At 43.4% G+C, this 72,089-nt stretch overlaps 2 protein-coding genes across 3 annotated transcripts in view; one reads left to right on the forward strand and one right to left on the reverse strand.

Annotated features, from left to right (window-relative positions):
* The first annotated feature begins 18,463 nt into the window (after positions 1-18,463).
* Positions 18,464-40,408, forward strand: LOC120050288 (somatomedin-B and thrombospondin type-1 domain-containing protein). 2 transcript variants are annotated; one of them, XM_038996865.1, is made up of 6 exons: positions 18,464-19,230; positions 24,801-24,876; positions 25,161-25,279; positions 31,341-31,419; positions 38,106-38,282; positions 39,188-39,281. In XM_038996865.1, the coding sequence occupies exons 1-6, from the start codon at positions 19,008-19,010 to the stop codon at positions 39,264-39,266; spliced, it is 753 nt and encodes a 250-aa protein (XP_038852793.1). In that variant the 5' UTR covers positions 18,464-19,007; the 3' UTR covers positions 39,267-39,281. The 2 variants fall into 2 exon arrangements, with proteins under 2 accessions (XP_038852793.1, XP_038852792.1); XM_038996864.1 differs by lacking the exon at positions 39,188-39,281 and adding an exon at positions 39,350-40,408 and having other exon boundaries at positions 18,468-19,230.
* A 28,916-nt stretch (positions 40,409-69,324) lies between these two features.
* The window catches only part of LOC120050281 (potassium voltage-gated channel subfamily B member 2-like), an 8,706-nt gene continuing 5,941 nt past the window's right edge, over positions 69,325-72,089 (reverse strand). The window contains exons 2-6 of the mRNA XM_038996857.1: positions 71,824-72,034; positions 71,315-71,497; positions 70,451-71,054; positions 70,172-70,405; positions 69,325-70,117 (exon numbers count right to left, since the gene is read on the reverse strand). Of these exons, the coding sequence (XP_038852785.1) occupies positions 69,325-70,117; positions 70,172-70,405; positions 70,451-71,054; positions 71,315-71,497; positions 71,824-72,034 (2,025 nt within the window). The remainder of the gene's footprint in view (positions 70,118-70,171; positions 70,406-70,450; positions 71,055-71,314; positions 71,498-71,823; positions 72,035-72,089) is intronic.

Raw genomic sequence — 72,089 nt, forward strand, 5'->3', positions numbered from 1 at the left:
TATCCTCTCTAGTGTGTTATCCTCTCTCTAGTGTGTGTTATCCTCTCTCTAGTGTGTGTTATCCTCTCTAGAGTGTGTTATCCTCTCTCTAGAGTGTGTTATCCTCTCTCTAGTGTGTCTTATCCTCTCTCTAGAGTTTGTTATCCTCTCTCTAGTGTTTGTTATTCTCTCTCTAGTGTGTGTAATCCCCTCTCTAGTGTGTGTTATCCTCTCTAGAGTGTTATCCTCTGTCGTGTGTTATCCTCTCTCTAGTGTGTGTTATCCTCTCTAGTGTGTTATCCTCTCTAGAGTGTGTTATCCTCTCTAGAGTGTGTGTTATCCTCTCTCTAGTGTGTTATCCCCTCTCTAGAGTGTGTTATCCTCTCTAGAGTGTTATCCTCTCTAGATTGTGTTATCCTCTCTCTAGTGTGTTATCCTCTCTCTAATGTGTTATCCTCTCTCTAGTGTGTGTTATCCTCTCTAGAGTGTTATCCTCTCTCTATTGTGTGTTATCCTCTCTAGTGTGTGTTATCCTCGCTCTAGTGTGTTATCCTCTCTAGTGTGTTATCCTCTCTCTAGAGTGTGTTATCCTCTCTAGTGCATGTTATCCTCTCTAGTGTGTGTTATCCTCTCTAGTGTGTTATCCTCTCCCTAGTGTGTTATCCTCTCTCTAGTGTGTGTTATCCTCTCTAGAGTGTTATCCTCTCTAGAGTGTTATCTTCTCTCTAGTGTGTGTTATCCTCTCTCTAGTTTGTGTTATCCTCTCTAGTGTGTTATCCTCTCTCTAGTGTGTGTTATCCTCTCTAGTGTGTGGTATCCTCTCTCTAGTGTGTTATCCTCTTTCTAGTGTGTGTTATCCTCTCTAGTGTGTGGTATCCCCTCTCTAGTGTGTGTTATCCTCTCTAGAGTGTTATCCTCTCTCGTGTGTTATCCTCTCTCGTGTGTTATCCTCTCTCTAGTGTGTGTTATCTTCTCTAGTGTGTTATCCTCTCCCTAGTGTGTTATCCTCTCTCTAGTGTGTGTTATCCTCTCTAGAGTGTTATCTTCTCTCTAGTGTGTGTTATCCTCTCTCTAGTGTGTAATTTCCTCTCTCTAGTGTGTGTTATCCTCTCTAGTGTGTTATCCTCTCTCTAGTGTGTGTTATTAACTCTCTCGTTTGTTATCCTCTCTCTAGTGTGTTATCCTCTCTCTAGTGTGTGTTATCCTCTCTCTAGTGTGTGTTATCCTCTCTCTAGTGTGTGTTATCCTCTCTAGTGTGTGTTATCCTCTCTCTAGTGTGTGTTATCCTCTCTCTAGTGTGTTATATCCTCTCTAGTGTGTGTTATCCTCTCTAGTGCATGTTATCCTCTCTAGTGCGTGTTATCCTCTCTCTAGAGTGTGTTATCCTCTCTCTAGTTTGTGTTATCCTCTCTCTAGTGTGTGTTATCCTCTAGTGTGTTATCCTCTCTAGTGTGTATTATTCTCTCTCTAGTGTTTGTTATCCCCTCTCTAGTGTGTGTTATCCTCTCTCGTGTGTTATCCTCTCTCTAGTGTGTGTTATCCTCTCTAGTGTGTTATCCTCTCCCTAGTGTGTTATCCTCTCCCTAGTGTGTTATCCTCTCTCTAGTGTGTGTTATCCTCTCTAGAGTGTTATCCTCTCTCTAGTGTGTGTTATCCTCTCTAGAGTGTTATCCTCTCTCTAGTGTGTGTTATCCTCTCTCTAGTGTGTGTTATCCTCTCTAGTGTGTTATCCTCTCTAGTGTGTTATCCTCTCTAGTGTGTTATCCTCTCTCTAGTGTGTGTTATTCACTCTCTAGTTTGTGTTATCCTCTCTCTAGTGTGTTATCCTCTCTCTAGTGTGTATTTTCCTCTCTCTAGTGTGTGTTATCCTCTCTAGTGTGTGTTATCCTCTCTCTAGTGTGTGTTATCCTCTCTCTAGTGTGTATTTTCCTCTCTCTGGTGTGTGTTATCCTCTCTCTAGTGTGTTATCCTCTCTCTAGTGTGTATTTTCCTCTCTCTAGTGTGTTATCCTCTCTCTAGTGTGTTATCCTCTCTCTAGTGTGTGTTATCCTCTCTAGTGTGTTATCCTTTCTCTAGTGTGTGTTATCCTCTCTCTAGTGTGTGTTATCCTCTCTAGAGTGTGTTATCCTCTCTCTAGTGTGTGTTATTCTCTCTCTAGTGTGTCTTATCCTCTCTCTAGAGTTTGTTATCCTCTCTCTAGTGTTTGTTATTCTCTCTCTAGTGTGTGTAATCCCCTCTCTAGTGTGTGTTATCCTCTCTAGAGTGTTATCCTCTATCGTGTGTTATCCTCTCTCTAGTGTGTGTTATCCTCTCTAGTGTGTTATCCTCTCTAGAGTGTGTTATCCTCTCTAGAGTGTGTGTTATCCTCTCTCTAGTGTGTTATCCCCTCTCTAGAGTGTGTTATCCTCTCTAGAGTGTTATCCTCTCTAGATTGTGTTATCCTCTCTCTAGTGTGTTATCCTCTCTCTAATGTGTTATCCTCTCTCTAGTGTGTGTTATCCTCTCTAGAGTGTTATCCTCTCTCTATTGTGTGTTATCCTCTCTAGTGTGTGTTATCCTCGCTCTAGTGTGTTATCCTCTCTAGTGTGTTATCCTCTCTCTAGAGTGTGTTATCCTCTCTAGTGCATGTTATCCTCTCTAGTGTGTGTTATCCTCTCTAGTGTGTTATCCTCTCCCTAGTGTGTTATCCTCTCTCTAGTGTGTGTTATCCTCTCTAGAGTGTTATCTTCTCTCTAGTGTGTGTTATCCTCTCTAGTTTGTGTTATCCTCTCTCTAGTTTGTGTTATCCTCTCTAGTGTGTTATCCTCTCTCTAGTGTGTGTTATCCTCTCTAGTGTGTGGTATCCTCTCTCTAGTGTGTTATCCTCTTTCTAGTGTGTGTTATCCTCTCTAGTGTGTGGTATCCCCTCTCTAGTGTGTGTTATCCTCTCTAGAGTGTTATCCTCTCTCGTGTGTTATCCTCTCTCGTGTGTTATCCTCTCTCTAGTGTGTGTTATCTTCTCTAGTGTGTTATCCTCTCCCTAGTGTGTTATCCTCTCTCTAGTGTGTGTTATCCTCTCTCTAGTGTGTAATTTCCTCTCTCTAGTGTGTGTTATCCTCTCTAGTGTGTTATCCTCTCTCTAGTGTGTGTTATTAACTCTCTCGTTTGTTATCCTCTCTCTAGTGTGTTATCCTCTCTCTAGTGTGTGTTATCCTCTCTCTAGTGTGTGTTATCCTCTCTCTAGTGTGTGTTATCCTCTCTAGTGTGTGTTATCCTCTCTCTAGTGTGTGTTATCCTCTCTCTAGTGTGTTATATCCTCTCTAGTGTGTGTTATCCTCTCTCTAGAGTGTGTTATCCTCTCTAGTGCATGTTATCCTCTCTAGTGCGTGTTATCCTTTCTCTAGTTTGTGTTATCCTCTCTCTAGTGTGTGTTATCCTCTAGTGTGTTATCCTCTCTCTAGTGTGTATTATCCTCTCTCTAGAGTTTGTTATTCTCTCTCTAGTGTTTGTTATCCCCTCTCTAGTGTGTGTTATCCTCTCTCGTGTGTTATCCTCTCTAGTGTGTGTTATCCTCTCTCTAGTGTGTAATTTCCACTCTCTAGTGTGTGTTATCCTCTCTCGTGTGTTATCCTCTCTCTAGTGTTTGTTATTCACTCTCTAGTTTGTGTTATCCTCTCTCTAGTGTGTTATCCTCTCTCTAGTGTGTATTTTCCTCTCTCTAGTGTGTGTTATCCTCTCTAGTGTGTGTTATCCTCTCTCTAGTGTGTGTTATCCTCTCTCTAGTGTGTATTTTCCTCTCTCTAGTGTGTTAACCTCTCTAGTGTGTTATCCTCTCTCTAGTGTGTTATCCTCTCTCTAGTGTGTGTTATCCTCTCTAGTGTGTTATCCTCTCTCTAGTTTGTGTTATCCTCTCTCTAGTGTGTGTTATCCTCTCTAGATTGTGTTATCCTCTCTCTAGAGTGTGTTATCCTCTCTCTAGTGTGTGTTATCCTCTCTCTAGAGTTTGTTATCCTCTCTCTAGTGTTTGTTATTCTCTCTCTAGTGTGTTTTATCCCCTCTCTAGTGTGTGTTATCCTCTCTAGAGTGTTATCCTCTGTCGTGTGTTATCCTCTCTCTAGTGTGTGTTATCCTCTCTAGTGTGTTATCCTCTCTAGAGTGTGTTATCCTCTCTAGAGTGTGTTATCCTCTCTCTAGTGTGTTATCCCCTCTCTAGAGTGTGTTATCCTCTCTAGAGTGTTATCCTCTGTCGTGTGTTATCCTCTGTCGTGTGTTATCCTCTCTCTAGTGTGTTATCCTCTCTAGAGTGTGTTATCCTCTCTAGAGTGTGTTATCCTCTCTCTAGTGTGTTATCCTCTCTCTAGTGTGTTATCCTCTCTCTAGTGTGTGTTATCCTCTCTCTAGTGTGTTATCCCCTCTCTAGTGTGTGTTATCCTCTCTCGTAAGAGTTATCCTCTCTCTAGTGTGTGTTATCCTCTCTAGTGTGTTATCCTCTCTCTAGTGTGTTATCCTCCCTCTAGAGTGTGTTATCCTCTCTCTAGAGTTTGTTATCCTCTCTCTAGTGTGTGTTATCCTCTCTAGTGTGTGTTATCCTCTCTTGTGTGATATCCTCTCTCTAGTATGTGTTATCCTCTCTAGTGTGGTATCCTCTCTCTAGTGTGTTATCCTCTCTCTAGTGTGTTATCCTCTTTCTAGTGTGTGTTATCCTCTCTCTAGTGTGTGTTATCCTCTCTCTAGTTTGTATTTTCCTCTCTAGTTTGTATTTTCCTCTCTAGTGTGTTATCCTCTCTCTAGTGTTTGTTATCCTCTCTCTAGTGTGTTTCATCCTCTCTCTAGTGTGTGTTATCCTCTCTAGAGTGTTATCCTCTCTCTGGTGTGTGTTATCCTCTCTCTAGTGTGTGTTATCCTCTCTAGTGTGTTATCCTCTCTCTAGTGTGTGTTATCCTCTCTAGAGTGTTATCCTCTCTCTGGTGTGTGTTATCCTCTCTCTAGTGTGTGTTATCCTCTCTCTAGTGTGTATTTTCCTCTCTCTGGTGTGTGCAACCTCTCTAGTGTGTTATCCTCTCTCTAGTGTGTGTTATCCTCTCTCTAGTGTGTGTTATCCTCTCTCTAGTGTGTTATCCTCTCTCTAGTGTGTATTTTCCTCTCTCTAGTGTGTGTTAACTTCTTATGGCTGCAGCCCGACACCGGTACACTTATGACAACAGCCAGCTCAAAGTGCAGGGCGCGAAATTCAAAAGATATTTTTTTTAAATATTTAACTTTCACACATTAACAAGTCCAATACAGCATATGAAAGGTACACATCTTGTGAATCCAGCCAACATGTCCGATTTTTAAAATGTTTTACAGGGAAGACACAATATGTAAATCTATTAGCTAACCACGTTAGCAAAAGACACCACTTTTTTTACTCCAACAGTTTTTTACTCCATCAGTAGCTATCACAAATTCGACCAAATAAAGATATAAATAGCCACTAACCAAGAAACAACTTCATCAGATGACAGTCTGATAACATATTTATTGTATAGCATATGTTTTGTTAGAAAAATGTGCATATTTCAGGTATAAATCATAGTTTACATTGCAGCTACAATCAGAAATTGCACCGAAAGCAGCCATAATATTTACAGACACCAACGTCAAATACCTAATTACTCATCATAAAACATTTCTGAAAAATACATAGTGTACAGCAATTGAAAGACAGGCATCTTGTGATTCCAGACAATATTTCCGATTTATCAAGTGTTTTACAGCGAAAACACAATAGAGCGTTATATTAGCGTACCACAATAGCCAAAAACACAAGCAATTTCCCATTAGCAAAAGTTAGCGATCGTAACAAACAAGCAAAAGATATATCAATTTTGACTAACCTTGATTTTCTTCCTCAGATGACAGTCCTATAACATCAGGTTATACATACACTTATGTTTTGTTCGAAAATGTGCATATTTAGAGCTGAAATCAGTGGTTACACATTGTGCTAACGTAGCATCTTTTTCCCACAACGTCTAAACAGCAACGATATTTTTCTGACATGTTTTCTGACACACATATTCTGACCAAATAGCTATTCATAAACATAAGTAAAAAATACATGTTGTATAGGAAATGATAGATCCATTAGTTCTTAATGAAATTGCAGTGTTAGAATTCTTAAAAATAACTTCATTACGACATCCAGCTTCGGTATAGCTGAGTACCCCAAAGTTGGGCACCCACGACTAATTCACATGCACGACAGATATATGAATTAGCATCATAAAATGTTTCTTACTTTTGGTGATCTTCCGTCAGAATGTTGGACAAGGTGTCCTTTGTCAAGAACAGTCGTTGTTTGGATTCAGAACGTTCATTTTCCCTCTCGATTTAGCACGCACACTTGCCAAGTGGCACAAAGCTCTCCAAGTCAACAAACGGAAGAGAACGGAACACGGCAAAACTCCCCCAAAAATTTCAATAATCTGATGAAACTATATTGAAAAAACATACTTTACGATGATATGGTCACATGTATCAAATAAAATCATAGCCGGAGATATTAGTCGTCCATAACGACAGCTAAACAGAAGGCAAATCCATGTCCCTTTCGCGCGCTCCAGAAAACAGAAAATGGAATGTCACGTCATACAAAGAGCTGTTATTCCACCTCAGACCAAGATAAACACGAAATGTCTTCTCTCACCGCCTCTTGACACCCAGGGGAAGGTGTATGAAGTGCACGTAGACTCTTACGTATCATGCCCATGTATAGGCAGGGAGTAGAAGAGAGCCTCGGTTTCAGACATTCCACTTCCTGGTCAGGAAGTGTGCTGCAGAATGACTTCTCAGAGAAATAATTCAAACGGTTTTAGAAACTAGAGAGTGTTTTCTATCCAATAGTAATAATAATATGCATATTGTACGAGCAAGAATTGAGTACGAGGCCGTTTAAAATGGGCACATTTTATCTGGCTACTCAATACGCCCCCTGCAGCCCAAACAGGTTAACGTAACTGATTAGTCATATTTTATTTTAATAGTTATATTTTATTTTATTACAGTTATATTTTATTTTATTACAGTTATATTTTATTACAGTTACTCCCCAACTCTTTCTATGTGTCAACATTTCTGTGCTCTCTTTTCCTGAAATGACTAATCTAATGGAGACTCAAAGGCTGTGTTCCAAAGTTGTTTTACTCCAAAGGCGCAGACCATCTACGCGGGCCGCCACTCGTGTCTCACTGGGCCGTGGCTCTCCTCCCTCTCACTTGGGGCCAAAGCCAGGACACTGGTACTTTTCAGCTGGCATTTCAATAACAATGGCTAACTGTGAACTTTATTAACACCTTCTGTCGTGGTAATTTCCTGTATTACTCAATAAAGAGAGAGAGAGAGCCAACCACACACACAAGTCAGAGTTAAATTATATATTCCATCTTTTTTTTTTATTTTTTATTTTTTTTTATCCCATTTTCTCCCCAATTTTCGTGGTATCCAATCGCTACTATTACTATCTTGTCTCATCGCTACAACTCCCGTACGGGCTCGGGAGAGACGAAGGTCGAAAGCCATGGGTTCTCCGAAGCACAACCCAACCAAGCCGCACTGCTTCTTAACACAGCGCGCCTCCAACCCGGAAGCCAGCCACACCAATGTGTCGGAGGAAACACCGTGTACCTGGCCCCCTTGGTTAGCGCGCACTGCGCCCGGCCCGCCACAGGAGTCGCTGGAGACAAGGATATCCCTACCGGCCAAACCCTCCCTAACCCGGACGACGCTATGCCAATTCTGCGTCACCCCACGGACCTCCTGGTCGCGGCCGGCTGCGACAGAGCCTGGGCGCGAACCCAGAGACTCTGGTGGCGCAGTTAGCACTGCGATGCAGTGCCCTAGACCACTGCGCCACCCGGGAGGCCCTATATATTCCATCTTTAATATATATACAAGCTTCACCAAAGCCCTTTTTTGACTCTCAGATCAATTCAGTGTCTATCAATGAATTCTCTGAGAGTGTCTACAAAACAATTCTTAGTTTCATTTATAGCCAAGATACACCCCTCTCAACTTACAAAGAATCCTTTACCCGAAAGAGGAGTATCCTATTGCTAGACAGCATCAGCTATAAATCATCGTTCAGTTTGATCTCCCAAGTCAAGGTTTAAATCTCATGCTTGATACTTCACTGTCTACCAAAACATTACCTCATCCAATGGCATATATCAATTGTCATTTCTAGATACTCCCAAACCTGGACAAACTCAAAATCGACCAGTGAGCCCCTTAGGTCAAATACTAGGTCAAGATAAGGGCAACATACAATGGTTCCAAACACGGCCAAACTCCTTCCCCCTATGAGAAAAGTAGGGAGTGACTGGCGTACAGACATTGTATGAGATAACTAACTGGTTCCCCAATTGACCTTTTCTCAATAGGGGGGCGCTATTTTCACTTTGTAAAAAATCGTGCCCAAATTAAACTGCCTCGTACTCAATTCTTGCTCGTACAATATGCATATTATTATTACTATTGGATAGAAAACACTCTCTAGTTTCTAAAACCGTTTGAATTATATCTGTGAGTAAAACAGAACTCATTTTGCAGCAACTTCCTGTCAGGAAGTGAAAAATCTGAAATCGAGGGCTCTGTTCCAGGGCCTTCCTATTAATTTGCTTGAAATCTATGGATCTACATGCACTGCATACGCCTTCCACTAGATGTCAACAGTCAGTGAGAGGTGGAATGGGGTGTATAGCTTGATCTGAGGCCAAACAAGAGCTTTTGGAATGAAGTGACTGGAAAATTCATTGTCTTGGAAGGCGCGAGAAGGAACCCCACATTGCGTTCTGAAAAGCTTTCGGTATAGACGTTAGATATCTCCGGCTCTGATTTTATTTGATATATGTGACAAAAACATCATAAAGTAGTTATTTTAAACCGAGTTATATCAGTTCATTGAAGGTTTATTGCGATTTTTGGAATTTTCGTTTCTTTGCGTTATGTGATGTTGGGCACGTTTGCGCCACATGGCTAGCTTTGGTTGCTAATTCGACAGGAGAAGAGGACATTCTACAACCAAACAACGATTATTCTGGACAAAGGACTCCTTGTACAACATTCTGATGGAAGCTCATCAAAAGTAGGAACCATTTATGATGTTATTTCGTATTTCTGTTGAAAATGTTTAGTCATATTTTCCGCCCTTATTTTGGGCGCTGTCTCGCTATAACGTAAGCTGTATGTCGTACTAAAGTTATTAAAAAAAATCTAACACAGCGGTTGCATTAAGAACTAGTGTATCTTTCATTTGCTGTACAACATGTATTTTTTAGTAAAGTTTATGATGAGTTATTTGATTAGATTAGGTGACTCTCCAAGATTTCTCCGGACAATTTTGTGCAATTTGACTACGTATTCACATTGTAAAACCACTATTTGTACCGCTAAATATGCACATTTTCGAACAAAACATATATGTATTGCGTAACATGATGTTATAGGACTGTCATCTGATGAAGTTTGTCAAGGTTAGTGAATAAATGTATATATTTTGCTGTTTTTTTCGCTATCGCTACCTTTGCGGTGAATGAATGCGGTTGTGTGGTTGGCTATTGTAGTAAGCTAATATAATGCTATATTGTGTTTTCGCTGTAAAACACTTAAAAAATCTGAAATATTGGCTGGATTCACAAGATGTTTGTCTTTCATTTGCTGTACACCATGTATTTTTCATAAATGTTTTATGATGCGTATTTAGGTATTTCACGTTGCTCTCTGTAGTTTTTCTAGCTGCTTTGGTGATATTTGTGATTGTAGCTGCAATGTAAAACTATGATTTATACCTCAAATATGCAAATTTTTCGAACAAAACATAGATTTATTGTATAACATGTTATAAGACTGTCATCTGATGAAGTTGTTTCTTGTTTAGTGACTAATTCTATCTCTATTTGGGGGTTTTGTGCAAGCTACCTGTGCTGTGAAAGAAATGTCTGTGCTTTTTTGTATTTGGTGGTGAGCTAACATAAATATACGTGGTGTTTTCGCTGTAAAACATTTAAAAAATCGGACATGTTGGCTGGATTCACAAGATGTTTATCTTTCATTTGCTGTTTTGGACTTGTTAATGTGTGAAAGCTAAATATTTCTAAAAAATATTTTTTGAATTTCGCGCGCTGCCTTTTCAGTGGAATGTGGGGAAGGTTAAAGTATGGGGATTCTAGTGGGGGGAAATAGGTAGCACACATTCTCTGTTGAGGTCATTTCCTTATTCATTTCTAGCCAGATGTAAAATGTTCCTGTTTTGGTTCATTTAATAGAGTGGGTTAGGTCTGCTCTATACCAACTTAGCATACCCCTGAGTGTCTTCCCTGTTTACACCTATTAGTTTAGTGGATGGGACTACCAGCTTTCTATAACCTAGAGGGCAACTAGTGGGTCCGTCTCCTCTATACCACCCACCTGGTAGTGTGGTGGATGGGACTACCAGCTCTCTGTAACCTAGAGGGCAACCAGTGGGTCCATCTCCTCTATACCACCCACCTGGTAGTGTGGTGTATGGGACTACCAGCTCTCTGGTATGGTTCCTACTTTTGCTGAGCTTCCATCAGAATCTTGTACAAGGGGTCCTTTGTCCAGAACAATCGTTGTTTGGTTTTAGAATGTCCTTTTCTCTTGTCGAATTAGCAACCAAAGTTAGCCAAGTGGCACGAAGCTGTCCATCATCACCAAACGCAGAGAACGGAAAAAGCCAAAACTCCCGATTAAACTTTCAATAATCTGATAAAACTATATTGAAAAAACATACTTTACGATGATATTATCACATCTATCAAATAAAATCAAAGCCGGAGATATTAGCCGTCTATATCGAAAGCTTTTCAGAAGGCAATCCAGGGTTCCTTCCCGCGCCTTGCTGAACAAAGGAAATTTGGGGTCATGTCATTCCAAGAGCTATCGTTTGACCTCAGATCAAGCTATACACCCCATTTCACCTCTCACTGCCTGTTGACATCTAGTGGAAGGCGTATGAAGTGCATGTATATCCATAGATTTCAAGCAAATGAATAGGAAGGCCCTGGAACAGAGCCTCGATATCAGATTTTTTCACTTCCTAACAGGAAGTTTGCTGCAAAATGAGTTCTGTTTTACTCACAGATATAATTCAAACGGTTTAAGAAACTTGAGAGTGTTTTCTATCCAATAGTAATAATAATATGCATATTGTACGATCTAGAATAGAGTACGAGGCCGATTAAATTGGGCACGATTTTATCCCAAAGTGAAAATAGCACCCCCTATCCCAAAGAAGTTAACGATGACAGATTCTCTATCCTGGAGGGGGAAATCAATCATTTCCAGGCCCAGGGACATGTACTAGTCTGTGGCGACCTAAATGATGGACAAGAACCTGACACTCTCAGCACACAGGGGGATAAACACCTACCTGGAGGGGACAGCATTCCCTCCCCCATATGGCTCCCTAGACAAAACTACGACAACATAATCAACAAAAATGGGTCACAACTCCTGCAGCTCTGTTGGACGCTGGGTATGTACAAAGTCAATGGTAGGTGTCGAGGGGACTCCTATGGTAATAACACCTATAGCTCATCTCTCTACTTTATCACTGAACTCAACCAAGAGTCTTTTAGAGCGTGCACAGTCAGTCCACTGACACCCTTATCAGATAACAGCAAAATCACAGTCTACTTGAACAGAGCTATGCTCAATCATGAGACATCAAAGCCAAAGGAACTGAATAATAATAAGAAATGCTATAAATGGAAGGAAAGTAGTGTGGAAATCTACCAAAAAACAATTAGGCAACAGCAAATTCAATCCCTTATTACATTTACAATTAAGTCATTTAGCAGACGCTCTTATCCAGAGCGACTTACAAATTGGTGCATTCACCTTATGATATCCAGTGGAACAACCACTTTACAATAGTGCATCTAACTCTTTAAGGGGGGGGGGGGGGGATTAGAAGGATTACTTTATCCTATCCTAGGTATTCCTTGAAGAGGTGGGGTTTCAGGTGTCTCCGGAAGGTGGTGATTGACTCCGCTGACCTGGCGTCGTGAGGGAGTTTGTTCCACCATTGGGGTGCCAGAGCAGCGAACAGTTTTGACTGGGCTGAGCGGGAACTGTACTTCCTCAGAGGTAGGGAGGCGAGCAGGCCAGAGGTGGATGAACGCAGTGCCCTTGTTTGGGTGTAGGGCCTGATCAGAGCGTGAAGGTATGGAGGTGCCGTTCCCCTCACAGCTCCGTAGGCAAGCACCATGGTCTTGTAGCGGATGCGAGCTTCAACTGGAAGCCAGTGGAGAGAGCGGAGGAGCGGGGTGACGTGAGAGAACTTGGGAAGGTTGAACACCAGACGGGCTGCGGCGTTCTGGATGAGTTGTAGGGGTTTAATGGCACAGGCAGGGAGCCCAGCCAACAGCGAGTTGCAGTAATCCAGACGGGAGATGACAAGTGCCTGGATTAGGACCTGCGCCGCTTCCTGTGTGAGGCAGGGTCGTACTCTGCGAATGTTGTAGAGCATGAACCTACAGGAACGGGTCACCGCCTTGATGTTGGTTGAGAACGACAGGGTGTTGTCCAGGATCACGCCAAGGTTCTTAGCACTCTGGGAGGAGGACACAATGGAGTTGTCAACCGTGATGGCGAGATCATGGAACGGGCAGTCCTTCCCCGGGAGGAAGAGCAGCTCCGTCTTGCCGAGGTTCAGCTTGAGGTGGTGATCCGTCATCCACACTGATATGTCTGCCAGACATGCAAAGATGCGATTCGCCACCTGGTTATCAGAGGGGGGAAAGGAGAAGATTAATTGTGTGTCGTCTGCATAGCAATGATAGGAGAGACCATGTGAGGATATGACAGAGCCAAGTGACTTGGTGTATAGCGAGAATAGGAGAGGGCCTAGAACAGAGCCCTGGGGGACACCAGTGGTGAGAGCACGTGGTGCGGAGACAGATTCTCGCCACGCCACCTGGTATGAGCGACCTGTCAGGTAGGACGCAATCCAAGCGTGAGCCGCGCCGGAGATGCCCAGCTCGGAGAGGGTGGAGAGGAGGATCTGATGGTTCACAGTATCAAAGGCAGCCGATAGGTCTAGAAGGATGAGAGCAGAGGAGAGAGAGTTAGCTTTAGCAGTGCGGAGCGCCTCCGTGACACAGAGAAGAGCAGTCTCAGTTGAATGACTAGTCTTGAAACCTGACTGATTTGGATCAAGAAGGTCATTCTGAGAGAGATAGCAGGAGAGCTGGCCAAGGACGGCACGTTCAAGAGTTTTGGAGAGAAAAGAAAGAAGGGATACTGGTCTGTAGTTGTTGACATCGGAGGGATCGAGTGTAGGTTTTTTCAGAAGGGGTGCAACTCTCGCCCTTATAAACAATTTCACGGACAAAATGTTTCACTGTAATAGTGAACATGTAAACTTAGCAGTAGAAAACCTAAACAGTATATTTAACCTCTCAGGAATGCTTGCAGACAACCTAAGAAAATTTACAACAATGACAAATGGTTTGATGAAGAATGCAAAAATCAATTTTTTTTTATTGAGAAACCTATCCAACCAAAAACATAGAGGCCCAGAAAACCTGAGTCTACGCCTTCACTATGGTGAATCACTAAAACAACACAGAAATACACTACGGAAAAAGAAGGAACAGCATGTCAGAAATTAGCTCAATGTAATTGAAGAATCCATAGAATCTAACCACTTCTGGGAAAATTGAAACACACTAATCAAATAACACGAAGATTTATCTATCCAAAACGGAGATGTATGGAAAAACCACTTCTACAATATTTTTGGCCTTATAACAAAGAACAAACAGCAAAATCATATACATGATCATGTCACGACTTCCGCCGAAGTCCTGTCACTGTCACCCCTGTCCTGTCACCCCTGTCCTGTCACTGTCACCCCTGTCCTGTCACCCCTGTCCTGTCACTGTCACCCCTGTCCCATCACTGTCAGACCGGACCCTCTCCTTGTTCGGGCGGCGCTCGGCGCTCGGCGTCACCGGTCTTCTAGCCATCATCGATCCACTTTTCATTTTCCATTTGTTTTGTCTTGTTTTTCCTCACACCTGGTTTCAATTCCCGCAATTACTTGTTGGGTATTTAACCCTCTGTTCCCCCCATGTCTTTGTGTGGGATTGTTTATTGTAGTGCACATTCCCCGTGAGAGCACGACGGGTTATTTTTGTGCCCATTTACATTGTTGTTCTGGATGCCGTTGGTTTTGCTTAATAAATCTCCGGTTATTACCCAGTTCTGCTCTCCTGTACCTGACTTCTCTGCCGCCAATTACGCACCCCGCTACAGATCAAATACAAATCTTAGAATCAACTATTAAAGACTACCAGACCCCACTGGATTCTCCAATTATATTGAATGAACTACAGGACAAAATACAAACCCTCCAACCCAAAAAGGCCTGTGGTGTTGATGGTTTCCTAAATTAAATGATAAAATATACAGACCACAAATTCAAATTGGCTATACTTAAACTTTTGAACATCATCCTCATTCTCAGCTCTGACATATTCCTCAATATTTGGAACCAAGGACAGAGTTCCTCTGTCCAGTGACTGTGTTCTTTTGCCCATCTTAATCTTTTATTTTTATTGGCCAGTCTGAGAGATGCCTTTTTCTTTGCAACTCTGCCTAGAAGGCCAGCATCCCGGAGTCGCCTCTTCACTGTTGACGTTAAGACTGGTGTTTTGCCGATACTATTTAATGAAGTTGCCAGTTGAGGACTTGTGAGGCGTCTGTTTCTCAAACTACACACTCTAATGTACTTGTCCTCTTGCTCAGTTGTGCACCGGGGCCTCCCACTCTTTTTACTCTGGTTAGAGACAGTTTGCGCTGTTCTGTGAAGGAAGTACACAGCGTTGTACGAGATCTTTCGTTTCTTGGCATTTACTTGCATGGAATAGCCTTAATTTCTCAGAACAAGAATAGACTGACGAGTTTCAGAAGAAAGTTATTTGTTTCTGGCAATTTTGAGCCTGTAATCAAACCCACAAATGCTGATGCTCCAGATACTCAGCTAGTCTAAAGAAGTCCAGTTTTATTGCTTCTTAAATCAGAACGACAGTTTTCAGCTGTGCTAACATAATTGCAAAAGGGGTTTATAATGATCCATTAGACTTTTAAAATGATAAACTTGGATTAGCTAACACAACGTGCCATTGGAACACAGGAATGATGGGTGCTGATAATGGGCCTCTGTTCGCCTATGTAGATATTCCATTAAAAAAATCAGCCGTTTCCAGCTACAATAGTCATTTACAACATTAACAATGTCTACACTGTATTTCTGATCATTTTGATGTTATTTTAATGGACAAACTTTTGAACGCTAGTGTACGTCCCCGATATCTCTGTCTCATGCGAATTACGGGGATTTGGGCCTTGTCGGGTGTCTGAAGTGAATCCTTTGTGTCCTACTCGTTAAAGAATAAAATCTTTGTCCAGTATGAGGTGAGTAATCGCTGTCCTGATATCCAGATGTCATTTTCGGTCATAAGAGACGGTGGCAGAAACATTATGTACAATATAAGTTACAAATAACGCAAAAAAAAAACACGCACAATAGCACTATTGGTTAACTTCTTGTGGGCAGGGGGCAGCATTTTCACTTTCGGATAAATAGCATGCCAAAATTCAACTGCCTGCTACTCATCCCCAGAATATAAGATATGCATATTATTAGTAGATTTGGATAGAAAACACTCTGAAGTTTCTAAAACTGTTTGAATCATGTCTGTGAGAATAACAGAACTTATGTAGCAGGCAAAACCCTGAGGACAAACCATTCAGAATTTGTATTTTTTTGATGTCATTGTCTTTTCAATTAGATTTCTTAGAGACACCAGATTTCTAATGGACTTGCTTGCAGTTCCTACCGCTTCCACTGGATGTCACCAGTCCTTGGAAATCGGTTGAGGTTATTCCTTTGTGTAATGAAGAAGTAGGGCTATCGTAAATGAGGGTCACATGAAGTAAATTTTTTGAGAGAGGCACGTTACGAAAAAAGTTGCGTCAGTTTGTTTTCTTTTTGTATTGAACACAGATCATCCCGTCTTCAAATTGATCGATTATTAACGTTTAAAAATACCTAACGTTGTATTACAAAAGTAGTTTGAAATGTTTTGGTTAAGTTTACATGTAACTTTTGATACATTTTGTAGTGAAGTGGCGAAAGTTGGAAGCTGTGTTTTTCTGGATGAAACGGTCCAAATAAATTGACATTTTGGATATATATCGACAGAATTAATTGAACAAAAAGGAACATTTGTGATGTTTATGGGACATATTGGAGTGCCAACAAAATAATTTCGTCAAAGGTAAGGCATGATTTATATTTTATTTCTACGTTTTGTGTCGTGCTTGCAGTGTTGAAATATGCTTCTCTCTTTGTTTACTGTTGTGCTATCATCAGATAATAGCATCTTATGCTTTCGCCGAAAAGCCTTTTTGAAATCTGACATGTTGGCTGGATTCACAACGAGTGTAGCTTTAATTTGGTATCTTACATGTGTGATTTAATGAAAGTTTGATTTTTATATCATTTTATTTGAATATGGCGCGCTGTATTTTCCCTGGCTATTGGCCGGTGGGACGATTGCGTCCCACCTGCCCCAGAGAGGTTAAGAGCCCGTAAAATGGCAGCCATCTCCTCCGCCGCCATTCTGACAGCAGACTCGTACATTTCCTCAGCGAAAACAAGGTAATGAGCAAATGTCAATTTGGCTTTTTACCAAATGACCGTACGACAGACCACGTATTCATCCTGCACACCCTAATTGACAAACGAACAAACCAAAGCAAAGGCAAAGTATTCTCATGCTTTGTTGATTTCAAAAAAGCTCGACTCAATTTGGCATAAGGGCCTGCTATACACATTGATGGAAAGAGGTGTTGGGGGAAAAACATACGACATCATAAAATCCATGTACACAAACAACAGGTGTGAGGTTAAAATTGGCAAAAAACACACACATTTCTTTCCTTAGGGCCGGGGGGTGAGACACGGATGCATCTTAAGCCCCACCCTCTTCAACATATATATCAACGAATTGGCGACGGCACTAGACCAGTCTGCAGCACCCGGCCTCCCCCTACTAGAATCTGAAGTCAAATGTCTGCTGTTTGCTGATGATCTGGTGCCTTCTACGCCATCAAAAGGAACATACAATTCGACACACCAATTAGGATCTGGCTAAAAATACTTGAATCAGTTATAGAACCCATTTACCTTTATGGTTGTGAGGTCTCGGGTCCGCTCACCAACCAAGAATTCACAAAACAACAAAATATCCACCGTGTACATCGTAAAACACCAACTAATGCATGCAGAGCAGAATTAGGCAGATACCCGATAATGATCAAAATCCACAAAAGAGTCGTTAAATTCTACAACCATCTAAAAGGAAGCGATTCCCAAACCTTCCATAACAGAGCCATCACCTACAGAGAGCTGGTCTTGGGGCTCTGTTCACAAACACAAACAGACCCCACAGAGCCCCAGGACAGCAACACAATTAGACCCACCCAAATCATGACAAAACAAAAAGATAATTACTTGACACATTGGAAAGAATTAATAAAAAGACAGAGCAAACTAGAATGCTATTCGGCTTTAAACAGAGAGTACACAGTGGCAGAATACCTGACCACTGTGACTGGCCCAAAATTAAGGAAAGCTTTGACTATGTACAGAGTGAGCATAGCCTTGCTATTGAGAAAGGCCGCCGTAGGCAGACATGGCTCTCAAGAGAAAACAGGCTATGTGCACACTGCCCACAAAATGAGGTGGAAACTGAGCTGCACTTCCTAACCTCCTGCCAAATGTATGACCATATTAGAGACACATATTTCCCTCAGATTACACAGACACACAAAGAATTCGAAAACAAATCCAATTTTGATAAACTCCCATATCTACTGGGTGAAATACCACAGTGTGTCATCACAGCAGCAAGATCTGTGACCTGTTGCCATAAAAAAAGGGCAACCAGCGAAGAACAAACACTGTTGTAAATAAAACCTATATTTATTTATTTTCCCTTTTGTACTTTAACTATTTGTACTTCGTTACAACACTGTTAATTAATAGACAGAATATGACATTTGAAATGTGTTTATTCCTTTGGAACTTCTGTGAGTGTAATGTTTACTGTTCATTTTCTATTCACTTGCTTTGGCAATGTAAACATATGTTTCCTATGCCGAGAGAGAGAGAGAGAGAGAGAGAGAGAGAGAGAGAGAGAGAGAGAGAGAGAGAGAGAGAGAGAGAGAGAGAGAGAGAGAGAGAGAGAGAGAGAGAGAGAGAGAGAGAGAGAGAGAGAGAGAGAGAGAGAGAGAGAGAGAGAGAGAGAGAGAGAGAGAGAGAGAGAGAGAGAGAGAGAGAGAGAGAGAGAGAGAGAGAGAGAGAGAGAGAGAGAGAGAGAGAGAGAGAGAGAGAGAGAGAAAAAAAAAAAAAGTGTGTGGTTAGTTTACAAGTAGTCGGGGCGGAAACAGACACTAGACGGACAGCCCCACTGCCGGAGTGACTGATCTGTGTGTGAACAGTGGACCTGAGCTCTGTGTGTTTGTGGAATGACGCTTTTCTTCAGCTCAACCTGCTGGTAAACAGAAGGGCTGTGTGGACGCAGGAATTTCAGGTCACGAGGGCTCCAGCAGCGGGGCAGAGGCTGGACTGGGCTTGGCTGGACAAGTGTTGTAGCTAATCTGAGCTGGGGTAGGGAGTATGTGTACTGTTTCCTGCTTGATTGAAGTTTGTCCCTGTCCTTCTTACTCTGACAGTATGGGAGATCTGAAAACACACTGAGTAGAAGACACACACACACACACACACACAGAGAGAGACTCTAGACGCGGAGACGACATACACACACACACACACACACACACACACACACTGTAGAAAGGACGCGGAGACAACATACACACACATTGTAATTTTGGAGAGACTATTTCAGCCTCTTGTGGAATCCTTGGAGGTCCCAACTTGGTCCCCTCTTGTATTTTTGTCCCTGACGATGGCGTCCTTCATGGATTATGTGTTGTTGCTGGTAGCTGCCGTACTGGGATCGTACCACGTGGAGGTGGAAGGAGGGTGCGCAGGAAAGTGCTGCCGGGGTTCAGACATCACCTGTGCAACGGCAGACTGGAGGATGGACCGTGTGTACGGCACCTGCTACTGCGACAAGGGCTGCCTCAGGACCAAAGACTGTTGCTACGACTACCCCACCGAGTGCCCAGGTAAGGAGGATGGGTGGAGTCACTACAGTAACGGCTGTCACGGTTGTCATGAATTGCTCCAAATGTTACCCTATTCCTTATGTAATGCACTACTTTTGACCAGGGTCCATAGCACTATATTTGACCTTTATTTAACTAGGCAAGTCAGCTAAGAACAAATACTTATTTACAATGACGGCCTACCGGGGGAACAGTGGGTTAACTGCCTTGTTCAGGGTCAGATCGACAGACTTTTACCTTGTCATGCTCGGAGATTCGATCTAGCCAGCCTTTCAGTTACTGGCCCAACGCTCTAACCACTAGGCTACCTTGCGCCACAATAGTGTAATGATGATGAAGAATTGTGGGTAGTCTATGTTATTATAAAAGATTGGAAATGGTAGATACAGTAAAGTATTCATACCCCTTGATTTTTTCAAAATTTTGTTCGGATGCCATTAGAATTAGTGAACCATATAGTATATGGAAAATATTGCCATTTTGGATGCTTTCTACAGTATCTGGCCAGGGAAACAATGGATGCTTTCTACAGTATCTGGCCAGAGAAACAACGGATGCAATCTACAGTATCTGGCCAGAGAAACAACGGATGCAATCTACAGTATCTGGCCAGGGAAACAAACGATGCTTTCTACAGTATCTGGCCAGAGAAACAATGGATGCTTTCTACAGTATCTGGCCAGAGAAACAATGGATGCATTCTACAGTATCTGGCCAGGGAAACAATGGATGCTTTCTACAGTATCTGGCCAGAGAAACAATGGATGCATTCTACAGTATCTGGCCACGGAAACAATGGATGCTTTCTACAGTATCTGGCCAGAGAAACAATGGATGCTTTCTACAGTATCTGGCCAGAGAAACAATGGATGCTTTCTACAGTATCTGGCCAGAGAAACAATGGATGCTTTCTACAGTATCTGGCCAGAGAAACAATGGATGCTTTCTACAGTATCTGGCCAGGGAAATGGATGCTTTCTACAGTATCTGGCCAGAGAAACAATGGATGCTTTCTACAGTATCTGGCCAGAGAAACAATGGATGCTTTCTACAGTATCTGGCCAGGGAAACAATGGATGCTTTCTACAGTATCTGGCCAGAGAAACAATGGATGCTTTCTACAGTATCTGGCCAGGGAAACAATGGATGCATAGTATTTTCTTAACAGTGGGATTTTAAACCCTTATCTAATTTTACCGCTCATGGTTTTACTTACCGTTGTCCTCTAACCCAGGGATTTTCAAACTTTTCTTGCCCAGGGAACCCTGCCCAGGCAAACCGGCAATGGCAAGTAGAAGTAATCAACCTTTTAAAATGAATAGACATTGGAAGACAGTTTTATTATTTTGACCTTCCAGTCCCCACAGTTCATTGGAAGAGGAAGTGTAAACTCTAACATAATCTATTAGCTAGAATGGTATCTTTGTGGCCTAGTGAAAATGTTGCTGTTGTAAAGCTGATATTCTGCAATTCTACACATTTCTTCAAATTTCTACCATCTGCAGTACCTCTGTTTGAGAACCCATGTTCTAACCTAACCCTAGGTAAAGAAACAGACTGGTGAATAAATAGGTAATCTATCAACTGTACTTGCTCATTGGTGCTGTCAATGCATGCATCCCAAATGTCACCCTATTTAGTGCACTACTTTTGGCCAGGGCCAACTATCCAGTAGGCCTGGAAGATGTACACTGTTCAGACACAACATACTGTACATTCAGAAATGTATCTGCAATTCTTTAATTGTGAAATGAATGTAGGAGAATATAACACATTAGATCTGGTGAAAGATAATACAAAGAATTCCAGTTTAGGCGCAATATAGATTTTGGCCACTAGATGGCGGTGGCAGCGTAGCCTAGTGGTTAGAGCGTTGGACTAGTAACCGCAAGGTTGCAAGTTCAAATCCCTGAGCTAACAAGGTACAAATCTGTCATTCTGCCCTTGAACAAGGCAGTTAACCCACTGTTCCTAGGCCGTCATTGAAAATAAGAATTTGTTCTTAACTGACTTGCCTAGTTAAAGAAAGGTAAAATAAAATTTAAATAAATAAAAATGGCGGCAGTGTATGTGCAATGCTTTAGACTGATCCAATGAACCATTGAATTTCTGTTCAAAATGTTGTATCACATCTGCCCAAATGTGCCTAATTGGTTTGTTAATACATTTTCAAGTTCATAACTGTGCACTTTCCTCAAACGGGGGACACCAATCCTGTAGAGGTTAAAGTGTTTAACTTACTGTTAGATTAGAGGTTGGGGTCAGACAGAGTCCATTTGTATTTGCTCACATTCTCTAGTTCATCCACTCTACTTCACCTATAAGTACAGTATGACAATGTCTGAAATATCATCCTGTATAGTGGACTATGGGCCCTGGTCAAAAGTAGTGTACTATACAGGGTATAGGGTGCCATTTCAAAGTGTTAGGACCATAGAGTTATGAATTAGAATCCTCAAATGTACATTAACCTTCTGATGATGGGATAAAGGGCAGCCATTTTGGTCAGGGAGTTGGTCAACCATGGTTTGCCAGAGCTGTGATAATATATTGAATAAAATAATGAATTTGAAGAATTTATCTGCACTGTACCTTTGTTAACTCGCTAGCCAGTCAGTTTTAGAGGAAAGATTCCATTCCATTTTTAAATGAACTGCCAATATGCCGACATTCCATTCAGACAATCCATCCACAGCAATACACTGGCTGACCTCAGTTGATGATAGGATTTAGGCAAGTTGTAAAAGCAACATGTACTGATATTGTATCGTATAATAGTGGTTGGTTTTGGAATAAGAAATATTACTGAGCAAAAATATAAACACAACATGTATTGGTTACATGTTTCATGAGCTGAAATCAAATATTATTTTACATACACACAAAAAGCTTATTTCTGTCAAATGTTGTGCACAAATTTGTTTACATCCCTGTTAGTGAGCATTTCTCCTTTGCCAAGATAATCCCTCCACCTGACAGGTGTGGCATATCAAGAAGCTGATTTAACAGCATGATCATTACACAGGTGCACCTTGTGCTGGGGGACAATTAAAGGCCAGTCAAGTTTTGACTGTAGGAATGTCCACCAGACCTGTTGCCAGAGAACTGAATGTTCATTCTACCATAAGCTGCCTCCAACGTCGTTTCAGAGAATTTGGCAGTATGTCCAACTGGCCTCAAAACTGCAGACCACATGTGTAACCACGACAGCCCAGGAAATCCACATCCGGCTTCTTCACCTGTAGGGATCGTCTGAGACCAGCCACCTGGACAGCTGATGAAACTGTGGGTTTGCACAACCAAACTATTTCTGCACAAACTGTAAGAAACGTCTCAGGGAAGCTCATCTGCGTGCTCGTCGTTCCTCATCAGGGTCTTGACCTGACTGCCATTCGGCGTCGTAACCGACTTCAGTGGGCAAATGCTCACCTTTGATATGTGCTCTTCAGATGAATCACGGTTTCGTACTACGAGAGTTGTCACCCATTGAGCATGTTTGGGATGCTCTGGATCAATGTGTGCGACAGCGTGTTCCAGTTCTCACCTTTGGACAGTCGTTGAAGAGGAGTAGGACAAAATTCCAACAGGCCACAATCAACAGCCTGATCAACTCTATGCGAAGGAGATGTGTTGCGTTGCATGAGGCAAATGGTGGTCACACCAGATACTGACTGGTTTTCTGATCCACACCCCTACCTTTATTTTTAAAGGTATCTGTGACCAACAGATGCATATCTGTATTCCCAGGAATGAAATCCATAGATTAGGGCCTAATAAATTAATTAAAATTGACTGATTTCGAAATTGCTACATGTTGCGTTTATATTTTTGTTCACTTTATATATTTTATATCGATAAATATGTAACGTGCATCTGAGACTTTTATTATGGTATTGTCATTGAGATTATATGTTGGGACTATTATTCTGAAAATACCCTAACCAGACTCAGACGTGTGAGTGACAGAGAAGGGAAGTGATGGAGATGTAGCCTAATGTGACCAATTTGTAAGTCGCTCTGGATAAGAGCGTCTGCTAAATGACTTAAATGTAAATGTAAATGTAAATGTGATGTGCCTCTAAAGTTTGTGCTGCTGCTACTTGGAAGGATTCAGCTACAAAAAAATAACTAAATTGTAACCCGACTCTTTATCGTCGATCCCACGGGCCCTTTCGGAGAAGGTGTTGGATAATTAGTTTAATATTTAGGGTTACAATAGCACTCACAGCCTTCTAAGAAAACAAAAATGTAGACATTTATGGTCTGCTTACAGTACATATATTTTAGAGGGTATTTATACAGAAAATGTGTATAAAACCATTTAGAATTATAGCAGTTATAATTATATGATATTATTTTAAGTTGACAAAACTTCTATTCAACAATTTCTGACATCACATTTTTTTTACTTTGAATTTCCTGCATAAGTAAAATCAGGATTAAGCCTCTTCTGCCATTCATTCCAATTAGACTGGTTTAGCCTTCTCCCTGACCAAGATGGCTGCCATTTTCAAACCTATTCTGGAACTCTAAGGGTTTATGACATCATAGCCCCTCTAGTAATTTAATCTGATCTCTATGGTTACGACTATGTCTGATCTAATATCAACTACGCTGTCTAGTTTCAATCGTAAATCATTTACTTTGTATGAATGATTCACGGACAGGATGGAATTATGGACAAATATGTCAGGAAGGCACTTCTATTAATCATTATCTGTGTCCCGAATAGCACCTTATTTACAATGTAGTGTACTACATGTAGAACTGAATAGGATCTCTGTGGTAATTACTGTAGGAGTCAGCCAAGCAGAGTGTACCTAATACCTGATACATCAAAGACCAGGTACTCAGAGAGCGTGAGGAGAGCATTGAAAAGAGAACGACAGGATTAAATGGGTCAGTGACCGGATCCAATTCATTCAGCTTTACAGTTACTTTCAGATCACTCAACGCTGTACAGAAACACTAATCCTTCAAATCCAAATATGTGTCCCAAATGGCACCCTATTCTTGTAGGGCTCTGGTCAAAATTAGTGTACTTTAATAGGGAATAGGGTGAATATTTCTAGAATATTGAGCAGTCAGCTGAGCGAACTGTACACACCCTTAAACTTGTTCAGTCTTCAGTCTTACAGGTATTGGCTTAAAAAGTTACAGAACATTCGGTCGTCAAACTAACAAAACCTCAGGGGTTTTCACTCCTGATACGGAGGATTCACAGGGCCGTGCAGGCTTTAGTTCCAACCCAGCACTAACTAATCTGATTCAGCTAATCAAAGCCTTGATGATTTGGTAGGTGTGTTTATGCTGGGCTGTAACAAAAGCATGTACATCCACCAACCAGGAGTGAAGGACATGACAAGTGTATGAACATTAGATAACGATTCCCTGAATGGTCTATTAAAGATGCATGTGCGTCAAGGACAGTGTTATGTAGCAATGCTATGAATGTACTATTAATGAAGCGTTAATGATACTCTATCTAGCTGTTATGTCACACGCGTGTGTTTATAGGTGTTTATGAAGATACTCAATGCAAATAATTACACTGTTGTCTCTTTGTCCAGCCCAGTCGTGTGTGGTGACTGAATGGAGTTACTGGAGCGGTTGTGCCCAGCCCTGCCAGCGGTCCATGAGGGTCCGGTGAGTCCTGTGTGTTATTTATTAGTCCTGTTGGCAACCCAAATTAGTGGGAATATATCTGATTTGTTAAAAGACAAATTAGTGGCAAAAAATCAGAATTGGGGTTCTTGTGTAAACCTTTATTTTGTCCAACACTAAAGACCACATTAGATATTACATGTGTACTTAACACTCGTGTTATCTTCTGGGATTCATTTATTTGTACTTTTAAAATGCTTTAAAGACTACAAATTGTGTTTTTTTCTCATTAACCCAATAATCTATGAATCATCAATGGATTGTAGGCAGCGTCACATTGAGCAGGAGCCCGGGAACAGTGCAGAGCCATGTCCCGATCTGGAGGAGCAGGCAGGCTGCATGGACTACCAGTCACAGCCTGGAGAGATCTGCACTCAGAACACAGGTACACACTAAACTAAACCAACTGAGTCACACTGTTGCATGGTTATAACCTGGGGACTGTGTTGGTCTCTCTCCAGGTCCTGGTTATAACATAGAGACTTTGTTGGTCTCTCTCCAGGTCCTGGTTATAACATGGGGACTGTGTTTGTCTCTCTCCAGGTCCTGGTTATAACCTAGACATTTTTTGGTCTCTCACCAGGTCCTGGTTATAACCTGGGGACTGTGTTGTTCTCTCTCCAGGTCCTGGTTATAACCTGGGGACTGTGTTGGTCTCTCTCCAGGTCCTGGTTATAACCAGGGGACTGTGTTGGTCTCTCTCCAGGTCCTGGTTATAACCAGGGGACTGTGTTGGTCTCTCTCCAGGTCCTGGTTATAACCAGGAGAATGTGTTGGTCTCTCTCCAGGTCCTGGTTATAACCTAGGGACTGTGTTGGTCTCTCTCCAGGTCCTGGTTATAACCTGGGGACTGTGTTGGTCTCTCTCCAGGTCCTGGTTATAACATGGGGACTGTGTTGGTCTCTCTCCAGGTCCTGGTTATAACCTGGGGACTGTGTTGGTCTCTCTCCAGGTCCTGGTTATAACCTGGGGACTGTGTTGGTCTCTCTCCAGGTCCTGGTTATAACCTGGGGACTGTGTTGGTCTCTCTCCAGGTCCTGGTTATAACCTGGGGACTGTGTTGGTCTCTCTCCAGGTCCTGGTTATAACCTGGGGACTGTGTTGGTCTCTCTCCAGGTCCTGGTTATAACATGGGGACTGTGTTGGTCTCTCTACAGGTCCTAGTTATAACCTGGGGACTGTGTTGGTCTCTCTCCGTGTCCTGGTTATAACCTGGGGACTGTGTTGGTCTCTCTCCAGGTCCTGGTTATAACATGGAGACTGTGTTGGTCTCTCTCCAGGTCCTGGTTATAACCTAGGGACTGTGTTGGTCTCTCTCCAGGTCCTGGTTATAACCTAGGGACTGTGTTGGTCTCTCTCCAGGTCTTGGTTATAACCTGGGGACTGTGTTGGTCTCTCTCCAGGTCCTGGTTATAACATGGGGACTGTGTTGGTCTCTCTCCAGGTCCTGGTTATAACCTGGGGACTGTGTTGGTCTCTCTCCAGGTCCTGGTTATAACATGGGGACTGTGTTGGTCTCTCTCCAGGTCCTGGTTATAACCTGGGGACTGTGTTGGTCTCTCTCCAGGTCCTGGTTATAACTTGGGGACTGTGTTGGTCTCTCTCCGGGTCCTGGTTATAACCTGGGGACTGTGTTGGTCTGTCACCAGGTCCTGGTTATAACCTGGGGACTGTGTTGGTCTCTCTCCAGGTCCTGGTTGTAACCTGGGGACTGTGTTGGTCTCTATCCAGGTCCTGGTTACAACCTGGGGACTATGTTGGTCTCTCTCCAGGTCCTGGTTATAACCTGGGGACTGTGTTGGTCTCTCTCCAGGTCCTGGTTACAACCTGGGGACTGTGTTGGTATCTCTCCAGGTCCTGGTTATAACCTGGGGACTGTGTTGGTCTCTCTCCAGGTCCTGGTTATAACTTGGGGACTGTGTTGGTCTCTCTCCGGGTCCTGGTTATAACTTGGGGACTGTGTTGGTCTCTCTCCGGGTCCTGGTTATAACCTGGGGACTGTGTTGGTCTCTCTCCAGGTCCTGGTTACAACCTGGAGACTGTGTTGGTCTCTCTCCAGGTCCTGGTTATAACATGGGGACTGTGTTGGTCTCTCTCCAGGTCCTAGTTACAACATGGGGACTGTGTTGGTCTCTCTCCAGGTCCTGGTTATAACCAGGAGACTGTGTTGGTCTCTCTCCAGGTCCTGGTTATAACCAGGAGACTGTGTTGGTCTCTCTCCAGGTCCTGGTTATAACCTGGGGACTGTGTTGGTCTCTCTCCAGGTCCTGGTTACAACCTGGGGACTGTGTTGGTCTCTCTCCAGGTCCTGGTTATAACCGGGGGACTGTGTTGGTCTCTCTCCAGGTCCTGGTTATAACTTGGGGACTGTGTTGGTCTCTCTCCGGGTCCTGGTTATAACCTGGGGACTGTGTTGGTCTGTCTCCAGGTCCTGGTTATAACCTGGGGACTGTGTTGGTCTCTCTCCAGGTCCTGGTTACAACCTGGAGACTGTGTTGGTCTCTCTCCAGGTCCTGGTTATAACATGGGGACTGTGTTGGTCTCTCTCCAGGTTTTGGTTATAACCAGGAGACTGTGTTGGTCTCTCTCCAGGTTTTGGTTATAACCAGGAGACTGTGTTGGTCTCTCTCCAGGTCCTGGTTACAACCTGGGGACTGTGTTGGTCTCTCTCCAGGTCCTGGTTATAACCTGGGGACTGTGTTGGTCTCTCTCCAGGTCCTGGTTATAACATGGGGACTGTGTTGATCTCTCTCCAGGTCCTGGTTATAACCAGGAGACTGTGTTGGTCTCTCTCCAGGTCCTGGTTATAACCAGGGGACTGTGTTGGTCTCTCTCCAGGTCCTAGTTATAACCAGGAGACTGTGTTGGTCTCTCTCCAGGTCCTGGTTATAACCTAGGGACTGTGTTGGTCTCTCTCCAGGTCCTGGTTATAACCTGGGGACTGTGTTGGTCTCTCTCCAGGTCCTGGTTATAACATGGGGACTGTGTTGGTCTCTCTCCAGGTCCTGGTTATAACCTGGGGACTGTGTTGGTCTCTCTCCAGGTCCTGGTTATAACCTGGGGACTGTGTTGGTCTCTCTCCAGGTCCTGGTTATAACCTGGGGACTGTGTTGGTCTCTCTCCAGGTCCTGGTTATAACCTGGGGACTGTGTTGGTCTCTCTCCAGGTCCTGGTTATAACATGGAGACTGTGTTGGTCTCTCTCCAGGTCCTGGTTATAACCTAGGGACTGTGTTGGTCTCTCTCCAGGTCCTGGTTACAACCTGGGGACTGTGTTGGTCTCTCTCCAGGTCCTGGTTATAACCTGGGGACTGTGTTGGTCTCTCTCCAGGTCCTGGTTATAACTTGGGGACTGTGTTGGTCTCTCTCCGGGTCCTGGTTATAACTTGGGGACTGTGTTGGTCTCTCTCCGGGTCCTGGTTATAACCTGGGGACTGTGTTGGTCTCTCTCCAGGTCCTGGTTACAACCTGGAGACTGTGTTGGTCTCTCTCCAGGTCCTGGTTATAACATGGGGACTGTGTTGGTCTCTCTCCAGGTCCTGGTTATAACATGGGGACTGTGTTGGTCTCTCTCCAGGTCCTGGTTATAACCAGGAGACTGTGTTGGTCTCTCTCCAGGTCCTGGTTATAACCAGGAGACTGTGTTGGTCTCTCTCCAGGTCCTGGTTATAACCTGGGGACTGTGTTGGTCTCTCTCCAGGTCCTGGTTACAACCTGGGGACTGTGTTGGTCTCTCTCCAGGTCCTGGTTATAACCTGGGGACTGTGTTGGTCTCTCTCCAGGTCCTGGTTATAACCTGGGGACTGTGTTGGTCTCTCTCCAGGTCCTGGTTATAACTTGGGGACTGTGTTGGTCTCTCTCCGGGTCCTGGTTATAACCTGGGGACTGTGTTGGTCTGTCTCCAGGTCCTGCTTATAACCTGGGGACTGTGTTGGTCTCTCTCCAGGTTTTGGTTATAACCAGGAGACTGTGTTGGTCTCTCTCCAGGTTTTGGTTATAACCAGGAGACTGTGTTGGTCTCTCTCCAGGTCCTGGTTACAACCTGGGGACTGTGTTGGTCTCTCTCCAGGTCCTGGTTATAACCTGGGGACTGTGTTGGTCTCTCTCCAGGTCCTGGTTATAACCTGGGGACTGTGTTGGTCTCTCTCCAGGTCCTGGTTATAACTTGGGGACTGTGTTGGTCTCTCTCCGGGTCCTGGTTATAACCAGGGGACTGTGTTGGTCTCTCTCCAGGTCCTAGTTATAACCAGGAGACTGTGTTGGTCTCTCTCCAGGTCCTGGTTATAACCTAGGGACTGTGTTGGTCTCTCTCCAGGTCCTGGTTATAACCTGGGGACTGTGTTGGTCTCTCTCCAGGTCCTGGTTATAACATGGGGACTGTGTTGGTCTCTCTCCAGGTCCTGGTTATAACCTGGGGACTGTGTTGGTCTCTCTCCAGGTCCTGGTTATAACCTGGGGACTGTGTTGGTCTCTCTCCAGGTCCTGGTTATAACCTGGGGACTGTGTTGGTCTCTCTCCAGGTCCTGGTTATAACCTGGGGACTGTGTTGGTCTCTCTCCAGGTCCTGGTTATAACATGGAGACTGTGTTGGTCTCTCTCCAGGTCCTGGTTATAACCTAGGGACTGTGTTGGTCTCTCTCCAGGTCCTGGTTACAACCTGGGGACTGTGTTGGTCTCTCTCCAGGTCCTGGTTATAACCTGGGGACTGTGTTGGTCTCTCTCCAGGTCCTGGTTATAACTTGGGGACTGTGTTGGTCTCTCTCCGGGTCCTGGTTATAACTTGGGGACTGTGTTGGTCTCTCTCCGGGTCCTGGTTATAACCTGGGGACTGTGTTGGTCTCTCTCCAGGTCCTGGTTACAACCTGGAGACTGTGTTGGTCTCTCTCCAGGTCCTGGTTATAACATGGGGACTGTGTTGGTCTCTCTCCAGGTCCTGGTTATAACATGGGGACTGTGTTGGTCTCTCTCCAGGTCCTGGTTATAACCAGGAGACTGTGTTGGTCTCTCTCCAGGTCCTGGTTATAACCAGGAGACTGTGTTGGTCTCTCTCCAGGTCCTGGTTATAACCTGGGGACTGTGTTGGTCTCTCTCCAGGTCCTGGTTACAACCTGGGGACTGTGTTGGTCTCTCTCCAGGTCCTGGTTATAACCTGGGGACTGTGTTGGTCTCTCTCCAGGTCCTGGTTATAACCTGGGGACTGTGTTGGTCTCTCTCCAGGTCCTGGTTATAACTTGGGGACTGTGTTGGTCTCTCTCCGGGTCCTGGTTATAACCTGGGGACTGTGTTGGTCTGTCTCCAGGTCCTGCTTATAACCTGGGGACTGTGTTGGTCTCTCTCCAGGTTTTGGTTATAACCAGGAGACTGTGTTGGTCTCTCTCCAGGTTTTGGTTATAACCAGGAGACTGTGTTGGTCTCTCTCCAGGTCCTGGTTACAACCTGGGGACTGTGTTGGTCTCTCTCCAGGTCCTGGTTATAACCTGGGGACTGTGTTGGTCTCTCTCCAGGTCCTGGTTATAACATGGGGACTGTGTTGGTCTCTCTCCAGGTCCTGGTTACAACCTGGGGACTGTGTTGGTCTCTCTCCAGGTCCTGGTTATAACCTGGGGACTGTGTTGGTCTCTCTCCAGGTCCTGGTTATAACCTGGGGACTGTGTTGGTCTCTCTCCAGGTCCTGGTTATAACTTGGGGACTGTGTTGGTCTCTCTCCGGGTCCTGGTTATAACCTGGGGACTGTGTTGGTCTGTCTCCAGGTCCTGGTTATAACCTGGGGACTGTGTTGGTCTCTCTCCAGGTCCTGGTTATAACATGGGGACTGTGTTGGTCTCTCTCCAGGTCCTGGTTATAACCAGGAGACTGTGTTGGTCTCTCTCCAGGTCCTGGTTATAACCAGGAGACTGTGTTGGTCTCTCTCCAGGTCCTGGTTATAACCTGGGGACTGTGTTGGTCTCTCTCCAGGTCCTGGTTACAACCTGGGGACTGTGTTGGTCTCTCTCCAGGTCCTGGTTATAACCTGGGGACTGTGTTGGTCTCTCTCCAGGTCCTGGTTATAACCTGGGGACTGTGTTGGTCTCTCTCCGGGTCCTGGTTATAACTTGGGGACTGTGTTGGTCTCTCTCCGGGTCCTGGTTATAACTTGGGGACTGTGTTGGTCTCTCTCCGGGTCCTGGTTATAACCTGGGGACTGTGTTGGTCTGTCTCCAGGTCCTGCTTATAACCTGGGGACTGTGTTGGTCTCTCTCCAGGTTTTGGTTATAACCAGGAGACTGTGTTGGTCTCTCTCCAGGTTTTGGTTATAACCAGGAGACTGTGTTGGTCTCTCTCCAGGTCCTGGTTACAACCTGGGGACTGTGTTGGTCTCTCTCCAGGTTTTGGTTATAACCAGGAGACTGTGTTGGTCTCTCTCCAGGTCCTGGTTATAACCAGGGGACTGTGTTGGTCTCTCTCCAGGTCCAGCTTTCATCACCACCAGGGAGTTTGGTAAAGGAAGAACAAACCATGACATCTATGGAGCACCTCTGTACCCCGGGTATGCTGCATTATACATGTTTTATGACTGTTCTTAAGGAGAAATTAACAGTTATGAAGGCTTATAGCAAGTTGTATAATGCTCTATTACACCCGTCTACTCACATAGGGTACGGGGACCAATCAGATTCAAGGATCCTGTGGTACATACAGTGCCATCAGAAATGTTTCATGCCCCTTGACCTTTTCCACATTTTGTTGTTACAGCCTGAATTTAAAATGGATTAATTCAAGATTTTTTTTTGTCACTGGCCTACACACAATACTCGATAACGTTTGCCATTTTTACAAATGAAAAGCTTAAAATGTCTCGAGTCAATAAGTATTCAACCCCTTTGTTATGGCAAACCTAAAAAAGTTCAGGAGTAACAATGTGCTTTAACAAGTTACATATAAGGTTATGACTCACTCTGTATGCAATAATAGTGTTTAACCTCTAATAGTGTTTACTTCTTATGGCTGCAAGCCCGACGTCGGTACACTTATGACAACAGCCAGCTCAAGTGCAGGGCGCGAAATTCAAAATATATTTTGAACTTTTACTTGCTGTTCTGAGATCGGTTTATAAATCTGCCTGTCTTCTATTGGTTGAGATGCACTGCATACGTCTTCCCCTGGGTGTCAGCGAATAGTGAGAGTTGAAATGGGGTTGCTAGGCAGAACTGAGAGCTTATAAAAGACCTCGGAACAAAGTGTCCGGTCTTTTTTCACTTCGCTCTGAAGCAGGGAGGACATCTGGCTGTGGCTCTAGAACGCTCCGGTTATAGGCCTTAGATATCTCCGGTCATGTTTTTATTCGTTATAGGTGTTAAAGACATCATAAGGTAGTTAATTTAAACCGACTTATAGCAGTTTATATCAGTTTATTGCGATTTTCTGGAATTTCTTTGTCACGCGCTATCACGAGTTGGACACCTCTCCTGCACATAGCTAGCGTTAGCTGCTATTTCTACAGGAGAAGAGGACATCGTTCAACCAAAAGACGATTGTTCTGGAGAAAGGACACCTTGCCCAAGATTCTGATGGAAGCTCGTCAAATAGTAAGAAGTCTTTATGCTGTTAATTCGTATTTATGTTGACAAATGTTAAACAATAATTCCGCCATGAATTTCGGTGCGGTCTCGCTTTAGCGCACGCTGTACGCGCAGTAACGTTAATTTTAAAAATCTAACACAGCGGTTGCATTAAGAACTAATGTATCTTTCATTTGCTGTCCAACCTGTATTTTTTAGTCAAGTTTATGAATAGTTAATCGATTAGAAATAGGTGCCTCTCCAAGATGGCGCCGGACAGATTGCTTGAAGTTTGGCCACTACTCACATTGTATAACCACGATTTGTGCCGCTACATATGCACATTTTCGAACAAACCCTATATGCATTGTGTAATATGATGTTACAGGACTGTCATCTGAGGAAGTTTATGAAGGTTAGTCAAAAATTATATATCTTTTGCTTGCTTGTTACGATCGCTAACCTTTGCTGCTGGTAAATGGTGTTGTGTTTCTGGCTATTGTGGTAAGCTAATATAATGCTATATTGTGTTTTCGCTGTAAAACACTTAAAAAAATCTGAAATATTGGCTGGATTCACAAGAAGTTTGTCTTTCATTTGCTGTACGCTGTGTATTTTTCAGAAATGTTTTATGATGAGTATTTAGGTAATTCACGTTGCTCTCTGTAGTTATTCTAGTCGCTTTGGTGAGAGTTGTGATGGTGGCTGCAATGGTAAACTATGATTTATACCTGAAATATGCACATTTTTCTAACAAAACATATGCTATACAATAAATATGTTATCAGACTGTCATCTGATGAAGTTGTTTCTTGGTTAGTGGCTATTTATATCTTTATTTGGTCGAATTTGTGATAGCTACTGATGCAGTAAAAAAATGGTGGAGTAAAAAAAGTGGTGTCTTTTGCTAACGTGGTTAGCTAATAGATTTACATATTGTGTATTCCCTGTAAAACATTTTAAAAATCAGAAATGATGGCTGGATTCACAAGATGTGTATCTTTCATCTGGTGTCTTGGACTTGTGATTTAATGATATTTAGATGCTAGTATTTACTTGTGACGCTATGCTAGGCTATGCTAGTCAGCTTTTTTACTGATGGGGGTGCTCCCGGATCCGGGTTTGGGAGGAATTAGAGGTTAAAACTTCTTATGGCTGCAAGCCCGACGTCGGTACACTTATGACAACAGCCAGCTCAAGTGCAGGGCACGAAATTCAAAATATATATTTTTTAAATATTTAACTTTCACACATTAACAAGTCCAATACAGCATATGAAAGGTACACATCTTGTGAATCCAGCCAACGTCCGATTTTTAAAATGTTTTACAGCGAAAACACCACGTATATTTATGTTAGCTCACCACCAAATACAAAAAAGGACAGACATTTTTCACAGCACAGGTAGCATGCACAAAGCCAACCTAACTAACCAAGAACCAACCAAACTAACCAACAAACAACTTCATCAGATGACAGTCTTATAACATGTTATTCAATAAATCTATGTTTTGTTCGAAAAATGTGCTTATTTCAGGTATAAATCATAGTTTACATTGCAGCTACAATCAGAAATTGCACCGAAAGCAGACAGAATAATTACAGACACCAACACCAAATAACTAAATACTCATCATAAAACATTTCTGAAAAATACATAGTGTACAGCAATTGAAAGACAGGCATCTTGTGATTCCAGACAATATTTCCGATTTATCAAGTGTTTTACAGCGAAAACACAATATAGCGTTATATTAGCTTACCACAATAGCCAGAAACACAAGCAATTTCCCAGTAGCAAAAGTAAGCGATCGTAACAAACAAGCAAAAGATATATCAATTTTGACTAACCTTGATTTTCTTCCTCAGATGACAGTCCTATAACATCAGGTTATACATACACTTATGTTTTGTTCGAAAATGTGAATATTTAGAGCTGAAAATCAATGGTTACACATTGTGCTAACTTAGCTACTTTTTCCCACTACGTCCGGATTTTTCCTGACACTTTTTCTGACACACATATTCTGACCAAATAGCTATTCATAAACATAACTAAAAAATACATGTTGTATAGGAAATGATAGATCCATTAGTTCTTAATGAAATCGCAGTGTTAGAATTCTAAAAATAACTTCATTACGATATGCAGCTTAGGTATAGCTAGAGTACCCAAACGTTGGGCGCCCACGACGAGTTCACATGTACGACAGATATATGAAATAGCATCATAAAATGTTTCTTACTTTTGCTGATCTTCCATCAGAATGTTGGACAAGGGGTCCTTTGTCCAGAACAGTCGTTGTTTGGATTTAGAACGGCAACTTTCCCTCTTCAATTAGCACGCGCACTAGCCAAGTGGCACGGATCTCTCCATCGTCAACAGTCAGAGAACGGAACACGGCAAAACTCCCGAAAAAATTTCAATAATCTGATTAAACTATATTGAAAAAACATACTTTACGATGATATGGTCACATGTATCAAATAAAATCAAAGCCGGAGATATTGGTCGTCCATAACGGCAGCTAAACAGAATGCAATCCCACTGTCCACCTTGCGCTCCCAAGAGTACCGGAAATGAGGGACACGTCATACAAAGAGCTTGTATTCAACTTCAGACCAAGATAAACACTACATTTCTTCTCTCACAGCCTCTTGACATCCAGGGGAAGGTCTATGAAGTGCACGTAGACTCTTACGTATCATGCCCATGTATAGGCAGGAAGTAGAACAGAGCATCGATTTCAGACTTTCCACTTCCTGGTCAGGAAGTTTGTGCCAAATGAGTTCTGTTTGACTCACAGATATAATTCAAACGGTTTTAGAAACTAGAGAGTGTTTTCTATCCAATAGTAATAATAATATGCATATTGTACGAGCAAGAATTGAGTACGAGGCCGTTTGAAATGGGCACCTTTAATCAGAGCTACTCAATACTGCCCCTGCAGCCATAAAAAGTTAACATGATTTTTGAATGACTACCTCATCTCTGTACCCCAACACATATAATTATCTGTAAGGTCCCTCAATCGCGCAGTGAATTTCAAACACATATTCAACCACAAAGACCAGGGAGGTTTTCCAATGCTTCTCAAAGAAGGGCACCTATTGGTAGATAGGTACAAACTAAAAAGCAGACCTTAAATATCCTTTTGAGTATGGTGAAGTTATTAATTACACTTTGGATGGTGTATCAATACACCCAGTCACTACAAAGATACAGGCGTCCTTCCTAACTCAGTTGCCGAAGAGGAAGGAAACCACTCAGGGATTTCACCATGAGGTCAATGGTGACTTTAAAACACGTTAGAGTTTATCGGCTGTGAATGGAGAACACTGAGGATGGATCAACAACATTGTAGTTACTCCACAATACTAACATAATGGACAGAGTGAAAAGAAGGAAGCTTCGACAGAATAAAAATATTCCAAAACATGCTTCCTGTTAGCAACAAGAAACGAAAGTATTACTGCAAGAAAAAGTGGCAAAGCAATTCATTTTTTGTCCTTAATACGAAGTGTTCTTTTTGGGACAAATCCAATACATCACACTACTGAGTACCACTCTCCATATTTTCAAACATAGTGGTGGCTGCATCATGTTATGGGTATGCTTACAAGGATAAAAAAGGATGACAAATAAATGGCCAAACACAGACAAAATCCTAGCTCTTAGGAACTTACCCAGAAAGACTCAAAGCTCTTAGAGACAGCCAGAAAGACTCGCAGCTCTTAGAGACTTACCCAGAAACACTCACAGCTCTTATGGACTTACCCAGAAAGACTCACAGCTCTTAGCAACTTACCCAGAAAGACTCACAGCTCTTAGAGACAGCCAGAAAGACTCACAGCTCTTAGAGACTTACCCAGAAAGACTCACAGCTCTTAGAGACTTACCCAGAAAGACTCACTGCAGTAATCGCTGCCAAAGGTGCTTCTACAAAGTATTGACTCAGGGGTGTGAATAGTTATGTAAATGAGATATTTCTGTATTTCATTTTCAATAAATGTGCAAACATTTCTAAAAACATGTTACACTTTGTCATTATGGTTTATCGTGTGTAGATTAGTTTATAATTTGTATATTTTAGTTGCTCATTTTGAATTCAGGCTGTAACACAACAAAATGTGGATTAAGTCAAAAGGTATATGAATGATTTCTGAAGGCTCTGTAACTCTTTAGCTTAAAGGGGATCTGTGGTACGTACTTCTTTAGTTAAAGGGGATCTGTGGTACGTACAGTGCATTTGGTGTATTCAGACCCCTTGAGTTTATCCACATTTTGTTAAATTAGAGCCTTATTCTAAAATTAAAATAAAAAATCCACATCAATCTACACACAATACCCCATAATGACAAAGCAAAAACAGGTTCTTAGAAATCTTTGCAAATGTATAAAAAAAAAAAAAAAAAAAAAAAAAGGAAATATCATATTTACATAAGTATTTAGGCCCTTTACTCAGTACTTTGTTGAAGCACCTTTGGCAGCGATTACAGCCTCGAGTCTTCTTGGGTATGACACTACAAGCTCTGCAGATCCTCTCAAACTCTGTAAGTTGTATTCACTTTGTCATTATGGTGTAGATTGATGAGGAAAAACACTATTTAATCGATTTTAGAATAAGGCTGTATCGTAACAAAATGTAGAAAAAGTGAAGGGGTCTGAATTCTTTTCGAATGCACTGTACCTCTTTAGTTAAAGGGGATCTGTGGTACGTACTTCTTTAGTTCATAAGATTTCAACAATCATTCTGGTTTGAAATGTGAGTATTTTGTGAGAGACACACTCACAATGTGAGAGACACACTCACGCCATCGTCACAGCAAAAAACAACTAGGGATTTTCTACAGCCCAAATTAAGTGTTTTCTCACCAGGATATCTTGATCGCACGCGCGCACACACACCGGTATTCATCAGGTATGAAACATGATTAACATCACATATACAAAGGATCTGGACAACAACTGGCAAGTTTCTCTGAACACACACACACACACACACACACACACACACACACACACAAACACACACACACACACACACACACACACACACACACACACACACACACACACACACACACACACACACACACACACACACACACACACACACACACACACACACACTCTGAAATGTGAAGTCCCAGCTCCCTCCTGCAACCCTGTAATTCAAACTGTCATTATTCAATCCAATTACTTCTGTTGCATCTAAAAATGGCACCCTATAGACCTTGGTCAAAAGTAGTGCACTATACTCCCTATAGGCCTTGGTCAAAAGTAGTGCACTATACTCCCTATTGACCTTGGTCAAAAGTAGTGGACTATACTCCCCATAGGCCTTGGTCAAAAGTAGTGCACTATACTCCCTATTGACCTTGGTCAAAAGTAGTGGACTATACTCCCCATAGGCCTTGGTCAAAAGTAGTGCACTATACTCCCTATAGGTCTTGGTCAAAAGTAGTGCACTATACTCCCTATTGACCTTGGTCAAAAGTAGTGCACTATACTCCCTATAGAGCTCTGGTCAAAAGTAGTGCACTATATAGGGAATAGGGTGCCATAGGGCTCTGGTCTAAAGTAGTGCACTATATAGGGAATAGGGTGCCATTTAGGATGTACGCTGTGTGGAACGGTACGTATGATATTTCAAACCCCCTCCTCCGTCAGGTTCTGTATGGAGTTTAAGATGGAGTCTCTGACTACCCACTGTACGGTGGAGAAAAGACCACACACCCACTGGATGCAGTACCTACGGGAGGGCTACACGGTGTGTGTGGCGTGCCAACCCCCCGCCATGCGTAACCGTAGCGGCGGCTGCCAGGGAGACGGACAAGAATCCAACAGGTACGGAGTCACGGACGGATCATTTTTTAAAGACGTTTGGTATTATGAAGAAAGTTATGTAAGCCCTGTTCGAGCCAGTGCAGCTATGTAGTGCAGCTATGTCGTGCAGCTATGTAGTGCAGCTATGTAGTGCAGCTATGTAGTGCAGCTATGTCGTGCAGCTATGTAGTGCAGCTATGTCGTGCAGCTATGTAGTGCAGCTATGTAATGCAGCTATGTAGTGCAGCTATGTCGTGCAGCTATGTCGTGCAGCTATGTCGTGCAGCTATGTCGTGCAGCTATGTCGTGCAGCTATGTCGTGCAGATTTCTGTAGTTGAGCTTTGATGTCCAAGCCCCTGGAAATGGCACTAGTTGATTGATTATACAGCGACATTATTCAATGTGTAGACTATATGAGATAGTACTGTATTCTTAGTTTGTGGAAACATTTGACTGGTGTACAAGCTTATCAAAACAGTTGCATGGGTGAAGACTAGTCTAGTCAGGATAGGATACATTTCTGTTGTTTTTAAAAACTGAAAGGTGAAAAATGTTTTCACACACAGTAGTTGTGTTGTCGTTAGTGTGATCTTTGTGCTGCTATAGATTTGACCCCTCACCACTCCTGTTAGAATGACCTTTCAGAACATGTATTTGTATATATACAGTATATATATATATGTATATATTTCACCTGATATCTCCAGGTATTTTCCTTTAACCCTGTGTATCATGGACGGCCTCCACCAATCCAGTACTATTGGTTTTGTCGGAAGTATTGAACGACTATTGAGAAAAATTATCCTAAGGAAAATTGAAAACAGGTGTTCTTAGTGGACAAGTGTCTATTGTCAGCCATACTAACCTATGTCCTGTGAGGAGCTGCTCCATTGACAGGCTGTGAGCCATACTAACCTACGTCATGTGAGGAGCTGCTCCATTGGCAGGCTGTGAGCCATACTAACCTACGTCCTGTGAGGAGCTGCTCCATTGGCAGGCTGTGAGCCATACTAACCTACGTCCTGTGAGGAGCTGCTCCATTGGCAGGCTGTGAGCCATACTAACCTACGTCCTGTGTGTTTTGCAGTGAGGAGCTGCTCCATTGGCAGGCTGTGGGCAACTCTCGCTGTCGAGGAACATGGAAGAAGGTCCAGAGAACAGCACACTGCTCCTGTCCTCACGTCCACAGCTTCCTTTTCATATAAACACACAGGAAGTCTTACTTGCGGTCCTACTTGCACCCTATTCCCTATATAGGGATCTGGTCAACAGTAGGGAATAGGGTGACATTTTAGACACAGTAAGTCATATCCAAAACAACACACAATCAAAGTAATGCATCTTTATTTAATGAAATCAGTTTGTTTAAAACTATTGTTGTAAGAACATTTGAGTAACTTTTCTATGTACAGACAACCACATGACGTTCCACAATGATAGATTGAACTAATTTACTATACACAACACTGCTTTTGTATTGTCACTTAATATTGCAGAAATAAAACACACTGGTATAAGAAAGTAAATAAAACGATGAGACATTTAACAATATTTGTTTTTTCTTCTCATTTTTATCAAACATTTAGTTTGATAGTTTTAAGCTTTGTGTGTTTTAGTTATTGATAGTTAGAAGCTATTGATTAGTTAACTAGAGGTTATAAATAGCTATGTAAAAATGGTAATCTACTGTACAAGTTTTCAAGCTGTGCTTGTCCACAGCAGGATAAACAGCTCCCTCTGCTGGTTAATGGTAGTAATAACATAATCACAACAGCAATTTCCTCAACAGTACACATTTGTATTGAATCTGCATGTTAACAAAAGCCCGGGATTCAATCTGATCACTGGTTGTAGACAATGCAGCTTTTAAAGGCATGATTCGTTTGTGGAGATCGCATTCATGGTAAACTCTGCATATGTCAGCTAAATTGGAAATGACCTTAATCGGATTGAATCCCAGCCTTAGTCACACTCAAAGTGGCAACTCTGGAAATACAAAAGCCCAGAAGCATAAAGTACAATTCCTTCTATAACCTGTACCGTGAGTGACTAATGGTCTGGCTTAAACAGAGCTTTAAAGGTAGACTCAGCTAAATGAAGAGCAGCACCGTGTCACGCCCTGACCTTAGAGAGCTTTTTATGTCTCTATTTTGGTTTGGTCAGGGTGTGATTTGGGTGGGAATTCTATGTTCAGTTTTCTATGTGTTGTATTTCTTTGTTTTGGCCGGGTATGGTTCTCAATCAGGGACAGCTGTCTATCGTTGTCTCTGATTGGGAACCATACTTAGGTAGCTTTTTCCCACCTGTGTTTTGTGGGTAGTTGTTTTCTGTTTAGTGTTTTCTGCACCTGACAGGACTGTTTCGGTTTCGTTTCTCACTTTGTTATTTTGTTCTCGTGTTCAGTGTTAATAAATATCATGAACACTTACCACGCTGCTCTTTGGTCCGATCCTTCTTCATGCAACGATGACCGTTACACACCGCAGATATTAAGATGAGCGATATGCAACAGTTCGCTCTAACACAGCCACACATCTGTACAGGTGCATCATGGGTTCTCTTCACGTGTGGAAGCCGGGGCACCAAAACATCGGAAAAGTTGAGCCTCGGGCTTCAACGCTCTTAGTTGTTGTGGAAATTGACCCACTATGCGGTTTTACTTTCTGCATGTACGTCATATCGCTGAGTTTACCTTTAAGAGGAATCCAGGGAATAGAACAATATCACCAACAGTAGAGTATATAAACACCTGAGTCCAGAACAGACCAGAAAACCCAGTCAATACCAGCAAAAGTAGAGTATATAATTACCCGAGTCCAGAACAGACCAGAAGACCCAGTCAATACCAGCAATAGTAGAGTATAGAAACACCTGAGTCCAGAACAGACCAAAAGACAGTCCCAAATGGTACCTTAAACAAATCAAATCAAACTTTATTTGTCACATGCTCCGAATACAACAAGTGTAGTAGACCTTACCGTGAAATGCTTACTTTCATGCTTAAACAACAGTGCAGTTCAAGAAGTGTTAAGAAAATATTTAACAAATAAATTAAATTTAAAAAACAATAACACAATAACATAAAAATAACGAGGCTATATACAGGGGGTACCGGTTCCGAGTCAGTGTGCGGGGCTACAGGTTAGTCAAGGTAATTTGTACATGTAATTAGGGGTGAAGTGACTATGCATAGATAATAAACAGTGAGTAGCAGCAGTGTACAAAACAAAATGGAGGGGGGGGGGGGTCAATGTAAATAGTCCGGTGGCCATTTGATTAACTGTTCAGCAGTCTTATGGCTTGGGGGTAGAAGCTGTTAAGGAGCCTTTTAGTCCTAGACTTGGGGCTCCGGTACCGCTTGCCGTGCGGTAGCAGAGAAAATATTCTATGACTTGGGTGATTGGAGTCTCTGACAATTTTATGGTCCTTCCTCTGACACCACCTATTATATAGGTCCTGGATTGCAGGAGGCTTGGCCCCAGTGATGTACTGGGCCGTACGCACTACCCTCTGTAGCGCCTTATTGTCAGATGCCGAGCAGTTGCCATAACAGGCGGTGATGCAACCGGTCAGGATGCTCTCGATGGTGCAGCTGTAGAACTTATTGAGGATCTGCTCCAGTCGATGTTAATGGGGGCCTGTTCAGCCCGCCTTTTCCTGTAGTCCACGATCAGCTCCTTTGTCTCGCTCACATTGAGGTAAAGGTTGTTGTCCTGGCACCACACAGCCAATTCTCTGACCTCCTCCCTATAGGCTGTCTCGTCGTTGTCGGTGATCAGGCCTACCACTGTTGTGTCGTCAGCAAACTTAATGATGGTGTTGGAGACGTGTTTGGCCACACAGTTGTGGGTGAACAGGGAGTACAGGAAGGGGACTAAGTACACACCCTTGAGGGGCCCCAGTGTTGAGGATCTCAGCGTGGCAGACATGTTGTTGCCTACCCTTACCACCTGGGCGTGGCCCTATGCACAGGCCCCATAGGGCTCTGGTCAAAAGTAGTGCACTTCTTAGGAAATAGGGTGCTATTTGGGATACACTCTTTGTTTGACTTAGTATGTGTTGACTTTAGAACTTCCTGAGGACCGTCCAGCGGTCTTCGAGTTTAACCCCTGTGCGAAACAGGAAGTCGTGTTTCCTGGAGGATGCGTGGCCACTTCCCCTCCCGGCGGAGCTTCACTCCCCCAACTTCAGCGCAATGTCCAGATCCCACGGCCACTTCTACACAGAAAGCAGTAGGGTTCACATTAAAGGGGCAATCTGGGATTGGTACCTCCATTTTGGACTTTTAAATCAAATCCAATCAAATTGTGCTTGTCACATGCGCCGAATACAACATGTGTAGACCTTACAGTGAAATGGTTACTTACAAGCCCTTAACCAACAATGGAGTTTTATGAATATACCCCCCCCCCCAAAAAAAGTAAGAGATAAGAATAACAAATCATTTAAAAGCAGCAGTAAATAACAATAGCTGGAGACTATATACAGGGTGTTACGGTACAGAGTCAATGTGGAGGCTATATACAGGGTGTTACGGTACAGAGTCAATGTGGAGGCTATATACAGGGGGTACCGGGACAGGGTCAATGTGGAGGCTATATACAGGGGGTACCAGTACAGAGTCAATGTGGAGGCTATATACATGGGGTACCGGGACAGAGTCAATGTGGAGGCTATATACAGGGGGTACCGGGACAGAGTCATTGTGCGGGGGCACCGTTTTTGAGGTTATTGAGGTAATATGTACATGTAGGTAGAGTTATTAAAAAGGCTATGCATAGATAATAACAGAGTAGCAGCAGCGTAAAGGAGAGAGGGGGGGGGGGGGGGGGGGGGCAATGCAAATAGTCTGTGTAGCCATTTGATCAGCAGTCTTATGGTTTGGGGGTACTGAACAAGGCAGCTAACCCACTGTTCCTAGGTTGTCATTGTAAATAATAATTTGTTCTTAACTGACTTGCCTAGTTAAATAAAGGTACAAAAAAGAATGTACAGGCTTAATGACCACATGTACAGGCTTAATGACCACATGTACAGGCTTAATGACCACATGTACAGGCTTAATGACCACATGTACAGGCTTAATGACCACATGTACAGGCTTAATGACCACATGTACAGGCTTAATGACCACATGTACAGGCTTAATGACCACATGTACAGGCTTAATGACCACATGTACAGGCTTAATGACCACATGTACAGGCTTAATGACCACATGTACAGGCTTAATGACCACATGTACAGGCTTAATGACCACATGTACAGGCTTAATGACCACATGTACAGGCTTAATGACCACATGTACAGGCTTAATGACCACATGTACAGGCTTAATGACCACATGTACAGGCTTAATGACCACATGTACAGGCTTAATGACCACATGTACAAGCTTAATGACCACATGTACAGGCTTAATGACCACATGTACAGGCTTAATGACCACATGTACAAGCTTAACTATCCCAAAGCCTAGGACCAAGAGGCATGGAGAGAAAGCCTTTTAACTATCCCAAAGCCTAGGACCAAGAGGCATGGAGAGACAGCCTTTTAACTATCCCAAAGCCTAGGACCAAGAGGCATGGAGAGACAGCCTTTAGTTACTATGCCCCCAGCCTCTGGAACAGCCTGCTAGATAACCTGAGGGGGGCCGAAACTGTGGACATATTTAAAAGAGGCTGCTTTTCCTTGGGGTGCTTTTTGGTCATTCAGTTTGTGTCATTCTTTTGTGTTTTTTGTCTTATGTTTGTTGTGTAGTAACTATTTCAGCTTTTATTTTCATAGTTTTTCATTAGTTCCTATAAGGCACATTGCGTTGCATTCCATGTCTGAAATATGCTGTATAAATAAAGCTTGATATTATTTAATTGGATTATCAGTCTGGTCCAACAGTCTGCATGCATGAAACACCCTCATTAAGCTTGTACATGTGGTCATTAAGCTTGTACATGTGGTCATTAAAAGGCTGTCTCTCCATGCCTCTTGGTCCTAGGCTTTGGGATAGTTAAAAGGCTGTCTCTCCATGCCTCTTGGTCCTAGGCTTTGGGATAGTTAAAAGGCTGTCTCTCCATGCCTCTTGGTCCTAGGCTTTGGGATAGTTAAAAGGCTGTCTCTCCATGCCTCTTGGTCCTAGGCTTTGGGATAGTTAAAAGGCTGTCTCTCCATGTCTCTTGGTCCTAGGCTTTGGGATAGTTAAAAGGCCAGAGGACCTGAGGGACCTACTGGGTACATAACTTAAAAGCATGTCTGATATGGATTGGGGGTGAACAATCATGGATTGATTTCAAAATGAATTCTAAAACTCACAGGCAGCCAGTGCAGGGACGTTAAAACCGGTGTAATGTTTTCTCTCTGTCTGGTCTTGGTCAGTACCCTGCAGCATGCTGTGTTTTACAGTACAGAGACCTTAAAACCGGTGTAATGTGTGCTCTTCGTCTGGTCCTGGTCAATTCCCATACTGCAGCATTCTGTATGTTTTGCAGTTGATCAGACAGGAGAGCATTACAGTAGTCATGCCTGTTTGTAATAAAAGCATGGATGAGTCTCTCTGTATCAGCCTGAGAGAGAAACGTCCACACCTTGGCAATGTTCCTCGTGGTAAAAAGCTATTTTGGTCACATTCCTAATGTGTGATTACACATTTAGTTCAGAATCTAAAGTAACACCCAGCTTTTTTTTTTACCTGGTGTTTTATCTTTATTGCCCGTGAATTAAAATGTGCTGCTAGATTCTCTCTCTGTGCTTTGGCTCCAACAGTAAGTCTCTCAGTCCCGTCTTGATTTAGCTGGAGGAAGTTGTGAGCCATCCAAGTACTTAAATCACTACAGTGTAATACTTTATCCGTGGAGCTAAAATCCTCTGGTGAAAGAGAAATGTAAAGACGTGTATCGTCTGCGTACCAGTGAAAATAAATGACAAAAATTCGGACAAAAAAACCCCCTCTTGGTCGGTTAAGTCCAAAACCAATTTAGAACTGGACCGGAGAGGCCAACCCACCTCTCCAGCCTGTTCAGAAGGACATCATGGACAACAGTGTCGAATGCAGCACTTAAATCTAAGAGTACCAGGACAGAGAGCTGTTTGACATCTGTGTTGGCTCTAGGATCATTTACCACTTTAACCTGTCTAGGACTGGGGTGCCGCTAGCGGCACCCCCCCCCCCCCCCACTGAAAAGCCAGGGCGCGAAATTCAAAAAAAATATTTTTTTTAAATATTTAACTTTCACACATTAACAAGTCCAATACAGCTAATGAAAGATACAGATCGTGTGAATCCAGCCAACATGTCCGATTTTTAAAATGTTTTACAGGGAAGACACAATATGTAAATCTATTAGGTAAACACCTTAGCAAAAGAGACCATTTTTTCTTTGTCCACCAACACCACTAGCTATCACCAATTCGGCTAAACTAAGATATTGATAGCCACTAACCAAGAAAAAACCTCCTCAGATGACAGTCTGATAACATATTTATGGTATAGGATAGGTTTTGTTAGAAAAATGTGAATATTTCAGGTAGATATCATAGTTTACAATTGCACCCACCGTCACAAATCGACTAGAATAAATAGATAGAGCAACGTGTCTTACCTAATTACTAATCATAAAACATTTCGTAAAAATACACAGCATACACTAATCGAAAGAGACAGATCCTGTGAATACAGACAATATTTCAGATTTTCTAAGTGTCTTACAGCGAAAACACAATAAATCGTTATATTAGCATACCACATATGCAAACGTTACCCCAGCATTGATTCTAGCCAAAGAGCGCGATAACGTCAACATCGCCAAAAGATATTAATTTTTTCACTAACCTTCTCAGAATTCTTCAGATGACACTCCTGTAACATCATATTACAACATACATATACAGTTTGTTCGAAAATGTGGATATTTAGCCACCAAAATCGTGGTTATACAATGAGAAAAGTAGCCGAGCTGGTCAGAAAATGCCGTGCGCCATATTAGACAGTGATCTAGTCGTATACATAAATACTCATAAACGTGACTAAAAAATATAGGGTGGACAGCGATTGATAGACAATTTAATTCTTAATACAATCGCGGAATTACATTTTTTAAATTATCCTTACTTTTCAATACAGTTTGCGCCAAGCGAAGCTACGTCAAAAAAGATGGCGTCCTAAGCCACTAACATTTTTCGACAGAAACACGATTTATCATAATAAATTGTTCCTACTTTGAGCTGTTCTTCCATCAGAATCTTGGGCAAAGAATCCTTTCTTGGGTCTAATCGTCTTTTGGTCGAAAGCTGTCCTCTTGCCATGCAGAAATGCACATTGCGTTCGGCATGAACTGGAACGGTGCCCAGAGATTCACAGTGGCTCAGAAATAAATGTCCCAAAATCGCACTAAACGGATATAAATTGCTATAAAACGCTTTAAATTAACTACCTTATGATGTTTTTAACTCCTATAACGAGTAAAAAGATGACCGGAGAAATATAACAGGCTACACTAATGCTTGGAAAAACAGTAGGTCGGTATCCTCCGCGCGCATGACGCACCTAGAAAAGAGGTCCTACCTACAGGATTTTTTCATTTATAGTGGCTGTGATTGGGCAATCGATACCATTCAAAGCGTCATCACGTAAAGGCATCCAGGGGAAGACGTAAGCAGTGTCCGTATACTAATAGGAATAACAGTGGCCTTAAAACTGACTCCAGAACAGGGGCCAAAATGTGTGAAATCTGACTCCATGTCAGGGAAATTGCTGTAGAATGAGTTCTGTTACACTTAGAGAAAAAATTTCAACGGCTATAGAAACTATAGACTGTTTTCTATCCAATAATAATAATAATATGCATATTGTACGATCAAGAAGTTTGTAGGAAGCCGTTTCAAAAATTACACGATTTCCATAAATAGTGACAACAGCACCCCCTAGCCTTAACAGGTTTTAACCAAGGCTGTCTCTGTGATGTGGTTGGCACGAAAACCAAAATACAGTTGGCACTTAAAAAATAATTTAGCTGTTTGAACACCAATTTCTCCAGAACATTGCTTAGGAATGGAAGGTTGGAGATTGGCTGAAAATTGCTAAGAGCCGAAGAATATAGATTACTTTTCTTCAGAAGAGGTTTCACCGTAGCAGTTTTTAGTGCAGTGGGGAAAGTGTCTGTCGACAGGGAGTGATTAACAACAGCTTGCACTTCTTCAGACATATAATTGAAAACTGTTTTGAAGAAGGTGGTGGGGATAGGACCTAGAAGACTTGTAGAAGACTTGAAATTGTTATATCACTTTCCTGAGCATGTCTGTGTCAACCAGGGAAAATAAATCCATAGTTCCTTTGCGTGGTAGGCTAGGGCTCATATCATCAAACTTCTCATCAGGTCTTACTTATATACAGCCTAATCTTAATCTCTGAAATATGCCGCAAACTCATCGCATTTAGATGTGGAGTAAAGTTCACATCGGTTTGCGAGGGTAGGATTTATCAGGCCGTCATTGGTTGAGATGAGTAATCTACCCCCGTCTGGCATTTTCTAATTGCCTTCTTACACTTAAAAATAAGGTTGTAATGCAACAAACTGTGGAAAAAAGTCAAAGGATCTGAATACTTTCCCGAATGCAAGCTGTCCTCTCAGAATATCATAATGGATCTGCAACTTTGACTTTGTCCACTTCTGCTCTGCCTTTCTGCAATTTATCTTTAATTGATTAGTTTCCTGATTCATTCAAAGGATTCTCTGTTTTGATGTGGCCTTTTTTAACTTTACTGGAGCTATGGCATCAATAGTTGCTATTAATGTTCTATTATAGTTAACTAAATCACCACAAGAGGAAGGCAGAATAGGTGGTGGAGTATTGTGGTGGTGGAGTATTGTAGTAACTTCAGAGGTAAGATAGCGTTTTCTTAACACTGCGTTCAGTATTACTCTGTGCTATGGGCAACAAGGTAGTATAAATCCCCAGTGGTGATCAGAGAAAGCAACATCAACAATAGAGGATATGTCAATAGAAACCCCCTTGGTAATAACCAGGTCCAGAGTATGGCTGTGGTTATGGGTGGGCCCAGTAGAAAGCCCCTTGGTAATAACCAGGTCCAGTAGAAAGCCCCTTGGTAATAACCAGGTCCAGTAGAAAGCCCTTTGGTAATAACCAGGTCTAGTAGAAAGCCCCTTGGTAATAACCAGATCCAGAGTATGGCTGTGGTTGTGGGTGGGCCCAGTAGAAAGCCCCTTGGTAATAACCAGGTCCAGAGTATGGCTGTGGTTGTGGGTGGGCCCAGTAGAAAGCCCCTTGGTAATAACCAGGTCCAGAGTATGGCTGTGGATATGGGTGGACCCAATAGAAAGCCCCTTGGTAATAATGATCCTAGGGCTCAGGTCCTCCGGGAGAGGAGGGAGAGAGGGAGAGAGAGAGAATTAGAGGGAGCATACTTAAATTCACACAGGACACCAGATAAGACAGGAGAATTACACCAAATATATCAGGCTGACCCTAGCCCACCGGTACATGGACTATTGCACCATAGATACTGGAGACTGAGACAGGGGTGGCTCGGGGGACACTGTGGCACCGTCCCACGATACCCCCGGACAGAGCCAACCAGGCTGGATATATCCCTACCCACTTTGCCAAAGCACAGCCCTCACATCACTAGAGGGATATCAACAGACCACCAACTTACTACCCCGAGACAAGGCTGAGTATAGGCCATGAAGATATCCTCCACCGCACAAGCCTGAGGGGACGCAAAACCAGACAGGAAGATCCCGTCTGTGACTCAACCCACTCAAGTGACACACCCCTACTAGGGACTGCATGGAAGAACACTAGTAAGCCAGTGATCCAGCCCCTGTAATAGGGTCAGTCAGAGAATCCCAGTGGAGAGAGGGGAACCGGCAAGGCAGAGACAGCAAGGGCAGTTCGTCTCTCCAGTGCATTGACGTTCACCTTTGCACCCCTCGGCCAGACTACACTGAATCATAGGACCTACTGAAGAGATGAGTCTCCAGTAAAGACTTAAAGGTCGAGACCGAGTCTGCGTCTCTCACATGGATAGGCAGACCATTCCATAAAAATTGAGCTCTATAGGAGAAAGCCCTGCCTCCAGCTGTTTGCTTTGAAATTCTAGGGGCAATAAGGAGGCCTGCGTCTTGTGACCGTAGTGTACGTGTAGGTATGTACGGCAGGACCAAATCAGAGAGATAGGTAGGAGCAGGCCCATGTAATTCTTTGTAGGTTGGCAGTAAAGCCTTGAAATCAGCCCTATCCTTAACAGGAAGCCAGTGTAGGGAGGCTAGCACTGGAGTAATATGATCACATGTTTTGGTTCTAGTCCAGATTCTAGCAGCCGTGTTTAGCACTAACTGAAGTTTATTTAGTGCGTTATCCGGGTAGCCGGAAAGTAGAGCATTGCAGTAGTCTAACCTAGAAGTGACAAAAGCATGGATTCATTTTTCTGCATCATTTTTGAAAAGAAAGTTTCTGATTTTTGCAATGTTACGTAGATGGAAAAAAGCTGTACTTGAAACAGTCCTGATATGTTCGTCAAAAGAGAGATCAGGGTCCAGAGTAACGCCGAGGTCCTTCACAGTTTTATTTGAGACGACTGTACAGCCATCAAGATTAATTGTCAGATTCTACAGCAGATCTCTTTGTTTCTTGGGACCAAGAACTAGCACCTCTGTTTTGTCTGAGTTTAAAAGTAAAACATTTGCCGCCATCCACTTCCTCATGTCTGAAACACAGGCTTCCAGGGCAGGCAATTTTGGGGCTTCACCATGTTTCATCAAAATGTACAGCTGTGTGTCGTCCACATAGCAGTCAAAGTTGACATTGTGTTTCCGAATGACATCACCAAGAGGTAGAATATATAGTGAAAACAATAGTGGTCCTAAAACAAAACCTTGAGGAACGCCGAAACTTACAATTGATTTGTCAGAGGACATCCACAGAGACAAACTGATATCTTTCCCACAAATATGCTCTAAACCAGGCAAGAATTTGTCTTGTCTGAGGTTTCTAATCTCCCCAAAAGAATGTGGTGATTGATGGTGACCCCATTAAAAGGTCAGTTACCACCTAAATAATGGAATTTGGTGGGGCTGTCATAGCGAGCCGAGAACATATTGAACGTATTGATACCAGGGATATTGTTGGCGTCTGCATGCTCCTGAAGTGCTGTGTGCTCTTTCATGAGTTTTGTGTTTTTATTCATTTATTTCTGGTACCTACCAGAGCGGCATGAGGCCTGTGTGGCGTTGTATTGTTAAAATCATCCCAGTTTTGAAATGAAACACCTGTGTGTTGCAAAGTCACATGCTGTAAGTCTCCGCTCTACCTGGGCATTTTAATGAGTTGATGTGGGTAATATTAAAACATTTGTACATTTATTTTCTCCTCTTTAACCCATTTAATCCCGAATTTTTCCCAGACATGAAAATATCCAAATCAAGTGTCATTAGTAACCCTTTGAAGTAATCAATCATTCTTTTTTGAAATTTTAATGGAAAAGTAGGTGAAAAAGTGTGTTTTATGGTGGGTCACAATTGTGACCGGTGGGATAATGGGATGTATACGGAATTAACATATTTCTCCTATGCAGTTATCAAAGTTCTTATATATCCCAACCCAGTTCCTCTCCTCCTCCATCAGTGGTGTTGGTTTTCCTCCTCCTCCATCAGTGGTGTTGGTTTTCCTCCTCCTCCATCAATGGTGTTGGTTTTCCTCTCCTCCTTCATCAGTGGTGTTGTTTTTCCTCCCCCTTCATCAATGGTGTTGGTTCTCCTCCTCCTCCATCAGTGGTGTTGGTTCTCCTCCTCCTCCATCAGTGGTGTTGGTTCTCCTCCTCCTCCATCAGTGGTGTTGGTTCTCCTCCTCCTCCATCAGTGGTGTTGGTTTTCCTCCTCCTTAATCAGTGGTGTTGGTTTTCCTCCTCCTCCATCAGTGGTGTTGGTTTTCCTCCTCCTCCATCAGTGGTGTTGGTTCTCCTCCTCCTCCATCAGTGGTGTTGGTTCTCCTCCTCCTCCATCAGTGGTGTTGGTTTTCCTCCTCCTTCATCAGTGGTGTTGGTTTTCCTCCTCCTCCATCAATGGTGTTGGTTTTCCTCCTCCTCCATCAGTGGTGTTGGTTCTCCTCCTCCTCCATCAGTGGTGTTGGTTTTCCTCCTCCATCAGTGGTGTTGGTTTTCCTCCTCCTCCATCAGTGGTGTTGGTTCTCCTCCTCCTCCATCAGTGGTGTTGGTTTTCCTCCTCCTCCATCAGTGGTGTTGGTTCTCCTCCTCCTCCATCAGTGGTGTTGGTTTTCCTCCTCCTTCATCAGTGGTGTTGGTTTTCCTCCTCCTCCATCAATGGTGTTGGTTTTCCTCTCCTCCTCCATCAGTGGTGTTGGTTCTCCTCCTCCTCCATCAGTGGTGTTGGTTTTCCTCCTCCTCCATCAGTGGTGTTGGTTCTCCTCCTCCTCCATCAGTGGTGTTGGTTCTCCTCCTCCTCCATCAGTGGTGTTGGTTTTCCTCCTCCTCCTTCATCAATGGTGTTGGTTTTCCTCCTCCTCCATCAGTGGTGTTGGTTTTCCTCCTCCTCCATCAGTGGTGTTGGTTCTCCTCCTCCTCCATCAGTGGTGTTGGTTTTCCTCCTCCTCCATCAGTGGTGTTGGTTTTCCTCTCCTCCTTCATCAATGGTGTTGGTTTTCCTCCTCCTCCATCAGTGGTGTTGGTTTTCCTCCTCCTCCATCAGTGGTGTTGGTTTTCCTCTCCTCCTTCATCAATGGTGTTGGTTTTCCTTCTCCTCCATCAGTGGTGTTGGTTTTCCTCCTCCTCCATCAGTGGTGTTGGTTCTCCTCCTCCTTCATCAGTGGTGTTGGTTCTCCTCCTCCTCCATCAGTGGTGTTGGTTTTCCTCCTCCATCAGTGGTGTTGGTTTTCCTCCTCCTCCATCAGTGGTGTTGGTTTTCCTCCCCTCCTTCATCAGAGGTGTTGGTTTTCCACCCCCTCTTTCATCAGCGGTGTTGGTTTTCATTTTTCATTTTTCAAAATAAAAGCCTGAAACTATGCCTAAAGCCTGGTCACAGCCTGAGGAAGCCATTGGAAAATGAATCTGGTTGATATGCCTTTAAATGGAGGAGGGGCAGGCGACAGAACAGGGATTTAAAAAAAGGACTTCCGGGTTGGATTTCCTCAGGTTTTCGCCTGCAGAATCAGTTTTGTTATACTCACAGACAATATTTTGACAGTTTTGGAAACTTTGGAGTGTTTTCTATCCTAATCTGTTAATTATATGCATATTCTACGATCTGGTCCTGAGAAATAATCTGTTTACGTTGGGAACGTTATAAAAAAAATTAAAATCTGGCCCCTAGCGTCAAGAAGTTAAGCTATTTTGCCATTACTTTGGAAGTATACTTGGGGTCATTGTCCATTTGGAAGACCCATTTTGCGACCAAGCAGTAACTTCCTGATTGATGTCTTGAGATGTTGTTTCAAAATATCTACATAATTTCCGTTCCTCATGATGCCATCTATTTTGTGAAGTGCACCAGTTCCTCCTGCAGCAAAGCACTCCCACAACATGATGCTGCCACCCCCGTGCTTCACGGTGTTCCTCAGCTTGCAAGCCTCCCCCTTTTCCCTCCAAACATAACGATGGTCATTCTGGCCAAAGGGTTCTATTTTTGTTTCATCAGACCAGAGGACATTTCTCCAAAAAGTACGATCTTTGTCCCCATCTGCAGTTGCAAACCGTAGTCTGGCTTTTTTATAGCGGTTTTGGAGCAGTGGCTTCTTCCTTGCTAAGCGGCCTTTCAGGTTATGTCGATATAGGACTCATTTTACTGTGAATATAGATACTTTTGTACTTGTTTCCTCCAGCATCTTCACAAGGCCCTTGCTGTTGTTCTTGGATTGATTTGCACTTTTCACACCAAAGTCTGTTCATCTCTAGGAGACAGAAGGCGTCTCCTTCTTGAGCGGTATGACGGCTGCGTGGTCCCATGGTGCTTATACTTGCATACTATTGTTTGTACAGATGAATGTGGTAACTTCATGTATCCACCGGTACACCTCTTAACTGACTCAAATTATGTCAATTAGCCTATCAGACGCTTCTAAAGCCATGACATAATTTTCTGGAATTTTCCAAGCTGTTTAAAGGCACAGTCAACTTAGTGTATGTAAACTTCTGACCCACTGGAATTTAGATACCGTGAATTATAAGTGAAATAATCTGTCTGTAAACAATTGTTGGAAAAAGTACTTGTGTCATGCACAAAGTAGATGTCCTAACCGACTTGATAAAACTATAGTTTGTTAACAAGAAATGTGTGTAGTGGTTGAAAAACGAGTTTTAATGACTCCAACCTAAGTGTATGTAAACTTCCGACTTCAACTGTATATGGATGAGCGATGGCCGAGATGCATAGGCAAGGTGCAACAGATGGTATACAATATAGTATATACTTAATGATATAAGTAATGTAAGATATGTAAACATTATTAAAGTGGCATTATATAAAGTGGTATTGTTTAAAGTGACTAGTGATCCATTTATTAAAGTGGCAAGTGATTGGGTCTCAATGTAGGCAGCAGCCATTCTGAATTAGTGATTGCTGTTTAGCAGTCTGATGGCCTTGAGATAGAAGCTGTTTTTCAGTCTCTCGGTCCCAGCTTTGATGCACCTCTACTGACCTCGCCTTCTGGATGGTAGCAGTGTGAACAGTCAGTGGTGGTTGTTGTCCTTGATGATCTTTTTGGCCTTCCTGTGACATCGAGTGCTGTAGGCGTCATGGAGGGCAGGTAGTTTGCCCCCGGTGATGCGTTGCGCAGACCGCACCACCCTCTGGAGAGCCTTGCGGTTGATGGCAGTGCAGTTGCCGTACCAGGCTGCTGACAGGATGCTCTCGATTGTGTATCTTTAAAAATTTGTCAGGGTTTTGGGTGACAAGCCACATTTCTTCTGCCTCCTGAGGTTGAAGAGGCGCTGTTGCACCTTCTTCACCACGCTGTCTGTGTGGGTGGACCATTTCAGTTTGTCCGTGATGTGTATGCCAAGGAACTTAAAACTTTTCACCTTCTCCACTGTTGTCCCGTTGATGTGGATAGGAGGGTGCTCCCGCTGCTGTTTCCTTGATATTGGTGGGAACTGGAACACACTTTCGTACATGTCGTAAATGTCCATCCAGACCAAACATGCTTAAATGGGTGACATGTCTTGTGAGAATGCAGGCCATGGAAGAACTGGGACATTTTCAGTTTCCAGGAATTGTGTGCAGATTCTTGCGAACTTGGGCCATGCATTATAATGCTGAAACATGAGGTGATGGCAGCGGATGAATGGCACGACAATGGGCCTCAGGATCTCATCATGCTGAAACATGAGGTGATGGCGGTGGATGAATGGCACCACAATGGGCCTCAGGATCTCATCACTGTGTCTCTGTGCATTCAAATTGCCATTGATAAAATGCAATTGTGTTTGTTGTACGTAGCTTATGCCTGCCCATATCATAATCCCACCGCCACCTTTGGGCACACGTACACGTGGTCTGCGGTTGTGAGGCCGGTTAGACATACTGGAAAATTCTCTAAAACGGCGGCTTATGGTAGAAAAATGAACATTGAACATCTGGCAATAGCTCTGGTGGACATTCCTTCTGGTCAGCATACTAATTGCACACTGCCTCCAAACTTGAGACATCTGTGGCATTGTGTTGTGTGACAAAACTGCAAATTTTTGTGTGGTCTTTTATTGTTCCAATCACAAGGTGCACCTTTGTAATAAAATTGTATTTGTCACATGTTCCAAATACAACAAGTGTAAACCTTACCATGAAATGATTACTTATAATCCCTTAACCAACAATGCCATTTTAAGAAAATATTTACTATATAAACTAAAGTAAAAAATTAAAAAGTAACACAATAAAATAACAATAATTAGGCTATATACAGGAGGTACCGGTACCAAGTCAATGTGCGGGTGAACAGGTTAGTCAAGGTAATTTGTACATGTAGTTAGGGGTAAAGTGACTATGCGTAGGTAATAAACAGCGAGTAGCAGCAGTGTAAAAACAACACTGCCGGGTATATAAGTCCTGGATGGCAGGAAGCTTGGCCCCAGTGATTTACTGGGCTGTACATACTACCCTCTGTAGCTTCTTACAGTCGTAGGCCGAGCAGTTGCAATACCAGGCGGTGATGCAACCTGTCAGGATGCTCTCGATGGTGCAGCTGTAGAATGTTTTGAGGATCTGGGGACCCGGGCCAAATATTTTTTGTCTCCTGAGGGTTCCCTCCTCACAACTTTCTTGGTGTGTTTGGACCATGATAGTTTGTTGGTGATGTGGAAATGGGGGTTCGCCTGCCTCTACCACATTTAGCTAATGAGGGAGGGTTACAGGGGGGTTCACCAGCCTCTACCTCTACCAATGAGGGATCCCCCTGGTAGGCTAGTACAATGTAAGGGTTCAATCCCAATACTCTCTCCTTCCTCCTGAAGTGTGCACTTGTTCACTAAATGTAAAAGCATTGGATTGGTGTTGGCATGGCCTAAATGGAGTTTCCATATGCCAGTGATTTCCTTTCAATTCCGTGAAGGGAAGTGAACATGTGCACACTTGGGGAGACAGGAGAGGTTATTGGGAGTGTGTAAGGTATCCTCGTCGTCTCCCCTTTCTGAGCATAAATATAAACCACTAGGTTATTCGACTAAGAATCCCAATCCAACATGATATGAAGATATTCGTTTTCATCTGGCTACGACCTGTTATAGGAGACTGGTCCTAAAACCAGACTTCTCCACTTGACAAATAGACTGAGTTATTGATCCTGATTTAAATAGGCGCTATCAATTAACTGTGTATTGAAATGTAATACATTTCCTCTTTTGTGATAAATTGTTCAACACACACACACACACACACACACACACACACACACACACACACACACACACACACACACACACACACGCACACACACACACACTCTCCAGTTGTTTTGTTGCTTATTCTGCAATTTTGGAGATGAATAATGAATTATTTAACCCACTGTTGGAAATTGAAAATCTGTTAAGTAATTAAACTATTGATTGAGATGATTAATTAACTGAAATGTTTGGTCGAAAGCACAATGATGCAATGAATACTATCTTATTTAGCTTCGTTGCTATCTTGTATAGCTTGGTTGCTATCTTATTTAGCTTGGTTGCTATCTTATTTAGATTGGTTGCTATCTTATTTAGCTTGGTTGCTATCTTATTTAGCTTGGTTATAATAACGATATATTTTTGTAGTCACTAACTCCACCATGTTTTCGTTGGACATGGCCTATATGGGAAATAAATTGAGCTTTTTTTTGTAGCTAAAATTTTTGTAGCTAATTCATTTCTGGGTTTTAGGACTACAAACTGCCAAGCTCTATACGCAGCTGGATAGTCTACGTCAATATTCACACAATAATAAGGAATTCCCCTCGACCCACAAATTTGTGAAAACAAACATTCTTTCCCATTGACACCCTGTGTAAAAGAGCCAACTTTGTCGTTTTTTTTGCTATACAGAAATATCTAAACATGCCGAAAAGCTGTTGTGTTGTTCAATATACATGAACAAAAATATAAATGCTACAATTTCCAAGATTTTACTGAGTTACAGTTCATATAAGGCAATCAGTAAATTGAAATAAATTAATTGTGCCCGAATCTATGGATTTCACACTACTGGGAATATAGATATGCATCTGTTGGTCACAGATACATTAGAAAAAGGAAGGGGCGTAGATCAGAAAACCAGTCAGTATCTGGTATGGCCACCATTTGCCTCATGCAACGCGACACATCTCCTTCACATAGAGTTGATCAGGCTGTTGATTGGTGGCCTGTGGAATGTTTTCCCACTCTTTTTTAATGGCTGTGCGAAGTTGCTGGATATTGGCGGGAACTGGAACACACTGTCGTACACGTCGTAAACGTCCATCCAGACCAAACATGCTTAATGGGTGACATGTCTTGTGAGAATGCAGGCCATGGAAGAACTGGGACATTTTCAGCGTCCAAGAATTGTGTACAGATCCTTGCGACATGGGGCCGTGCATTATCAAGCTGAAACATGAGGTGATGGTGGCGGATGAATGGCACCACAATGGGCCTCAAGATCTCATCATGCTGAAACATGAGGTGATGGTGGCGGATGAATGGCATGACAATGGGCCTCAAGATCTCATCATGCTGAAACATGAGGTGATGGCGGCGGATGAATGGCACCACAATGGGTATCAGGATCTCGTCACGGTATCTCTGTGCATTCAAAATGACATCGATAAAATGCAATTGTGTTCGTTGTCTGTTGCTTATCCCTGTCCATACCATAACCCAACCATTGGGCACTCTGTTCACAACGTTGACATCAGCAAACCACTCGCCCACACAATGCCATACACGTTGTCTGCCGTCTGCCCGGTACAGTTGAAACCGAGATTCTTCCATGAAGATCACACTTCTCCTGTGTGCCAGTGGCCATCAAAGGTGAGCATTTACCCACTGAAGTCAGTTGCGACACAAAACAGCAGTCAGGTCAAGACCCTGGTGAGGACAACGAGCACGCAGATGAGCTTCCCTGAGACGGTTTCTGACAGTGATTCATCAGCTGTCTGGGGGGCTGGTCTCAGACCAGATGAAGAAGCTGGATTTGGAAGTTCGGGGCTGGCGTGGTTACATGTGGTCTGCGGTTTTGAGGCCGGTTGGACGAACTGCCAAATTCTCTAAAACGCTGTTGGAGGTGACTTATTGTAGAATGAACATTTAATTCTCTGGCAACATATCTGGTGGACGTTCCTGCAGCCAATTACACGCTTCCTCAAACACCTGAGACATCTGTGGCGTTGTGTTTTGTGACATAACTGCACATTTTAGAGTGGCCTTTTATTGTCCCCAGCACAAGGTGCACCTGTGTAATATCCATGCTGTTTAATCAGCTTTTTGATATGCCACACTTGTCAAGTGGATGGATTATCTTGGCAAAGGAGAAATGCTCACTAACAGGGATGTAAACAAATATGTGCAGAACATTTGAGAGAAATAAGCTTTTTTGTGTGTATGGAACATTTCTGGAATATTTTATTTCAGCTCATGAAACATGGGACCAACACTTTACATGTTGCGTTCATATTTTTGTTCAGTACATGCAACCAGGTCAAACATCCTGAGCTACGGTTTGTAATACTCCCAGGTAGGGAAATAGAGCCTGTGAGAAGAGCCCTGTGGCTTCAGGCTATTCTGCGATGGCTTGGACAATATGGGAACCGGTGTCTAAGTAGGATACACATAGATATGAATGTGGAAAACATTTAATCACAGGTACAGTAAGACATTTAATGTTCAGGTGGGTAACTCCTAGTTAACATTCACTCACCTGGCTGCTAGCACCGTTATGAAAAGGACCCCTACAATATTAACTTTTTTCTAATTAGTGAGAATGCTCGGGAGCAGGAAATGTTGAAAAGTTATCTTTAGACATGTTATACTTTTCTTAAATGTAGTCTTGTAATTGACAAAAACAAGTAGACAAGAAAATTGCGCTTGAAAATGTGTTGTGAGCAGATTGGGTAACCTAGGTAACCACAGGTTGTTTTCCCTAAAGGGCTACTATGTTCTAGCTATCTAATACCGAATTGGTTATTGGAAATAACATAAATATTTATAAACAAACAGTTAGCTGTTAGCTAGGCAAGTTGTTGTATTTTAAGGCTTATAATCAAAGCTAAGACGTTTTATGGTTGGAATTGGAGTATGCAGCCAGCTATTTAGTTTGAGAATGTGGACGTGAGCTAGCAACTTTTGACCTGGACAAAGACAACGGTTGCTTAGAAACCGGATACCAATGTGTTCTGTGGATAGAGGAAAAAATACATAATCATTTGCATACTCTTTGTGATTGGATTATAGCTGTGAGGGTGATCAAATCAGGATCAAATCCTCTGTTCTCCTCGAGCTCATTAGTGATAGAATGTTCAAGTTCATGAAGATGTCACATGACATGGACTACAGGGAGTGGGAACGTTAGCTAAAGAGACTGGTGCCAGGCTACAGTAGTGCACTATATAGGGAATAGGGTGCCATTTGGGACGTAGCTTTTCTTGTAGAAGAAGAAGAGCAGACAGGACACAGGTGAGTTGTATTTACATGTATTTGTATTCCTGCATATGCTAGTAGACTTAATGGGGAACAATGCTGTCTAATCAATACAGAAATGTTAACATACATGTACCATAACAAAGTGTTCTGTGGTCACATAATTAATGGGACTAAAAACATGCGTACAAAGATATGCCAAACAGTCTGAATCTTAAAAATGTGTTTACTGATAATGTCCCTTAAAACTGAACAACAAAAAAAATAATCAAAAACAAAACAATATCCCCAAAATAAGAGATGCAGAATTACACATAGACATGGGAAACAAACAATGTAGCATTTATGTGTTTGTGGGAAGGGAAGTGGGAGTTCGATAATTTTATGTCGTGTGGATGACACAAATAATAACCGTTGTGTCAAAGACAATAAAGACATAACGTTTTCTCCACCACTTTAACGGTAATAATACCAGGAGACTGTCGTAGCACACTGTCCTTCTGCTTCTGTTAGCTCATAGAGTTAGATTCAGCATCCACACACACACACACACACACACACACACAGACACACACACACACACAGGCACAGACACACACAAACACACACACAGATACACACACAGACACACACACACAGACACACACACACACACACACACACACACACAGACACACACACACACACACACACACACACACACACACACACACACACACACACACACACTGACTTTGGTGCTAAATGGCTCTCTATTCCCTACTTAGGGCTCTGGCCAAAAGTAGTGCACTACATAGGGCTCTGGCCAAAAGTAGTGCACTACATAGGGCTCTGGCCAAAAGTAGTGCACTACATAGGGAATAGGGTGCTATTTCAGTTTGCATCTATACTGTACAGCAGTGTTTCCCAACTCCAGTCCTCCAGTATCACCAACACTACATATTTGTTGTTGTGTCCCCAGACAAGCACACCTGATTTTACCTGTCAACTAATCATCAATCCCTTGACCAGTTGAATCAGGTGTTTTTGACCAGGGCTACAACACACATGTGTGCTGATGGGGGTACTGGAGGACCGGAGTTGGGCTATTGAAGGACTGGAGGACCGGAGTTGGGCTAATGGAGGTACTGGAGGACCGGAGTTGGGCTGTTGGGGGGACTGGAGGACTGGAGTTGGGCTATTGGGGGTACTGGAGGACCGGAGTTGGGCTGTTGGGGGTACTGGAGGACCGGAGTTGGGCTGTTGGGGGTACTGGAGGACCGGAGTTGTGCTGTTGGGGGTACTGGAAGACCGGAGTTGGGCTGTTGGGGGGTACTGGAGGACTGGAGTTGGGCTGTTGGAGGTACTGGAGGACTGGAGTTGGGCTGTTGGAGGTACTGGAGGACTGGAGTTGGGCTGTTGGGGGTACTGGAGGACCGGAGTTGGGCTGATGGGGATACTGGAGGACTGGAGTTGGGCTTTTGGGGGTACTGGAGGACTGGAGTTGGGCTGTTGGGGGTACTGGAGGACTGGAGTTGGGCTGTTGGGGGTACTGGAGGACCGGAGTTGGGCTGATGGGGATACTGGAGGACCGGAGTTGGGCTGATGGGGATACTGGAGGACCGGAGTTGGGCTGTTGGGGGTACTGGAGGACTGGAGTTGGGCTGTTGGGGGTACTGGAGGACTGGAGTTGGGCTGATGGGGATACTGGAGGACTGGAGTTGGGCTGTTGGGGGTACTGGAGGACTGGAGTTGGGCTGTTGGGGGTACTGGAGGACTGGAGTTGGGCTGTTGGGGGTACTGGAGGACTGGAGTTGGGCTGTTGGGAGGACTGGAGTTGGGCTGTTGGGGGGTACTGGAGGACTGGAGTTGGGAAACACTACAGTACACAATCCTGAAGAAAATATTCACCTTGGTTCTAGATAGATGATTCAACTCTGTCGCCCTGCTTCGCTACTTAGAAAAATAACCATTACTCTCCACTTATGATTACTGAACACAAATACCAACAAAGAGCTTTTCCATATGGGATCCCTTTGAGAGAAAACATGGAAACATTTCATGACCTTTCACATTTAACAGATGGACGGAAAAATTGAAATAAAATCCAAAAAGGTAAAAAGGATTTTTTGGGAAGTCTGGAGATTGAAGACAGAACACACGTGACACGATGTTTGTGTGGGTCTCGAACGACAATTTCACTTCTTGTCGGGCTGGATTGGACACACCATCTTACGATATGAGAACATGTGTTCCTGTGTGTTCCTGTGCGTTCTGTTTAGCCAGTCTATCATTGGGACATTCCTTTGTCTGCGTACATCGATAGCCATTGTTCATATGTGGCACTAAGCGAGGGCCCTGCTCTCGCTCCCTTTACACAAGGACGGACTGCTCTCACCTAGAATCAGGTAAAATTTTAGTCCAAAGACTAGTGTCCTTCACTGCATCCCAAAACTGGCTCCCTAACCTATCCTAACCATTTATCAATGGACCAGTCTCCATAGGCCATGGGGATCCAACCCATCACTTCTTCCAGTGAGCTATAATGCTGATTTTTCATTGACTGCCAATCAGAGTGATCCTTTTCACCCAGAGGTATCTCTTCCTGCCTGAGGACCAAAACCGCTTGCCATTCTGATGGTCCATTAGACTCTAATTGATGACTGCGCTCTCTCTCTCTCTCTCTCTCTCTCTCTCTCTCTCTCTCTCTCCTCTCTCTCTCTCTCTCTTCTCTCTCTTCTCTCTCTCCTCTCTCTCTTCTCTCTCCTCTCTCTCTCAGCTATAAGCCAACTGACTGACAGAACAGTTGAAACACAGGAGACACCCATCTGTGTTTGTCTTCCCCTCTGTTCCACTGGAGTTTGATGGGGTGGAGATGGGGGTGGGAGGCGTAAGATATCCCTAGTAGCCAAGACGTCAATGTGGATTCGACAACATCTTTAATAAAGTGGTGTACTAGCTGACATTATACCTGTTAACGAAAACCAGAAAGCCAATCGAAACATCAGAGTTGATAGATAGAAATCCTGAGAACTCAACAAATATTGTATCTATTACTTAAAAACCTGATGTTTTAACCCTAAAAAAAGTTATCATTTTCTGTACAGTTCTAAAATATGAACAAAGCCTAATGTTTGACCACCTTCTCATAAATAACATCTTTATGAAAAGTCACTGTTATGGCATTAAATCGTGGTTGTGCTTGTTTGGTTTTGGTTTAGAAAAAAATAGAATTATTCTCTACATTAATTCACAACAAACCATAAAATAGCTTAACATGTTACTAGTTGGCATGGAAATAAATAAATACCATTTAAGATATTCTCATTTATATTCATTCCATAATTGTTTAGAGTTTTGCTACACATTGTAGCATGACTGACAACACATTGTAGGATGACTGACAACACATTGTAGGATGACTGACAACACATTGTAGCATGACTGACAACACATTGTAGGATGACTGACAACACATTGTAGGATGACTGACAACACATTGTAGGATGACTGACAACACATTGTAGCATGACTGACAACACATTGTAGGATGACTGACAACACATTGTAGGATGACTGACAACACATTGTAGCATGACTGACAACACATTGTAGGATGACTGACAACACATTGTAGGATGACTGACAACACATTGTAGGATGACTGACAACACATTGTAGGATGACTGACAACACATTGTAGGATGACTGACAACACATTGTAGGATGACTGACAACACATTGTAGGATGACTGACAACACATTGTAGGATGACTGACAACACATTGTAGGATGACTTACAACACATTGTAGGATGACTGACAACACATTGTAGGATGCCTGACAACACATTGTAGGATGACTGACAACACATTGTAGCATGACTGACAACACATTGTAGGATGACTGACAACACATTGTAGGATGACTGACAACACATTGTAGGATGATTGACAACACATTGTAGGATGACTGACAACACATTGTCAGCCACACCAATATTTGAAAATAAACATTTTAATTTCTCAGTTTATATTTTGATAATGTTGCAATGGCCATTATAACACTGTTATATCATTATATAATAAAGATATTTCTGCATTATACACTGAGTGTATAAAACATTAAGAACACCTGCTCTTTCTTTAACAGACTAACCAGGTGAAAACCATGATCCCTTATTGATGTCACTCTTGTTAAATCCACTTCATTCAGTGTAGATGAAGGGGAGGAGACGGGTTTAAAAGAAGCATTTTTACATCTTGAGACAATGGAGACATGGATTGTGTGTGTTTGCCCATTCAGAGGGTGAATGGGCAAGACGAAAGATTTACGGTAAGTACCTTTTGAACGGGGTCTGGTAGTAGGTGACCAGGGGCACCTGCTTTGAGTGCGTAAAGAACTGCAACGCTGCCGGGCTTTTCATTCTTTACAGTTTCCCCGTGTGTGTATCAAGAATGGTCCACCACCCAAAGGACATCCAGCCAAGTTGACACAAAATGGGGGGGGGGGGGTAAAACTCAATATTAGGAAGGTGTTTCTAATGTTTGGTAGGCTCAGTGTAGATTAAAGATATATATTATATATTCAGATTTTTAAACTGGGTGGTTTGAGCCCTGAATGCTGATTGGCTGACAGCCATGGTATATCAGACCGTATACCACGGGTATGAAAATAATATTTGTTTTTACTGCTCTAATGATGTTGGTAACCAGTTTATAATAGAAATAAGGCACCTCGGCGGGTTTGTGATATATTGGCCATATACCACATCCCCTCGGGCCTTATCGATTCAATACCTTCTGAAAAATACAAGTGTAGTACTAGTGTCTGCTTGTATACTTAGAAATCCAATTGGACAGAAAATAAAGTTGTACTTGTAGCTGTATTGTACTTTCCACCTCTCTCTCTTGAAACCAAAGACTGTATATATGAACGGACAAAGCCATCGATCACTTGACCCCATTCATTTCTATCTGAAGACTCAATAACACCCTGAAGTTGGTTAAGATGGCGTCTCGTGGAGACGACATGCGCAGAGTGAGCTACTCCAGGAAGTGACGATGCAGGCTAGCTCAGTGCTGCCCCCTCTCACCGAGTAACTCGAGTTGAAGGCCGAACGGGGTACTGCAGGCTGCCGTTAGCAACCAAATTATCCTTATCTTCTTCTGTGTGCGGCTTTACAACAATCGGTTCAAGGACACCTGGTGTATTAGAAGCAATTATTGGTACCATGTTTGTCTAAGATTTGTTTACATTTTTATTTACACAAACATTGACCACAAAGATTGCAATCTTTCCATTCACTATAATGGGGGATCCTGTTTTCTGTAAACAATGCCTGCAGTACCGCGGTCGGCCTTGAACTACCGTGTCTTCTATGATAGGGGGTAATCCTTTTCCCCTGCTTTAAACTACGAGGAACCAACGGGAAAGTTGTACCTCCTCCTCGTCTCTGTAGCGTTCAGCATCTATGTCGTTTTCTCAAACTCAACACAAGATGTATATGATACACTCAGGCAAGCTCCATAGCAAAGCAATATATACATATATATATATGTATATATATATATTATATTCCAGCATGTCAATTAGAATAAAAGGCAACATAAAAACAGCTGGTATTTTAATTCTGTGAAAACAAGCAGAGGAAGTAGAAGTAAAGCTTAGGGTTTTGTAGGACCCACTAGAACACCTCTAGGACTGTCTTAACTAACTGTAGGCCCCACTAGAACACCTCTAGGACTGTCTTAACTAACTGTAGGCCTCACTAGAACACCTCTAGGACTGTCTTAACTAACTGTAGGCCCCACTAGAACACCTCTAGGACTGTCTTAACTAACTGTAGGCCCCACTAGAACACCTCTAGGACTGTCTTAACTAACTGTAGGCCCCACTAGAACACCTCTAGGACTGTCTTAACTAACTGTAGGCCTCACTAGAACACCTCTAGGACTGTCTTAACTAACTGTAGGCCTCACTAGAACACCTCTAGGACTGTCTTAACTAACTGTAGGCCCCACTAGAACACCTCTAGGACTGTCTTAACTAACTGTAGGACCCACTAGAACACCTCTAGGACTGTCTTAACTAACTGTAGGCCCCACTAGAACACCTCTAGGACTGTCTTAACTAACTGTAGGCCCCACTAGAACACCTCTAGGACTGTCTTAACTAACTGTAGGCCCCACTAGAACACCTCTAGGACTGTCTTAACTAACTGTAGGCCCCACTAGAACACTTCTAGGACTGTCTTAACTAACTGTTGGCCCCACTAGAACACCTCTAGGACTGTCTTAACTAACTGTAGGCCCCACTAGAACACCTCTAGGACTGTCTTAACTGTAGGCCCCTCTAGAACACCTCTAGGACTGTCTTAACTGTAGGCCTCACTAGAACACCTCTAGGACTGTCTTAACTAACTGTAGGCCTCACTAGAACACCTCTAGGACTGTCTTAACTAACTGTAGGCCCCACTAGAACACCTCTAGGACTGTCTTAACTGTAGGCCCCACTAGAACACCTCTAGGACTGTCTTAACTAACTGTAGGCCCCACTAGAACACCTCTAGGACTGTCTTAACTGTAGGCCCCACTAGAACACCTCTAGGACTGTCTTAACTAACTGTAGGCCCCACTAGAACACCTCCAGGACTGTCTTAACTAACTGTAGGCCCCACTAGAACACCTCTAGGACCGTCTTAACTAACTGTAGGCCCGACTAGAACACCTCTAGGACTGTCTTAACTAACTGTAGGCCCGACTAGAACACCTCTAGGACTGTCTTAACTAACTGTAGGCCTCACTAGAACACCTCTAGGACTGTCTTAACTAACTGTAGGCCCGACTAGAACACCTCTTTGACAGTCTTAACTAACTGTAGGCCCCACTAGAACACCTCTAGGAATGTCTTAACTGTAGGCCCCACTAGAACACTTCTAGGACTGTCTTAACTAACTGTTGGCCCCACTAGAACACCTCTAGGACTGTCTTAACTGTAGGCCCCTCTAGAACACCTCTAGGACTGTCTTAACTGTAGGCCCCACTAGAACACTTCTAGGACTGTCTTAACTAACTGTAGGCCCCACTAGAACACCTCTAGGACTGTCTTAACTGTAGGCCCCATTAGAACAACTCTAGGACTGTCTTAACTGTAGGCCCCACTAGAACACCTCTAGGACTGTCTTAACTAACTGTAGGCCCCACTAGAACACCTCTAGGACTGTCTTAACTAACTGTAGGCCCCACTAGAACACCTCTAGGACTGTCTTAACTGTAGGCCCCATTAGAACAACTCTAGGACTGTCTTAACTGTAGGCCCCACTAGAACACCTCTAGGACTGTCTTAACTAACTGTAGGCCCCACTAGAACACCTCTAGGACTGTCTTAACTAACTGTAGGCCCCACTAGAACACCTCTAGGACTGTCTTAACTGTAGGCCCCACTAGAACACCTCTATGACTGTCTTAACTAACTGTAGGCCCCACTAGAACACATCTAGGACTGTCTTAACTAACTGTAGGCCCCACTAGAACACATCTAGGACTGTCTTAACTAACTGTAGGCCCCACCAAAACACCTCTAGGACTGTTTTAACTAACGGTAGGCCCCACTAGAACACCTCTAGGACTGTCTTAACTGTAGGCCCGACTAGAACATCTCTTTGACAGTCTTAACTAGCTGTAGGCCCCACTAGAACACTTCTAGGACTGTCTTAACTATCTGTAGGCCCCTCTAGAACACCTCTAGGACTGTCTTAACTAACTGTAGGCCCCACTAGAACACCTCTTTGACAGTCTTAACTAACTGTAGGCCCCACTAGAACACCTCTAGGACTGTCTTAACTAACTGTAGGCCCCACTAGAACACCTCTTTGACAGTCTTAACTAACTGTAGGCCCCACCACAACACCTCTAGGACTGTCTTAACTAACTGTAGGCCCCACTAGAACACCTCTAGGACTGTCTTAACTAACTGTAGGCCCCACTAGAACACCTCGAGGACTGTCTTAACTAACTGTAGGCCCCACTAGAACACCTCCAGGACTGTCTTAACTAACTGTAGGCCCCACCACAACACCTCTAGGACTGTCTTAACTAACTGTAGGCCCGACTAGAACACCTCTAGGACTGTCTTAACTAACTGTAGGCCCCACTAGAACACCTCTAGGACTGTCTTAACTAACTGTAGGACCCACTAGAACACCTCTAGGACTGTCTTAACTAACTGTAGGCCCCACCACAACACCTCTAGGACTGTCTTAACTAACTGTAGGCCCGACTAGAACACCTCTAGGACTGTCTTAACTAACTGTAGGCCCCACTAGAACACCTCTAGGACTGTCTTAACTGTAGGCCCCACTAGAACACCTCTAGGACTGTCTTAACTAACTGTAGGCCTCACTAGAACACCTCCAGGACTGTCTTAACTAACTGTAGGCCCCACTAGAACACCTCTAGGACTGTCCTAACTGTAGGCCCCACCACAACACCTCTAGGACTGTCTTAACTAACTGTAGGCCTCACTAGAACACCTCTAGGACTGTCTTAACTAACTGTAGGCCCCACTAGAACACCTCTAGGACTGTCTTAACTGTAGGCCCCTCTAGAACACCTCTAGGAATGTCTTAACTGTAGGCCCCTCTAGCACACCTCCAGGACTGTCTTAACTAACTGTAGGCCCCACTAGAACACCTCTAGGACTGTCTTAACTAACTGTAGGCCCCACTAGAACACCTCTAGGACTGTCTTAACTAACTGTAGGCCCGACTAGAACACCTCTTTGACAGTCTTAACTAACTGTAATCCTACTTTACTGTATTCATAGAATTCAAATTCGTCAGTACCCATTGTCAGAGAGTAAATCATATATTGTGTGATATTTTGATGGAAAAAAGATGCAGAGGAGGTATAGTGTTGTATTTCAGCCAACCTAATGATTTCTTCTTTCTAAACCATGTCTCGCCTCCTGAAACCAAGCTGAAATAAATAGGTTTTAGGCTAGTTGCAGAAGCGTTTGCCATTTGTCCTCACTGATATTAATATAATATATATTAATATATAATATTATTATATATTATTATATATAATATATTATAATATATAAACATATTTTGGCAACTACAGTTGTATATACGTTTTATGAAACATTATTTCCAATGAGCATGACATTATTACATTGAAATCCCAAATCAATTATAACGCAAACCAGAAGAAAATGTTAACAATACAGTTCATACATGCAAAAACATGACATAGTCCTCATGGTTTTTACACATTGCATTTAAACGAAAGGTCATGATATGTTTGTCATAGGTCGCTGCGTTGCAACACCCCCTTAGGGTTCTGGTCTAAAGTAGTGCTCTATTTAGGGAATATGGTGCCATAGGGCTCTGGTCTAAAGTAGTGTACTATATAGGGAATAGGGTGCCATTTGGAACATACCCTCGGTCTGAGGTCTGGCATTACTCCCTTTCTCCTCACATTAGAAATATTTGTACCTTTGGCGAACGTGGATTTTTTTCTGCCTCTTCTTCTGTGAATTGTCATTGCCTTTGTTGTCATAGTATGTTGAGCGCTTTCAGGAAACTAAGCACCGTCAAATATACCTATATATCTATTTTTAAATGCATGCTTTTTTTTTAAAGATAAGCATTTTTTACTGTTGCTAGAAAAAAAAGAAACAAGACTGAAATATACATCAGGATTGAAAATGTCCTCCTCTTAAATATGTCCATATGAGTTTCTCGATTTGAGCCCCAAAGTTTTAAGTCTGCTAAATTACTGCAGTCTCTGTTTCGGCAATAAACAACAACACACGTAAAAGGGACTTGTCATGCCATGCAAAAATATCTCTTCCACTATCTGGCCCTTTTTCTCTCATCTCACTTTCCTCCTATTTCCTCATTCTTCGTCGTATTTCTCAGCAGGTTATTGAATTGTAGTTCCAGTGGGTCTTTTCCCTCAGAGCGCCCCCTACAGTTACATGCTGGTTTCACAGGTTGGGGACATACTGCTGTCCCCGGTTATCAGGGGGATCTCTGGAGTGACCATGTGGTTCTCTGCTTTGTGTCCACTTTGGTTGATGTCGACCTTACCCTCCCCACTTGCCCCTCCCCCCATCACACCCTGGGTGCAGTTCCCCGCCGATGCCCCTCCTGCCGCTCCCGCTGTCTCCATCAGGTTCTTCTCCTCGTGGTTCTCCTCGTTGGTCAACCCTTGACCCCCGAGACTCTGGTCCGGGGTGTCCTCGTCCCCTGGCGGGGTGTCCACCACTACCATCAGCCTCTCCGGGGATAGGGGGAAGATCTCGTCTTCTGTGCCCAGGTCAAGGGCCTCTGTGCTGGGGAGGAGCGGTGTGGTCTCCCCTTCAGGGGACTCATCCTCCAGGAGGCTGGAGCTAATGTCCTGGGGTGAGGTGGTGCTGGGTGGCGTCGGGGGAACCTCGGTAGGGGGGCCCTCGATAAAAATGACCTTTAACCCTTTGGTTCCCTTGACGACAGGGTTGATGCTGCCTCTCAGGGAGTTCCGGAAGTTCTCGACAGTTCTGTTGAAGCTCTCTGTGTCGTCTCTGGGGGACTTTGTGGCACCATCTTGGTCATAGGGAACAAACCTATACATCCTGTCTTTGAGGAGGGTGGCATCTTGGGGGCTTAGGACGTCATCGACCCTCGACTCTGGGAGGAGGTCCAGAGACGGAGGGAACTTCCTTCCATATACAGAGCCTTCCCCAAAATCGTCCCTGCAGCTGGCGATGCTATCCATGCTGGGCAGGCTCTGTATTCCTTCACCTTCCTTCAGCAAGGGCTCCGTCGAAGAAGAAGAGTGCGGGACTTCGTGCATCTCCAGTTCTACTTTCTGTAAGGTCGGGGCCGGGGCAGGAGGGGACCCCGGGTGCTGATGCTGCTGCAACTCTGGGGTTGTCGTGGCGGTGAAGCCGGTTGAGGTGCTCATGGTGCTCAGGGAACAGGAAGTGTTGAGGTTGGTGAAGGACTGAGACCTGGCCATCTGGTTGTACATGGTTTCTAGGTTCTGAGCGTTAAGAAGCTGAGAGGTACCGCCTCTGAATTCGGGGATACCGCCTCTGAATTCGGGGCTACCGAGGTGCCGTCGCTGGGGGCTGCTGCTGGTGGTGATGGTGATGCGGTGGGTGGACCCCAGGAGGATGGATTCGGGGAACGTCTTATCCGTAGAATGAAGACTGGTGTTAGAGGCGACGTATTTGGGTGTGCCGGCCCAGCGGCTGGGGGACAGGTGGTTGCCCTCTCCTCCTTTCTCCACGACTACATCCATCAGCTCCATACTCCGGGCGAACGCTTCCTTCAGGTTCATTGAGACGATACTACCATTCCTCTTGGCCCTCTCTAGAGCCTCCCGCCTCTTTATGGCCTTCTCCTGCCTCTTCTGCTCCTTGTAGAACTCAGAGAAGTTGTTGACGATAATGGGGATGGGCAGAGCGATGACCAACACCCCGGCAATACAGCAGAGACCCCCGACTATCTTACCCAGCAGAGTCTGAGGGTAGATGTCACCGTAACCCACCGTAGTCATAGTGATAGTGGCCCACCAGAAGGAGGCGGGGATGCTGGTAAACTTGGTGGCGTCTTCGTCCTTCTCGGCGAAGAAGACGAGGCTGGAGAAGATCATAATGCCCATGGCAAGGAAGAGGATGAGCAGGCCCAGCTCGTTGTAACTCCTCCTCAGGGTGAAACCTACATTAGATTAGAGTAGAACAACTAAAACTGTATGCTCTCAATGAGTCAGACAACAGTGGTTCTTGGTCCTGGGGACACAAAGAGGTGCTCATTTTTATTTTTGCCGTAGCACTATACACCTGATTCCCGTGAATCAATTCATCGAATCTTTAATTGGTGGAATCAGATGCGTAGTGGGCAAAAACTAGAACGAGCACCCATTTGTGTCCCCAGGACCAGGACTAATAGACACTGGGCTAAACAACATGCATACAGACCTAGAGACTGCAGCCCTGTGGAATGCCTGGCCAGCTTCAGAATCCTCAATATTCTCATGATCCGGAATATCTGCACCACACGCCGGACGTTCTGGAACTGTAGAACGCTCTTGTTGGATTCCGTCAGGAAGATGGTGACGTAGTAAGGGAGGATGGCCAGCAGGTCAATGATGTTCAGGGGACCTTTGAGACAGACAGGGAGAGAAGGAGGGAGAGAGAGAGAGAGAGAGAAAGCAAAGGTGAGGGGTAGGGAGAAAGAGAGTGGTAAAACAGTTTTTACTTCAACAAGACTTTGTACAAGTGGCAGCAACAAGCTGAATTGTGAGTACAACTTACATTTTAACTGTAAAAATTGGCAGTATTACTAACTAAAACACAAAACGAAAGACAAAAGTAATGTTCATTTGTTAAGCAGGCGATGATGATGCTGCAAAAACAACCGCTCCGTCGTGAATTGGTCATGTTAGTTCCTCTTTAGTTGAGGAGCGGGTTTAAGCGTATATATTTACCTTTGAAGAACTTCCACTTGTCGGGTGAAGAGAGGAAGCGGAGGAGGTACTCCATGGTAAACCAGGCGATGCAGATGGCTTCTACATGGGCCAGCTGGGGGTTGTCGTTGGCCTGGCCGAACTCATCTAGCACCTGGAGCTCTGGTAGGGTGTTGAGGGACAAGGCGATAGTGGAGAGAATTATGAACAGGATAGACAGGATGGCCAGGATCTGGAGGGGAGAGGGAGAGGTTGAGGGAGAGGGAAATGGAGGGAGAGAGAGGGAG

Source organism: Salvelinus namaycush, chromosome 7 (genome assembly GCF_016432855.1).
Source record: "Salvelinus namaycush isolate Seneca chromosome 7, SaNama_1.0, whole genome shotgun sequence".
Taxonomy (NCBI): Eukaryota; Metazoa; Chordata; class Actinopteri; order Salmoniformes; family Salmonidae; genus Salvelinus; species Salvelinus namaycush.

Coding starts and splice junctions, on each gene's coding strand:
- LOC120050288 (XM_038996864.1), top strand. CDS start 19,008: ATGGCGTCCTTCATGGATTATGTGTTGTTGCTGGTAGCTGCCGTACTG. Junction 31,420..38,105: donor GGAGCACCTCTGTACCCCGG/GTATGCTGCATT, acceptor CTCCTCCGTCAG/GTTCTGTATGGAGTTTAAGA. Junction 38,283..39,349: donor GACGGACAAGAATCCAACAG/GTACGGAGTCAC, acceptor TGTGTTTTGCAG/TGAGGAGCTGCTCCATTGGC.